This window comes from Cariama cristata, unplaced genomic scaffold, assembly GCF_000690535.1.
Source record: "Cariama cristata isolate BGI_N322 unplaced genomic scaffold, ASM69053v1 scaffold28377, whole genome shotgun sequence".
NCBI classification, from domain to species: Eukaryota; Metazoa; Chordata; class Aves; order Cariamiformes; family Cariamidae; genus Cariama; species Cariama cristata.
In genome coordinates, this window is record NW_009625364.1 from 1 (window position 1) to 52,936 (window position 52,936).

At 36.3% G+C, this 52,936-nt stretch overlaps 1 protein-coding gene across 1 annotated transcript; it reads left to right on the forward strand.

Annotated features, from left to right (window-relative positions):
• Positions 1–2,327: 2,327 nt before the first annotated feature.
• SLC38A11 (solute carrier family 38, member 11) lies at positions 2,328–25,543 on the forward strand. The gene is made up of 11 exons (XM_009703597.1): positions 2,328–2,439; positions 2,860–2,934; positions 5,796–5,930; positions 7,772–7,837; positions 9,517–9,623; positions 10,163–10,242; positions 18,384–18,454; positions 19,377–19,538; positions 21,269–21,381; positions 22,047–22,178; positions 25,298–25,543. The coding sequence occupies exons 2-11, from the start codon at positions 2,874–2,876 to the stop codon at positions 25,541–25,543; spliced, it is 1,173 nt and encodes a 390-aa protein (XP_009701899.1). The 5' UTR covers positions 2,328–2,439; positions 2,860–2,873.
• The last annotated feature ends 27,393 nt before the right edge of the window (positions 25,544–52,936 follow it).

Below are 52,936 nucleotides of genomic sequence, written 5' to 3' on the forward strand. Positions count from 1 at the left end.
TGGTATGGGCGTTTGAGGGGCACCGTGGCCGGTTTTGGTGGGCTTTATAGTGACCAGCTGCATGAAGCGTCCCGGGTGGGTCGGTGCTTCAGCCGAGCTCCCCAGCTGTGCTGATGAGCTGGCAGCAGCTATGGCTTTTTCATCTCTGTTCAGTTTATGAGGAAGAAAGACTCATAGGTACTATGCATGGAGAAAAACCACAATCTGAGGGGCCTTATTCTTGTGAGGCAGGGAAACCGTGGCTGCTGGGGGTCACTTGAGGACCAGAACTTGAGCACCCTGTCTCTTGGTGGGCCCACCTCTATCAATACGATGGTGGGTGGCCCTGGCTCTCTCATGGCCTGCAGCTGGTCCCTGGGAGAGGACCCTGCAAGAGGCAAACGTGTCCCATTCACCTCTTCCACAGCCTTCCATGTTGCATAGCTCACTAGCATGCCTCCCAACAGGCATTCCCTCCCGCATCTGCAGTCCAAGTGCACCTTGAAGAGGGCTAGCCTTCACACAGTAGCCATTTCACCTGTGTCACAATTTCTGTTTCCCTTTCTTGTTCTTTTTGCCAATTCAAATCTATGTCTTCCAAGTGGGGAAGGGTTCATGACAGAGTCTTTGAGCTGTACGATGCACATTGTGTTCATTTTCTTGTAACAACTGAGAAGAGGGAACTGACCTGTTCTAGTTCGGTGCAATTTCACATGTACTGTGCTCTAAGTAGCAGAAAACGTTAACATTTTGGGAGAGAATGATAATGATGCTTCTGCTGCTCAAATTAGTAGTGAAATAAAATGTAGCACTTGTAAGTCTAGGTGAGAAACAGCCGAGGGAGAATGTTACCTATAAAACTGCATGTGACATGAAGAAGCTAAGTAGGAAATAGTGGTTGGCTTGTCTGTGATGGTACAAAAATTTTTGAGACACCAAGTGGGAATATTTAGTGGTAGATTCAGAACAAAGAAGAGAAACTGTGTCTTCATATGATGCATAATTAAGATGTGGCATTCATTGCCACATGAAATTGCGGATGCTAAAAACCAAACATGGCTTCAAAAAAGGTCAAATTCAAGGAAAAATCCATTAAGGGTTGTGATGCACCAAGAACGTATCCGCTTTGGGAAGTCCAGGGTATGCATACTGATGAAAGCTGGGACAGGAAGGTTATTTGCTAACTATCTATTTTTCGTGCTCTTACACTCTTCCCTAGATGCATTCCATGGCCACTCTCAGAAATGGGATATCAGGCTATACTGGCCTTTGATCTGAGCCAGTATTACTCTTCTCATGTTAGTAGTGCTTAAGGATTAAAAGTTCCACTTAAGTATGTAGCCATCCTTGAGGCACTCTTACGCTTGTCAGCTTATACCACCATCTACAGATGACTTAGATTTATCAGTCATTTAATTTTTTTTCCCAGGAGTATTAGTGACAAGCATCTGAGTTTGTACTACCTGCTATATATGTTAAATAGGCTCCTGCATCCATGAAATAGTAGTTTTATTTTCATGGTAAGTACACAATGTTTTGCTTTTGTAGAACACAAGTGGGCAATTTCTTCATTAAGTGCATGTTCCTCTTTTGAATTACACAACTTCATTTAAAATACTGGCCTTCTAATGAATGATTCTGAAATCTTCTCTGAGAGCAGAGTGGTGATCTGAGAGGACCACTGCATCCTTATGAAGAAATGCTTTTTAAAGATAAGAACTTTAGGTTTTGAAGCTACTGGCTACAAATTGTGCTTTGAACTTTGGTTTGTACCAGACCTTCCCACAGAAACTCTCTGGGACTAGCCAATTTTATAATGTCATTAACTATTCATAATGAACTAAACCATTGGATGACACAGAAATGTTTAAAATTCTGGATAAAACCTTGAATTAGAGCATCTTCAGATGTTGGCATACTTTACTAGTAACTCTTGAAATTGATTTTGTTCCCCTGATTCAGGGGCCTATTTTAACTGTCCCATTGTATTAGCCAAAATATTTTCAAAAATACTTGATTTGCATTTCTGGCTTTGGAACATGACTAAAAAACTTTTTGTTTAACAGCCTGCCTCTGAGTTTATATACATTTCTGTCCTTCCACTTACTTTTTTTTTTTCAGAGAAGAATTAATTAGAGAAGATTATGGGTCAGACTTATACAGGAATTAGAAGCCTAACACCCCTTTGATTTCTCACTGAAAAAAATGGGATTTAGTTATCAAAATACTTCTACAAATCTGAGTCCGTGACAATTTTTTTGATCTTGAATAGACTATGTGTAAAATCCTTGTTCTCACCTATTTTTCTTATGTATAATGTTGTCTTTGTCTTCCTGAAATAGGTAGAAACAGATGACCAGACAGCCCTCGTTAGTAAACCCAGGAATAAAGGAGGAAACAGTAATCTGGCATCAGCTGGATTTAACATTATCAACTCTATCATAGGATCAGGCATTATAGGCAAGTATACTTTTTGTACTATCCTGTGTTCAGCCTTGTTTATACATGCATGGCTATCGAGTTTGGGGAATAATACTGTCGTCTTACTTTCTGCTGCTGTTCCTAAAGACTTTTCTCTATTTTTATTTGCTTACTATGCAAAAATGCAGAGGTGTCAGCTGGGATCACGTCTTACAGTGATAAATACCCTACAACCTCTTGCCATAATGATCAGAGGACTGGTTGGGCAGGCACTGACTGAACTTCACAACTCGGCAACATTTTGTCCACTGAAAATAATCTTTCTGAGGTTATTAAGCGTGCTGGTCCAATTTGGGAGATTGATAGCATTCTTTAAAATCTGAGTATTTCTTTCTTTTGGTCATCACAAATAAGTATTTGGAAAGATTCTTCTATAATCTCTCCTTTTCTTATTTACAGGATTGCCATATTCAATGAAGGAAGCTGGTTTTCCACTAGGAGTACTACTTTTATTTGTGGTTGCCTATATCACAGGTACTCTAAACGCAGTTTCTGTCGTAAAGTGAAAATTAGTCTTGCAACATTTATCTGATCTTGAGCTTAATGATACCTTAAACAAGTGTATCTATGACAATAAAAATGATTGATTTTTTCCTTACCTCTCTAATCCCTTGAGCAGATTAGTAAAAGTAGAGAACTGTACTGCACAACATATAAAGCTGCTTTTTGTGTGCATATTATTTTTATAAAGCCTAGTTTCTTAGACTAGGTCAAGGTGACATTTGGAAGAATAGCTTTTATTTCTGCCTCATAATCACCTAATTTAGGTGATTAGTCCACTGTTTTTACCCTAATTAAGAGACTGATCCTTGAGTGTGTTGTCTATCAGGTTTTTTTTGAATATAGCACAGAATGAAAACCTTTGGTTGTACTATGATTTTGAATATTTTATTTAATTATCATTCATCAAAAAAATAACAGATTTTGCTTCAGAAATGGACGAGTTTTGAAATCATATGGTAAAAAAAAATAATTCATTGGCATCAAAGGAGAATTTTTATAAAGCCTCTGTGGATTCAAGTCTTAAAATGACAAACCAAGTCAATGTGAATGGCACAAATTCTTCTACCTGTATGCTGAGCATCAGTTGATGCTTTTCGTTGCTTGAAATATCATTTAAGGGTCTGCATAAATGATCGAGATTTGACTGGAGAGCAATATAGCATAACGAATATGTTCCTTCTGAATGGAAAATTTTCACTATGGCTTCACCCTCAGTAAAAATTTTCTCTGTGGCTTCACCCTCAGTAAGTTTGCAGATGACACCAAGTTGGGTGGGAGTGTTGATCTGCTTGAGGGTAGGAGGGCTCTACAGAGAGATCTGGACAGGCTGGATTCATGGGCAGAGGCCAACTGTATGAAGTTCAGCAGGCCAAGTGCTGGGTCCTGCACTTCAGTCACAACAACCCCATGCAACGCTACAGGCTTGGGGAAGAGTGGCTGGAAAGCTGCCCGGCAGAAAAGGACCTTGGGGTGTTGGTCAACAGCCGGCTGAACATGAGGGGAGACCTGATCACTGTCTGCAACTACCTGAAAGGAGGTTGTACCAAGGTGGGGATCAGTCTCTTCTCCCAAGTAACCAGTGATAGGACAAGAGGAAATGGCCTCAAGTTGCACCAAGGGAGGTTTAGATTGGATATTAGGAAAAATTTCTTCACTGGAAGGGTTGTTGGGCACTGGAACAGGCCACCCAGGGAAATGATTGAGTCACCATCCCTGGAGATATTTAAGGCCTGTAGACGTGGTGCTTAGGGACATGGTTTAGTAGTAGACATGGCAGTGCTAGGTTAACAGTTGGACTCAATAATCTTAAAGGTCTTTTCCAGCCTAAACGATTCTATGGTTCTATAGCAAAATACATTAATGAAATCATATCATAAACAGAGCTCAGAAATTTCAGTTACTTTTCTGTATGAAATCTGATTTGTCCTTTGCATTTCTAAGTATTTTGAAAACTTTATAGCCATAGGCCCAGAACCTGTGAATTAAACTCAGGATTTTATTATGTTAAAGATGTGGCTCAATGTATCTTGCACAAGCAAATTATGACTATAGTTATAACTTTTTGACTTGTAGCATTTAAAGTACAGGCTAAGTGTGTCTGTTAGCATTTATTTTCCATAGTTTTTAATGAATAATTGGTGAATAACTGTTATTTAGCAATTCTAACTGTATTTCATTTTGGGGGATGTTTTTTAATTACACTGGGTATAGTCCTAGATTAACAGACAAATACAATTTTAGGTTCTTTAACAATAAATCTTTTTCAAGTTTTGTGGGTCTAAGATCCCTTGCTACAAAGACTTAATATTTCTTGTACAAGATCAGCTCAGTATGCAGCATAACTGATAATGAACAATTCTGTATTTCTGTTTTTGACTGCTCACAATTATAGTATAAGTGAGCATATATTGTCTAAGAATTGCGTATGATCATGGAAATCTCTGGGTTGCTTTCACATTAACAAACTGTAGAAATCTCCTTTGTAAAGACTGAAAATTTCATAATTTTAGTCATTCCCAGAAGATAATAAACATTGACACTATTCACGGATAGGAACTGTTCCTATCGCAGCATAGATTACAAGCTAAGTGAAAGCCAGATGAGGAATAGATGAGGTCTAGCTACTATCTGTCAAGACATCTGCACTATGGTAATAAATTCTGTGCTGTAACTAATCTGGACTGAAAATTTCCATGGTGCTCAAATGAATACTAAAGCATAGCTTGACATAACATCAGTATTTAGAACTTTTCTTCATAAATCTGGGAGTAATTCTGCCTGTGACATCAGCCCTGTCTCAAGGCACATTGCTTCATGGTTTTCCAGATAAATCGCTTTGTAAAAGTGTTCATAATATTTTTATCGTAAACAATGGAGAAGACACAAAATACTAACCAGGCTTTGTCTTGCAGAAACTTAGATAAACAGCTGAGTAAAGCGATTGAGAGTTCTAGCACCGTGACACAGTCAGTCCTTGTACTTCATGATATAATCAAGCGCTCCATCCATTCAGAAGCCCTCTGCATTATTAATCGAATTTTTCTTTTTTGCTGCTTGTGACAATTCTTGTTCCCTTTAACCATACTGGAAACCAATGAAAATGAGTCTGTTTCTGCTGTTCCTAATTGGGAAAGTGGGAATTTCCTTCCAATATGGGCCTGTAACTCCTGGGTTTGGTGGACTGAGGTCCTTTGTGAGATTTCTCATCCCTGCTATTCCCAGTGCCACTGTTTTCCTTTTTGCAGACTTTTTTTAAGGAGCGAAAAAGATGAGCAGTAACCAACCACAAGTTGGTTCATACTGTCTTTAACAATAATTCTATATTTTAACAGATTATTCCATTATATTACTGATCAAAGGAGGAAACCTCTCCAGTACCAACACCTATCAAGAGCTGGTCAGAAAAACATATGGTTTTGTAGGTTATCTAATTCTTTCAACTCTTCAATTTTTATATCCATTTATTGGTAAGATCACATAAAATATAAGTGTTTACTTTTTATAAATAACAAGCTTTTTCACATTATCTCATTCTTTCACTGGTTAAATACTAAGAACTCTGTAAAGAATATACTGTATATGCCTCTTTCCTATAAAAAAAAAATAAAATTGCTTGGAGTGTTCTGAACAATGACTGAGGAAGAATTCAATGAATTGGAGGACCAGAATAATAGAAATGAACAGAAATGTAACAGCAGAGAAATTCATGATCACACACTTAAAAATTAATGACAAAAGAAGTTATGAGAAATCGAAAAGAAGAGATTCTGTTCTGGAATGAGTAACAGAGCACAAAGTAGATGTGCCTGAAACAAAAGGAAAATATGACTTTAGGAGTATGTTGAAGTAGTATTTTTCCAAAGATGTAGTATTATTTATTGGGGAAGCCACTGATCGGATCTTGCTTTGAGTATTATGTGCTGTCATTGCTCTTCAAAATTGTTAGTTCAGCCTCATGCCCAATGAGCTACTGGGAAATTGGGCAGTCAAGACCCCTTTGAAGAAATAGTGAAAGAACAGCATTCTGAGCAGGAATTAATTAGACTGGAAATTTAAAATAAAGTGTTAATCTGACTCTGCCCCCTACCTTAGTAACATAATCAAATCTTAAATAAGCTTGGTATTTTCACACATAGGGCTGCAAGGGGTGGTGACTTGAGATACCAAGAGTCTGGACTCAGTGCCTGGAGAGTCCCAGATCAAAATTCCTACTTTGGGAATAATCAATCTGAATTTATTACAGGTAGCTGAGATTTTTAAGGGAGTCAAGTTACTGTTACTGCAGGCAGGCAACAATATTACACATGTTGATTTGAAAAAGGATATAATTGCTACTTCATAGAGAATATGGAAAAGAGTTGTAAAAATCTTGGTCCTTACCATGGAACCAGTTACGGATATGCATGTGCTTGAACTTATTTCTATAAGTAGTGTTAATGACTTACAATTTCACAACAGTGAATATTTATACATTAGTTAAGGTCAATACCTATATTTATGCTGTCTAAATGGTGAAGCCCACATGAGTATATAAATATATTTTGTGTGTATGTATACACACACACGCACATATACACACTTCTAGTGTAGAGTAAGATAAGAATGAAACATGAATGTTAACGCCACAGTTACTATTAATGAGAGGAAGGAATGGAAGTCCATATCTAATATCTTTATCTATTTTCTCCTCCTTTCTTCTGGTTTAAAGATTTTGCAAACATTTTACATGAGTTAGGAAATCCTGTGCATTTGATTGCAGGACTGATTATTAGACTAACAAGGGAACTTTACTAAATAGAAACAAGAATTTGAAAAGAAATTTATGGCAAGTCAGAATATGGCAAGTCATTTATATGGCAAGTCAGCATAACAGCCTTGCTTATCCGACTGGATTCTTGCTTCGGTTGGGGGGAGGGGGGAGGGGAGCATTAAAGAATTTTTTTAAATTTTGCTTTAAACCTGAAACTTAGAAGTTTTAGGTGCTAACCAGAATTCATACAAGAGGGATAGTGACATATAATCCAGAAGTGTACAAAATATGTGTATTAAATGCTTATCAAATAGTTCATATTTGACTTGTACTAACAAAAAAATTTATTTTCTTTAAGCTATGATCAGCTACAATATAATAAAGAATTTTTTTAAATTTTGCTTTAAACCTGAAACTTAGAAGTTTTAGGTGCTAACCAGAATTCATACAAGAGGGATAGTGACATATAATCCAGAAGTGTACAAAATATGTGTATTAAATGCTTATCAAATAGTTCATATTTGACTTGTACTAACAAAAAAATTTATTTTCTTTAAGCTATGATCAGCTACAATATAATAACAGGAGACACTTTAACTAAAGTTTTTCAGAGAATTCCTGGAGGTAAGATGCATTTAAAAAATTCAGAATGGAGAAAATGTATTGGATAAGAGTATAACGTAAATATTTAGGGATTACTTGTTACTTTGTTTCTAAATGACTCTCATATATATTTAAAGTTGAAGCATATTTATATGAAATTTTTTTGTGTTTTTTTTTTATAGTAAATCTTTCTTAAATAAAAACTATGAATCCTAGTCCTTAGTTATCATGGAATCGGTGTCATTGTGACCACATGCTTCAGTGAAATACTAAGCAAATAGAAGGAGTCTTCCACAGTGGTATATTTACAAGGTCATCATATTTTGTCATCTTTTTTAGATATTTTCTGTAATAATAATTTGAATACTGAAACTGCACTTTATCTAGTGAACAATCCTGGATGACTTGCAAATATTATAATGGATTTAATGCTTACTTAAGCATGTCTGTAATAGTTGGTCATGAAGTACATATGTAACTTTCTATTCTTTTAGATATTCATTGCAAAACCAGATGTGACATTTTGAGCTTTTTAACTCATGCATTTGTTAACCTTCCTTTGCTGTGAGTTTTTGCAGCAGAATCAGTGAAGCAATTTGTGTGCATGTTTACCGTCTACTTTAGCACAAAGCCAGCTAAGCGAAAACATTCTTCACTGGGAAATTAAACTAAAAAGAACATGTCTGCAATGAAGTGGAAATTAGTATTTGTATGAATTGTTTGATTTTTCACAGGAGGACTGTAGTTTTCAGCAGGTGAAGCCTGCAAGGTGTGGATGCAATTTTAATTGTCACACTCTGTTGTTATGTGAATACTTGATCAGGTTGATAGTGACAGTGAATATCTAATAATTTATATACAATATGACTTCTGTAATAGGAGGAAGCCCCAGCATGGCATATCCTTTCACCTGGTAGAATGCCTGCCTGGAAAGAGGTGTGAAAGCATTATAATCTCCCAAAGAATAGAGGGAACTGAACATACTTTTCATGTCAATTGCTAGTCGTTTTCCAGCACTAATTATTCAGCAAACTTTCATTCAAGTCCATGATTCATGGCAGCCTGACTGAGATATGTTTTATTTTAAGTTGTGGTTGGCTTAAAAAAAACACCAATTGTACAAATAAATCCCACTGGTTGCAGGGAGCGTTAAAACATTATTGTTGCCTTCACATGGTAATCTGTATTTTACAAGTGGAAGCCAACTGGCAGCAAGAAAGGAGGTGCTCAAAAGAAACCTCGAAATTTACTTATTATAGGATCATTCTTTAAGAATTTGCTTATCTTCAACAGCACACTAATTGATGTCAACACACAGTGTCAAAAAATCCTCAAGAGTAAATGGCAGAAAGGAGCGGTAGAATGTTTTACTTGCAGTCTGCCAAGATTGACCCAGGCATGATGAAAGAAATGAATACTAATCTATGTGTAGAAATGACAGACTTCCAAAGTTTGGTATAATATATGCCATATGTTACACATTTGGTTTGAATTTGCAAAATTCTTGTGATTATGCACATGCTGTGTATGGCTTCCTGAAGGTTGGTTAATGCCTAGTCTTTATTTCAGTGTTACTTGGCTTGAGTAAAGGGGATAAAAGCCTGGTCAACATCAGTTTGTTACTCTTGGCCTTTCAGAGGTAACTAACTAATCTGTTTCTCATGTCAGTCTCTTAAAGAATATTTTCTTTTTTGCTTTAGTTGGACCAGATAATGTGCTTGCTGACCGTCACTTCATAATTCTTCTTACCACCATCATCTTTACCTTGCCTATATCTTTATATCGAGACATAGCAAAACTGGGAAAGGTAAATCATAAAAGCAGTTGATTTTTGGTTTACTTTTCTGTATGCCATTAGAAAATAACTGCCAGTCGTAACTTACTGTATTTGAACTCAATTATGTCTGGCTAGAACATGTTAAATATTTTGGAAGTTCAGACTGTCTTCTGTCCCAAGAAATATCGGAAAACTTGGAATAGTTTAAGCGAAACTTTGGTCTCCATATGAATTGCTAGAATTTTTCCATGTACTGTTAGCAGAACTCAAATCTTGTAAAGCACTGGGTGTTATAGACCTGATCTTGAAATGCTGAGTGCTGTTGATTAGAAATGTTTAAATGGGACTATCACTTAAAATTAGACAAATAGTTGCAATTGGGTAGTTAATTAAAAAGAATAACAAATGAAAAGATGATGATATAGGACAAGCTATCTAATTATAAATATTTGATGTGATATTTAGAACTTTACTTGGTTGTTAATTATTCTTTTAAAAAGTACATTATGCTGCTAAGAGGTCAACCTTTCAGCAGCTTACTGATTGAAGTTGTGTTTTTACTTTTACAGGTATCTCTTATTTCTCTGATTTTAACCATTGTCATCCTGATTATTGTGATGGTGAGGACAGTAACATTCAGTCCACAAGTGTGAGTATTCTTACACTTGCCACAAAGTGAATTTTTGATCATACGTAATCTGTTATTTCCCTATTGCATATATCTGCATGGCTGTGGAATGTGGCTGTTTTGGGAGAGACAGAGAAAAAATAAATCTGTATTAACAGTAATACCAAATGAACTGCTAAAACATGCTTTATCCTTTTTTTTCCCCACTTCTATTGCACATAAGCAAATTTAGAAAAAGTCTCAGAAAACTACAGATTAATTGGAAGTTGTGGGTGATATGGCTAATAGCAGGTGGCTCCTGAATAGGCATGTGAGGTTGTCTGTCATTTGAGAAAGCTTTAATTTTGTCTATTATTGTCAGATGACCTATATTTACAATCTTAAAATAGATGGTATCTTAGGAATATTTCTGTTAATATAATGATTTCATAATAAAAATTGAATACAAATAATGAAAAGAAAAAAGAGAACACAATAATAACTTTATACTGTCATTTGTGAAAACAACAATATAAACACGCAAAACTATTTTCTAGCACTCATACTCTGAAAGTAGTATTTAACATTGGATATTGGAGTGTTCTAGACAATTTAGTACATATAGATATGTCCTGAGGCAGTATTTTTATAATTATATTGCAAGAAAGTGTTATGAATCTATTATCTTTCATTTATGGCCTAGAAAGTCTGCCTTTTTCCTTATCCTTTGAATCTGAAGATATAGTAATAAAGACAACAAACTATTTCTGAATGTGCTTTTTTATTTATTGGAACTGTTTTATATAGTATTTCTAATGTTTCTGTAAGAAGGGGTTTCTTCCACCGTGATTGTTTCAGCAGTGTTATGCATAATTGTTCATTTGTCTTACTGCTGTGATACGTAGGTTAATTGCAGGGTATTAATGTTTAATGCTAGGAAGATGGCTAGAATAGCAGTTTCTAAAGTTGTACCAGGTGATGTTGTCTATCGTCCATAAAACGATGCACTCAGAACAATGTGGGACTTCCCCCCCCTCCCCCGCCCCTGCATCTTTCTGAAACAGTATGTTTTTCATACTGTGTGTTAAAGGGGTGTTTGAAAGGGTGATCTCAAAATGCCCTGTCAAAAAAGGAAGAAGCTGTACATAATGGTTACTGATGAGCTTGTTACTGTGGTAACATTTCTTCTCAACAGTTGCGATGCACTGAAAAATATGGAATGCCTGGTTTTATTTTTTTCTTACAGTAAGTAATGTTAGGTTTTGAGTCATTCTTAAAGTTTTACTTTTTAATTCTGTAAAGATTTCCATTTTTGTCTTTACACGTTTTGTTTTCAAAAATGCATCTAATACGTTGTTAAACTGTTAACGAGAATTTTTTGCCTCACAAACATTCTATCAATGTCTATTTTTACTACTTCTGTTTTACAGTTAGAAATAGACGTATACTTTAGTTATTAAAACCCTCTTCTAATATTTTGTTAATGGTATAATGGTATGCCATTTTTTATTTTCCAATGAGAATAAAGAACACTAATATGTTTTAATACGGGTCACATCATAGTATTGTAACATGTGAAACAAGTAAATAATGCATTTAGTGTGAATCCTTATTAAAATGCAATAGAAGTTGCAGTTTTCAAAGAGATTTAAAAAAATCATGATTATAAAACATAGTCCTCACATCCGTCATATAGGAAAAGAATTTGTACGATCCTAGATAAAGGTTTGATGGGGCCAAGAGAGAATATTTAATCCCTACCATTGTTACATGGCAGAACTTAGTGTATGCCTGTCATTGATGACAGGTGATTGTCTAGTTTGTTCTTAGCAATTCCATGATTTCCCATTCTACTTCTTAACTAGACTTTTCTTAAGAATTCTCCCTAAATGTATATCATATGTCTCTCTTACTGCATTTCATGTTAGTTGCTTCCTGCCTAACCATGGTAGGTATGGACAGCAAACTGTTCATCATTCTTCAGATGCTTAAAAAACACCTGTAAAGAGCTGTAACTTGTCCGCCTTTGGTGATCCTTTCTATAGGCTAAACAAACATAGTTCCTTTAGTTTCTCTTCTTCTCATTTCTTCTTCTACTGATCATTCTCAATGGCTGCATTAAGTTCTCTGCAAATTAAAAGTGAGATTGTGGTGCCCCAACTGCCTGTGGTATTCCCATTGAATAGCAGAGAAGAAAGATTGATGTATCTTACATGCAAAGTGTCTTGAGATCCCTTTCAACTGTATCTTTTTGGGGATTGCCATGCTTCTGTTTATGTAACCTAGTTTGATGTTTGCCTCTTTGGAAGGTGGCATGACATTGTGGACATACCTTGAGTTTGCAGTCTAATAGAGGCACCAAGCCCTGCTCTGCAGAATTGTGAGCCAGCAATTTTTTTCCTTTACTCTGTTTCCATGAAGTTTGGGGTTTTTTGCTTGTTCCCCCTGCCCTGTTCTCATGAAGCCTTTTTTTCCCTGCATAACTGTAGAAATTGTCATTACAGAATTGAATACTGCTTTATCAGATGATTTATTCATTTACCAACTTATTTATGATTTTTCTTTTTTCACCCTGTTCTTTAGCATCCTTGTGTTAACTGCACATTTCATGCTTTCTGTTAAGAATGCTTCTTACTTTTTGTTCCATCATTCAAGTTACTGCTGAAGCACTTATTCAGAAGTGCTGGACTCGGGACAGGTTCCACTGGAATCCTGTTCGGCTCTCTTCCCACTTTGGTAATTACTCTCTGAGTAGTAATCAGTTTTCACTTACCTTTAGATTTTTGAAAGTGAAGATTGCTTCCCTTTGAGGGATACAAGAAGATTATTTGGGTGTGATAAAACTGTCTTTTTGCTTAAATGCAATCCATGTTCTGTTTGAAAATTATATCTGTTATTTGGACAACAGAGAATATTGTCTTTCCTAGAAACCTGCAATGTCTTAGACCATCAGTGAAACAATGATGTTATTAGTATTTTTAATGATTTGATGTGCTTGGAGCTGTAGGCTGAAAAAGAGCAATTATAAGTCTTTGGAGTGTTGCATTTTTATGTATTTTTTTTAGTTGCTTTGGGAGTAGAGTGGGTTGTCCAGAGACATTATAGGAATGTTATTTTCTTGTTAGTTCTCAGGAAAATAAATAATGTATTTATAATGAGGGATTGCTTGGTTTAATTTATTTCCTCTTATGACAAACATGAAACTGAGGTACTTTTCCTCCTGCCCCCCCCCCCAGTTTTGCTTTTGTTTAATGTCATCCATATGATTGTTTCCTGAGGGACATAATGAATCTGCAGCTAAAATCCAGTGTTCTGGACTCAGAGTTTACTCTCAATAGTTTAAGATGTTGGATAAAAATATATTTTGATGATCCGTTCTTTACTTTATTTCCACCTGCTTATAGCTGGGTTGTGATCAAAAACAATGGGTTAGAATTATCTCAAACTGTAAATGTGCAGTACGTTAATACTGCATAAAATAACTTCATGCTTCAAAGCTGAAATTAACATTCATTGCTGTAACAAGCAATATTTTATGTAGCTTATAAAGATGGATCATTTTAATTTGGTGTTCTTTTGGAAAGAATGTCATGATATCAGTGTCTGCATAATACATAAATCTCTAGGAAAAACTTCAAGAGCATCTGCTACACATAAATAGGATGTGAGAATTACTCAACTGGCAGCTGATCACAGGGATGAACCACCAAGTGTTCAGGAAAATAACTTGAAAGTAGAAAGTTGATTCTTTCCTTCATATAAATAATCCAGTAGTAAGCAAAGATAAACTTTAATGTGTGATGAAATTAAAAAATAAAACTAAGCTACTGTATATTTACAGAATTGCTAAGTAGTTCATTATGGAAGAAATAGAAGTTAAAGCAACTGTAACTAAGTGAGGCTGACATATAGCTTTGCCTCGTCTGTGTTCTTTAACAGCCGAGATGACTTTGATTAATGTAAAATTCAAGGCTGATATGAGCATTACTCATTTTCTTTCCATTATGTTGATTGAAGTTTATTAATCTATCAACTTTTTCAGTATCTTTAAACTCTTAAAATTTAAACAAAAGCTAAAGAGATATTTTACCTTAGAATAGAATTGAATTGGAATTTTACAATTAATTTCCTAAATGTCTAAATCATTGAATTAAACCTGAATGAATCTGCCATGTGTTCCTGGATTATTTGGATAACTGACGGTTTACATGTAAACTTGGTGTTTTGTCACTGATCTTCAATCTAAAACAAGTCTTTTGCTCCTTCCAACAGGTAGCTCCCTTGTCAAACATATGACATTGCTTCCTCTCTAGAAATTAACTTTTTTTTTTTTCAGTCAGTGTTTCACACCTGCAAGCTGGGTTGAGATCAGGGACTTATGTTTCTCTTGCCCTTCTTAAAGATATTTTGCTTCTGATGCACTCTGCTGCTGTATTATATTTAGCAGCATTTCTACATGAATGACAGATAAGATTTCTGCATAGCATGGATCTTAAAGATGGGGAATTATTATACTGTAAATGTTTTACAAGAAGTAGAATGTATGCTGGTTTAGACTGCCAGACATATCAGCCCAACTCGTACTCATGATCTGGATGTGAAATGCCATTTACCCTGTTAGGAAGTCTTAACCTTTGCCTGGTTCATTTGTTCTTTTCATTTTCCCCTCTTCTTATGTAGATAAACACGTGTATTTTCAAAACTTTTTAAAACTCATTAGCGTGTTTATTATGCTATACTTTCCCTTAAATATACTGAAGACTGAGTAGAGTCTTATTTTCTTAACTTCTAGGCTTTCTTCATTGCCAGGCTTCATTACCGTCCTACAGACAGTTTTTATTGTCAGTCTGTCTTGCTGTTGTCTTACTTTCAGCTGAGACTTTTCCTGTCTGGGGTCTCCCTTGGAACATATTTGTGTTCAATATTCTATTATTTTTGTTCCAAGAATCATAGTTATGTTACCTCTCAGATTTATTTTGTGTTACAGCTTCTACTATATATGATACAGACAGCTCCCAACAAGTGCATTTAGTATCACAAATGTACTTCTGTTAACTTTCATTATGTTTCATCGGCTACTTCTCCAGCATGAAAAAAAACTTTGTGTTCATGCAGGCATAGCCTGTGTTTTTATACACTGAGTGAGCAGCAGTAAGCTAGCTGTTCTTGTCATTCATGGATATTCACAGCTACTGCTATTCTTGTATCAGCAGCAGTTAAAATCTTCCCCTAACAATTCCTAACAAGAATGTAGGTCAAACTGGTCAGAACAAAGGTCCTTCAAAAAAAAAATAAAATCCATCTTGAACAGTAGCAGCAGGATTGAAAAAGCAGAACAGGTATAGTGTTACTTGCTATTCTTCTGATAGACTGCTTCAGCCTGTGTATGCATCTGCCTACACAGACGTATATATGTATATGAATGTATGTATATTTACCTTGACATTTGATACTAGCTATTTACATGAGGTGCCCTTTGTTTTGTGAGTCATTTTAAGTGATTATTCACTGTATGGCTCTTCCATAACAGCTACTGTTTCCTGACCCAATTTTCTCTCTTCCTGTCTGAAGTCTTATTTTATATAGACACTTTCATGTCACCTTCATCCTTTTTGAGGAGCTTTGCATAAGTCTCTGTCCTGCACACTGGACTTGGGGGTGGTTTGTTGTTGATATGATCAGAAGTCTAGAGCTCTTGACTCTTAGTTCTAAACACTCAGAAATGAAATTTCTTACTGTGTTTCTTTCACTTAGTTTATGTATCACATCTGTGTAAGATCCCTCTGTTCCCAAGGTATGAAAAATGTTTTTCAAAACACATGCAGCAGTATGTGACTTACTGTAAGAAAAATTCATATACTGTTGCAAATGTTGTCTGTACCAATGTGCATTGTATGACATTGCAATCTGCTAGTAGTGTTCAAATCATGGATCTGAAATTCTTTTTCAATTCTGCAACTAGAATGGAAGGAATTTATCTTCTTAGGCCTGCTAAATAAGCAGGATTTTGTTCTTTTGGATTTTTTTCCCTCAAATAATACTCCTAATCTGATTTGTCAGTCATCCATAAAGCAAAGCTATATTTTGGTCTGTTGCATATTCCTAGTGCATAAGCTAACACTGTGCAGGGGGAAAACTAACTCTTGTGATTTTTTTTTTGTAATTGATTATTTGTCCACTTTATTCAAATATTTCAACTGAAGTTCACATGCTTTCTAAATTCCATTTTTTAAATCCCTGTTTGTAGAGTTTATGATATAGCTATACTGTCGCACAGGATGTACCATTTTCACAGAAATTAAATGTGTTTCAGACAAAAGCATTCTTTATCTCTGTGCATTTTAATTTGGTTTATAGGGTATTAGATTATCTAAGTGTTAATTATTTATAGAAAATGGGGTAAAGAGACTTTCACAAATTCTGTTGTCAAAGGATAATACAAAACAATTTTTCATTCTGTATGTTTGATATCAAAGCTGACCTCTAGTGGTTACAGAATGGAACAGCTGTAATGTTAGCTTTCTGTAGGCTATTTTTATTTTGAAATATTGATTTATTTTTTTTCCCCGATGTGAAGTTTTCCTGAAAAATAATACATTCAAAATTATGAATATGAATTGTCCACAGACATCTCTACTGGTTTGAAATCAGTGGCATCAAGTTAAGGAAGGCTACTCTATATAAGGAACTACAGCAGCTGTAGTGGATCGGAACTCCTATTTCACAAGACAAATACGAGATATCTCTATTTCATCTATAGTATTTATTACGTCTACATGATGAGAATGTTTTAGGAGGGCCATATTCAGCTGCTTAAGCCTGGAAACAGTATGTTACAGCAATCAAGACAATATACTGCATCTGAGGACAAAAAACTGAACTTGATTTTGATGCTCAGGTTCTATTCACTTCAAAGTTAAGCTTAGCAACCACAGCTTAAGAGCCAAAAAGGTGCTCTAAGTCTGAACTGAATGTGCATTAGAGACTGTAAATCTGGTTTTGATATGGAAAAGGAAGGATTGACTATTTGAGCTCTCAAGAAATAGTAAGGTGTGAGCTCTGAAAGGGGAAATAGCAATTTTTTTTGTCTTTTTTTTTTTCTTTTTAGAGGGGGAGAGGGAGTTTAAACATTTGTAAGCGATGAAACCTAGCATAACATATTGTACTACAGCTGTCAAAACCAGCTAGTTATCACCAGATAGAGGGAGAGACAAAGCTGCCATTGCTACCTTCACAGAACTGGCACGAGTGCCATACTGCTTCCTAGGGCAGTAGGGAAATGGCAGCTAAGGTCTCAAGTGACAGTAGCTTTCCTCTAAATAAAAACAGAGCAATCAAAGTTAGCAGCAGCCAGCTTTTTAAGAGCGATCTTCTCTGTACTGTTCCTCTGTGTTTTAATATTACAAAGATAATATTCAACTGGCTTGTGAATTTCATTTTGTATTTTTAGCAAATTGTAGTTCTGGAAGAGGATATTTCATGTCCTTCATTTTGGCTTTTTATTCAGAGAGGAAGTTCATCCATCAAATGGATTTTAACAGAGTTTGCTGATGATTTTCTGTGGTCCTCTAAGAATTACAGTTACCACAGGTCCAAAACTGTGGGTATATCTTAGAGGAGCAGATGTGGGGGATATTACATTCTTGCCTGATTATAAAATTCTCCATAAACTCTCTTACACTTTATTTTATTCTAGTCCTTTGGGAACTAGCAGAATCTTTACTATGAGGAATAGTTGGAACAGGTGTAAACAAGGCAAACTGCCTCACTTGATTTGTAGCCTAGGAAAAAAGTATCTCTGGGCTGCATGGATTACATGTGCAAATTCAAAGGAAGAAATTGCCTCTGAACAGTCAGAAGAGATTTTGGGTTGAGATAACCTTAGTCAGAATCAATTAACAGCTTTTACCTTCCCTGTTGCTGTTTCTTGGTATATGATGACTTGAAGAGTTTATTTACAAAACTGAAACAGGCTGACATTTTTGGCTGTAAGAACTGGTTACCGAAATACTTGAGTCAAAACAAGGGAGGTTTCAATTTACTGCTGATGAACACTATGGCCTACTTCAGAGAGTTCTGGAGATCTGACTAGCAGTTCTGTATTACAGCATAGTATTTTAAGTTATTTTTAATAACTGATAGTTGAAAAGAGGATAATCTATTTAAACAAATGTCTGTTTTAGACCCAAATCAGAAAATGCATGGATATTTGCAAAATCAAATGCAGTACAAGCCGTTGGGGTGATGTCATTTGGTAAGTAATTTTTTTTAATATTTTCAATATTCAGATCAACTGTAACAAATTATTTAATATTTTGGACCTAGAAATCGCATTTTTTTGATTGTAATTTTTTTATATTGATGTTAAGCTGGTTTAGAAAAAAAAAATTTACTTTGAGTCATCCATATGAATCTAATTGTTATGGTTTAAGACATTATCCCTTTCCATTGCCCATCTAGCCCTAGAGGCTACTGCCACTGCAGCAGAGACAGCAGTGTGGCTCGTGAATCCAGCTCAGCTGTGCAGGTCATCTTAAAACATCTGCAGCAATAGGAGTAGTCTGATAGATAAACTGAGGCGGCTGTGGTCGTTCTGTGTTCTCTTGGATAACATCTAACAGAAAAATCTTAGACTGCAATGCATACATTTGCTAGAGAGTGCCTGTTGCTTCCCGCTTCTTACAGCGAATCATTCAGGTGAGTCTCAACTTACCTCCATTATCCTCATTCTAAAATCTGTTCCTGCCTGCAGGATCTGATATATTACTTCTTGTTAATGTTGTGATAATCTGAGGCCTCCCCATGCTTGCTGCTGGCTAAAATGGATGTCATAGGAAGTCTGAAAGTAGCAAATGGCTCTGTGGATTTAAAAAAATAAATCTCAAAACTCCTGTTGGGTTCTTAAGCAAAAAAAGAGCAGGAAGAGGCAACAGGTGGAATGGAGGTGTGGAGGGTGGGAAATGGCATGGCATTTTAGGGTAATGTAATCAGAATCATCTCAGGATGAATATAAACCTTCATTGAATTAAATAAGTAACAGTTCAAGCCATTTATCTTCACCACCCATTGCAGGATTAATGTTTGTATTTAATAATGAGTGGATTCAAACATACTCCGTAAATTTATTTTATATGCATAAATTCATGCATTTGCTTTAACTGTCATGTGTGTTTCAGCATTCATCTGCAACCATAACAGCTTTTTAATATATGGGTCTCTGGAAGAACCCACATTAAAGAACTGGTCTCGAGTCACACATGTGTCTGTCTCACTCGCTGTTGTTATCAGTGTAGTGTTCGCTGCATGTGGATATATGACTTTTACAGAATACACAGAAGGTAAACTGTTCAATCCCTCAGTTCTGGTGCTCGCTGTAATCCTTACATTTCCACCCTTCTGTCTGACTTTTGCTGTCAATATCTTGGTGACTGTAAAAATGCCAAAGTCATGCTATGTTTGGACAGAAATAGTTAGGACTATTCCTTGTAGTTAGCCAACAACTAAAACAATATGGAAAGATGTCAGCTAAATGCTAATAGGTATCAGATTCCCAAGTGTAAGCCTCACCAGTGGAAGACCCCTTTGAATACTTCCATAATCAAAATACTTCTGAGGACTAAACATCTATAATATAGCCACATGGTCCACTAGCAGAGAGCAGTAAGAACAAAAATTGCCTTGATTTTTCTACAGGGTACCTAACATATATTTCTGTGCATTCTCCCGTATCTTTTCCTGTCTGTGCTAATAAGGCATCCTAGCTCTGACTTAGAGATATTTCCAATCTTTACAACAGCTGTTCTGCTGTAACTAATCCTTCTGTCACCTCTGTACATATATGAATATACATATCTGTATAAATAGATATAATCAATGTTACATCATACTATTTAACATGATTTTGTTGAAGTAGAAAAGGTGCTTTCAGAAGAACAAGGCATAAATTTGTTCAGTGCATTAGCTTCTTCAGGAAAAATACATACTTCATAAGCAAGCAGGTTTTCTGTTATTTAATAGTGCTGTTCCAAATTGTAGGAGAAGGCTTCCATCTTTTTCCTTTCCTGATAAGCAGCAGCACATAGTTGAGAACAGAGGAACTGTAGGATGCGGGTTACTCATTTATCCATCCTTTTTTTCCTGCCTCCAGTGCTGTTTATGCAGAATAATTTACTGTTCTAGATGCAACTGTAGCTAGACGAAGTGCAAATGGGCTGAGATATTTCAAGTATAGAAACTTCTGACTGCCATTATCCTTCAGCGTATCACTCTGCTGTAAGCAGGTTCCACCTTATCTTCTGCCTCCCCTGTCAAAATCTTTTGGCTGTTTTCTCTAAATTACACCTTATTGCTTCTTCAGTGCCATTGTGATCCTAAAAGTAGTAAGTCATAAGACAGTATAGTAATCGGGTAGAAAAGACCTGATAGATCACCTGATCGCTGTCCTGCAGTGTCTCTTGTGCTTGAGAGATCATCGTTCGAGATTCTTTGTGCTAAGTGCTAAGCAAGATGATGATTTGAATTCTCTAGCAATGCTTTTGTTGTTAGATGTAAGAAGATTTGCTAGGTAAATGAATGGGGTCAGAATATTTGAAATTCTTCACTGCAGCTTATGAGCTATGATTAGATACTTCTCAGGGAAATGTAGTTCTCTAGAGGTAACTCCCTGGGCTTCCTTGTGTAATTGTTGCTGTTCTAGGAATTATATTTTTAAAGGAAATGTATCTTTTTACATACAAGCTTTCTTTCTGAATCTGTCACGTTTATTTAAACAAACACCATCATCTCATACAAAATCTGCGCTAAGGGGAAGATAACAGATGACAAACTCTAATGTGTATATGTTAAAATATTTTTGAAAGATAAATGCTACTTCAAATAAAAACACTGCTACTAGCAGGATAGGGTGAAAGTTCCTCCTGGGTGTAATTTGTGACTGTAACTACAATTTCTTGATATGTGTCAGGAGAGGGGATCAGGAAGTCTCAATTACTCCAGTAACTTACACTTCAATTTGCAAATAGGTAAATGACATGAAGTTCAAACTAATTGATGTTTTTCTGTGCCTCAGGAGATATATTTGAAAACTACTGTAGAGATGACAACCTTGCTACATTTGGAAGGTTTTGTTATGGAGTTACTGTAATTCTGACCTTCCCCCTTGAATGTTTTGTGACCAGAGAGGTAAGAATTTATTACATTCTCCCTTTAACAATGTTGATACATATTAATAGTATTCTCATGTTATTAATGCATATTGTAGCTGAAGCCAATGGTTGATCTGTAATAAATATCAGCATAACCTATCCTGCTACATGCAATGATTTTGAAGTACTAGTTGTACTGTTTCGATTCTGGCAGTACTCTGTTGTTTAACATTTATTATAATATTATCCAATATTATATTAGTAATTACTTAATAATATCAGGACTGCTTAAAATTCCAAGTTTGGCATAAATGTCACTGTTGTTATTATGTTGAGAATAGCCAAAAATAGCATATTTATCATGCTTACTAGTTTTGCTTTGTGAAAGTATCTCCATCTAGGAAATCCACCTATTCAATAAATAATTTTAAGTGGTTTTTAGTCTGTAGTGGGCAAATGAGAAGAAAGTAAGTATACCCTAAATCCTGCAGGTATAACTAAGTCAGTCTTGCAAGTGTTCTGCAATTTGTTATGAGTTAATTTTGGAAGTGAATGAAGATGTTTTCTTCAACTAAGATAGGTAAAGTTCAGTCAGTGTGTTCTCACCCATTCTTTTAGTTTCCAAAGGTTAGAAGATTTGGAATAAGCTGTTTGTTAACATAAAGAGCAAAATTAAGGTTTACAATTGTGGTTCTGTTTCAGGTGATTGCCAATGTGTTTTTCCATGGGAACCTCTCAACAATTTTCCATATTGTTGTGACAGTAGTTATCATCGCTGTGGCGACTGGTGTATCATTGGTGTATGATTGCCTTGGAATAGTTTTAGAGCTGAATGTAAGTGAACCTGTGTACTCTTATTTAATAAATCGCTTTTTAATGAAACAGAACTCCAGAGCTCTTCTGAAAATTTCACGTAATTTGACATAGTAGTCAGTAGAAATGTTAGTAGGAAGAAAGGAATTATTCACTGCTTCAAAATTGGGTAATTAAAGCAGAAAGGAAGTTCAGGAAGTAAAGTTCACATGGTTGGGAGGGGTTTTAGAACAGTTCTGGAGATAGGGCAAGTGCCTATGACTTATCAAATATATTTAAACTACAGTGGAAATCACTAAAATACTCATCCTAACTGTATTACAGGACTGGCTTTAGCATGCCTTTCTCTAATCCCTGCTTCTGATGAAGTTGGCAAATTACTAAACACTGGGGCAGATCCTAGTGATTGCCTTGTGCCAAAGGGGCAAAAAACAAAGCGGGGTGAAGAAAGAACCAGTAATAGTGAAAGCACAGAGATAGTAACTGTAATTTTTCCCTGCTTTGGACTTAACAGGGAGCAAAACTGAGTAATTTCATAACCTGAGTGTGAGATTTTTAGGAGGAAACTGCTTTGTTTGCCAGTAAACATTCCTGTGTCTGGTATCGCCTCATAGCGGAGATGGAGCTTACCAGGCAGGCCACACATGGCACTTACTGCCTTGAACCAGTTTTAACACATTTATGTAACTTTTTTGTTTGGCTGGAGCTGCTATGTAGTCTACTTGAGTGCTAGACTACTAGTTAGCAAAGTAGACTTACCAGATGAAGTCAGTCTGTTTTGGCACGGAACGTACATTTAATCAAAGGAAATGTTTTAAAAAAAAATAATCTGATCTACATTTATGATAAACATTGTTTGTCTTAACAGTTTACCTTCAATTTCAGGTCAGTTATTTTTAATAATTAAAGAAGATGTGGAAATGTCATACTCCAGGATATAAAATTTAGAAGGGGGAGAAAACTTTTTAAGGGCAGCCTTTACTTCTCTATAGAAATATTTTAGAATTGCCTCTTTAACGTCCCTGTCCATTGACAATTTCAAGCCATATATTGCATGCTTACTGATGGAACAAAATGGAGGGATTTGTTCCTTATGCTATGTGATGCATGTACTTGTATGTACATTATGATAAATGTACACTGTTCTGATCCACAGTGCAGTTTGTCTGCTAACTGAGCAGTAATGAGTGATTTTGTAGCAGGTCATGCTTGCAGTAGTATTATAGAACAGGTCTTGAATATTCAGATAAGCTATCCAATTACCCTCTTAGTAATAATTGCCTACATAGTTTCTTCTCAGTTAATCCCTTCCAAATTATAACGAGCTCAAAATAAAACAATATTCCTATTGGTTTGGTCAGGAGGTCTGTTTCCATTAACATTTCTCATTTGTGGCATCTATTGGTAATTTCTTTTCCATCTTTTTTCCCCTCTGTTTTGACGTTACAAGTGCAGAAAATTCACATATGTATGTATATACACACCAATAAAAGTATTTAAATGTGTGTATACATACATACATGCCTATTCTGGCCAAATACCGGAATACTGATATAATGAATCTAATTAACTATGTGTGCCTATATATGTCTATGTTTTTTACATTTACTATATGGTATAATATGTTAAGAATAAATTTACACCAGAGGACTGCCAGTGAGCCTTTCTAGCATGAATAAATATGTGTGATTCCTATTTGGAATTAAATTGTTTTAAAATAATCACTCAAAAGCAAACATTCCATCAATGCAATATTTTTACCCAGAGATGCCTAAGCAATTACTGATAGCTTGATTCAGTTACAAATAGAAGTTGGTAGCCAGGCATTTGAGTGGGTAGCTCATATCTTGTGGGTTTTTTTTTTTTATCTTTTTAAGAGAGAATTTGACAATACAGTGGTACGTATTTATTGGATGTGATCGTTGTGCTTAGAAAGATTGTTCAGTCTTGATGTCCACCAGTAGAGAAAAATGAATAGGCAGAGTCTACATGTGAAAGAAAGATGATCTGTCTTCTCAGCAGCCTTTCTGTCCAGCAGAAGACCTGTCTTTTGGCTCTTCACCACAGATGGCATTTGCTGCTGTTTCTCTGACTGTTTACTTTTTACCTGCTCTGGTTTTAAAACAACACAAGCTGTTGTGTTTGCCCTGTGGTAATTCCCTAGGGAAGCCGTTCAGTCATACGGGAGTCAAGGGTCCATGGATTTTGCTGTGCTGTTTTACTGGGATGCTGATTTGTGTTGCTTCACATACTTAAGAGTCTCGGTTTTTATGAAGAAGATACTTTGTGCATGTACATATTTTTGATGTCTGTACTGATCACTGTTAACAAGTTCATCCATAAAAATATACAAAAGTTTGTACAAACAATAATTCAAAGATATTCAGTAGACTGGATATAATTAAGTTGAAACATAGTGTTTGTTAAGTATGTGACAAGTAAACACTCAAAATTTCTGCATAAAATGCTCTCTTTTGGCATGTAATTCATATGTTAATCTGTGGTGGCTTAACTGTAAAAAATATTTAAACAGGTGCTTTTTATCTGTCCCTATCTAAGACAGCATTTAAAGAGGAGCTGAATTTTTAATAAGAGGGGAGGTTCTACTCTCTCAAAGGGCACTTTGCTTTCATAGGGAAGTCATCCTAAATCAGGTCATAGATTTAGAAACTGATCAGAATTCTTTGAAGTGTTATGTGATGTTTCCACTTTTTTTTTGAAGGCATTTTTGAAGACATATTATATGTAGACTCCTGCATGGAATGATGTTAAATATTCTAAGTCAGTTACAGTATTGCAGAACTGTCATGTTTGGACTTTTACTGTACTTATGAAGCTGAGAAACTTCTGGTAATCAGATTTAATAGTACTTGCAACATAAAATATTATTTGATATCAGCAAAGCAAAAGCATTTAAATAAATCTGAATTATTTCAAATAATTTTACAGATACTTTTACAAATTAGTTGTGACTTTGAAAAGAAAGTTTCCCATAAAGCAACACTGGAAAAGGCCTTTATTTCTGGCTTTACTGTTGCATCAATCTAATCACAACCATTTAAAAATTTAGGTTTTTGTTCTTCATATCTAAATATACATGCTTATGAGGGTTTTTTCTATTGTTGTTTCCCCATACACAGGGAGTTCTGAGTGCTACCCCACTTGTTTTTATCATCCCAACAGCGTGTTATCTAAGGCTGTCCAAAGAGCGATGGAACCATTCAGATAACCTCATATCCTGCCTGATTCTTGCTGTCGGTGTGCTAGTGATGACAGTTGGGTTTGTTTTGACTATCTTGCATCCCCAGGAATGTAGCCATGGGAAAGAAATGTTCTACTGCTTCCCTAGTAATGTTTCTTTTCACAACAGTACTCTTCCACCATAGGTAGCACACCAATCTCCAGACTAGATCAGATACATCTCGCAGCAAGCCATACGTGCCAGCTTAAAGGAGAGTGGAACAAAGAACTTTTATGTTTTGATATGCACTAAGAATTTTAAACTGTAACTGTATTTATATACTTGGTTTTATCCTGTCATCCTTTTCCAGATAAGACTTAAGTTTTAGCTGTTGAAACAGAAATTCTCAAAGGTGCCTTTCAGTAGATATTACTTGAATAACTCGCAAACCTATCAAAAAAGGCTGTTGTTTTTTTTTAACTTAGTCTGCAATGCTGTTTAAAAGCTATCAATTAAATGTTTAGGAATGTAAACATCTCCCATGTTTCATTGCTGTCATTTAGTTTTTATTAATATTATAATTTTTAATGTGTATTTATTAGCACACTATAGTATGGGGTTTTTTTTGAAGGCCTGAAGAAAGAGTATGTCTAGGTCTCTCTTTGTGTTAAACTTCTGCTGTTAAATGAAAGATCCCTATTTATTCTGTCTTTGGTTTTGCAGCAATTGTCCTTTAGTGCTGAAAGCATCCCTCATACTGGCTCTTGAGTCAAGGGCAAATTGGTATTCTGACTGAACTGTAACTGATATTAATTCAACTGTAACTGTTACAATTTGTGATCTTCTAATTAAAAGATATTTTGTGAATAAATCCACACAGATGAATTTAAAAAGAATCAAGTAAACAACCTTTTAAAAATTTGAAGATTGACAGAGAAGAAGATGATATGTGTAACAAACACAGCTTGATTCTTACATTTATAACTCTATTATTTCTGAAACTGGATTGAAACAGTGCTATATACCAGGCATGTGCAGCTTGAGCAAATTCTGTAGGAGAACATTCTAAACTTGGTTATCGCCATAGTCCTCTGATTCTTTTCAATATATGGCTATTGATTTCATCATGGTTTGTTAAATTTTGGTGATTTATGTTCTCCAAAATTCATTTAACATTAAGGATTCATGTATATATATGTATGTATATATAAGTACATAGATACATAGGTATATAAAAAAATACACACACACATATGCCTATAGAATATGAGTAAATTGAAGTCGAGAATGAGTAACATGAGTATCCACTATATCAGTGCTGGGATTTTGAAAATGTTTTGTTATGAAATCAAACTGTGTACTTTGAGTTAGTTTTTGCATTATTGTGATAATTGTGGTTCCTTTTGCCAGTCATTCCTTGACAACTAGATGTGTAATCCTACTTCATTTTTATGCTGCTAAATGAGGTGGTGATGGTTTTTATCTTCAGTTCATCCTGCATGACAAAGCTATTTCATTCAAGACTTCTAGCTAAATAGATCTTCAAGCAAGGGTCACTAGATGGCGATAATCCGTGTAAGAATACCACAGTTTTTAAAAGCAGTGCTTTCATAATAAATGTTTTAAGTATTTTGGGGGTGATAGGCGTGTTTTGTTTTGTTTGTTTCTTTTTAAGTTGTAAAGCCATTAGGGAGAACTGGGAGTGTTATTCTGCTTTAATTTCCCTACGCAGAGTCAACTTTGAGGCTGATAATTTATCTCTTGTCCGGGTACCTACCTGTTACTGTTGACAGAGAATATTTTTCACCAGTTTAGATCCAGCAATAGCTGATTTTGTCGTAGCTGTGGATGAGTAGTCACTGGATAGATTCACTGCCTTCTATGCTAAATGGAGTTAAACTTAAATAATATTTTCTTGTGACAGCTCGTGAGATCTTTCTGATGAATCAGAAATCTCTTATGAGCTTTTCTGTTCCTTTTTCCTGATTTTTTAAAAATTTATTTTGTTGAAGTATGTTACCTTGTTTCAAAAATTAATTATAAGCTATCCTTCCTTTAGAGGAACAATTTATAGGATTGCCTGTTCAACTTAAAGATTCTACTGAGACTGTGTCAATATTAAATCATGTTTACATGTCCTTTATGAAGGATAAGTCTTTCTACGCCTTTCTACTTTATAAATGCTGATTAAAGAAAATCTGTTTGATGATGCTTTGTAATTTGAAAAGTGTAAAGTCTGAGGTAGCAATGATCAGTTAAATGTTTTCATTGCTGTTAAAAGTTTCTTTTGCCAAAGCTAATTGTATTCATGTAATCATATGTTTAGTGGTTTTCGTTCATGAATTTGCCAGGTGACGATGAGGCTCTCCCAACCATACATATACTGAAAAAGGAAAGTCAGACTGTATGCCAGAATTTAAAGTTAACTGCTATTTGGCTAATGGCTTTATAGAAGCTATCGTTCTTTCCTTTCCAGTATTATATAGTGTAACTTACCTTTATTGAAATGGCAAATAACAATAACCTGCTATATGCTTTCTTAGGACCTAGGAGGTCTGAATACAGAAAGAAGCACCTTTTTATTTCATAATAAAAATTGTGATAGTCAATGCTTTTTGGAAACAGTTAAGACTCCCCAAAATAGAGTTGCAGCTGTCACCAAAGCAATATAGAAAGCATTTAAGGATATAAAAATAAAGCTGTTGTAGATATGACAGTAGGTAGGTCTTGATGCAATAGAATAAAAAGATAGGTAAACTTAAAAGGAAACGTTACCGCAAAGAAAGTACAACCACGCTAAAGAATTACTAGTGAATATACTTAATTTAAGCTTCAAACAGGAGTGTCTTTCTTGACTAAAAAAATAAGGCAAAAGCAGCAATTTACAATCTGGTAGTTTTAATACAGCTCACTGAGAATGAATGAAAACTAGTTACTACCTGTGTTTATACCATTGGACAGACTTTTGTACTGAAGAGTATACTTTAGATTTGTAGTTTTAAAGCAGGTTTGGTTGGTAAGATAGAGGTAATTAGCATTGCCTAACTACTGAACAAATCACAACCTCTGAGCCTTTATATTTCAGTATGATAAAGTTTTCGTTTTCATCTCAGTATCTTCTCAGATTTTTGTCTTGTTTTGGCTCCTTAACAGTGCAGACTGGGGTTTCTTCTAGCTTTGTAAAATCCATTGGGATGCTCTCGCTGGCCTCAGCATGTGCAGGACCTCACCACTACCATAGTACTTCAAGCAGAGGTGTGCTGTGCATGAAAGTGGCAGGAGTGCTGGTAGCAGCAATATCCGCAACTCCAAATGCTCTGTGGTGACAAGACTTCATGGAGTCCAGGCAGAGGGAGAACAGCTATGTTAGACAAGCACTTGCTGGCAGGGTTTTCACATCAAAAGCTAGTAGCGTGACTCACTCTTTCTTCCAAGTTCCTCTCTCCAGCTGAGAAGGCATTTCAGGACACCAGATGTACAATTACCATTCTTACTGGAGCTAAGCAGACAGTTTCTGACTTTCTAGAGCAGTGTGCTTCTTATCAATCACAGACTTCTGCACATTCACAAAATACTTTCTCCTAAAAGTTTGTCAGATGAGCAACCCTGTGTACTACTGTGAACTCCCTAGAGAATTTTCCTTCCTCAAATTTTGTGGGGCGGGGTGGTGGTGGTGCAGAATGGCTTGGGTTTGCTAAATTAATATAATTCTGGACATTTTTCACACACAAAATCTTTATATCTCATATCACACACATCATCTGGATCTGATATGGGAAGGACACTTGTGTATTTAGTAGATAAACTATTTAGTATTTATGACTCAGTAGCAAACAAAACGTAAATGCAGTGTGAGAATTTATTTGGACTATGGTGTGAACACTGAATAGAAGTTAGGGAGAAAGACAAAAAAGTGGCAGACTAAACAAATGTATTGTGAATGCAAAACATGAGATTGAACAGGGTCCCGTAGCAGGAAGGAGACATCAAAAACCAAACAATGCACAGAAGGCTTATGTTGTTATAGTAGTTCTGGTACATGGAGATCTAATTTTAAATAGCAATTCTTGAGTTTCAGCCTAGAAACTGTGTTGCAACACTTGTTGCTTGGATTTTTATTTTTTTTTTAGAATTGGCATAAATTCTACAAAGTAAAGGATTTGAATTCAGGCCAGTGAAGGAAATAAGTAGAAGCTTTGCAGTTTCTGTCATTCAATGCTATTGGAGAAGATAAGATTCAGGTAAATACTTAGTACAAATTCAACATACAACTCAAAACTCTTCATGGAAAGAAATTAGATTATTTGATTATTCCTCTTTCTGCATATTTTTCTGTTCCCTCCTTAGCTAAATGTTGATTCTAGGTGCTTCATAAGACAATACCATATGAAAAAGCTATAGCTACTGTATAGAATTCCAAGATCGCATGCAGCAGACATTCAAGAAAACTTCAGGAAGGTCTGAATTTTCACATGTGGTTTCCTAAAGAAAACAATGGCCACTAAACAGTGGAAATTCCCCATAAAATTCATGGATGTACTGCATTCACACAAATACTGAAGTAATGAGCTGAAGACAAAAAAAAAAGTTAGAAACTAAGTGAAAATTACTGTTAGACACTGTAGGAATAAGTTATAGATGTCATTCTGTAAAACCTGCATTAGGTGGGACCATGCAAATTAGGTTTCAGTGGGAAGCTTATGTCTGCCACAAGCAGTACACTTGGCAGACTCAGCTGTAGCAAGTAGAAAGCTCTGTACTGAAATAATTCTGCACATCCTGCTCCAGTTACCTCTTGTTTTCATTTGACTCTTCAGCGGTGTCCTTTGTCGTAACAGCTGTGGAAAAACTGGCTGGTGATATCGCTGTCTTGCCAAGACTGACTGACTTGAGATTTCGTGGTGGTATGTTGTACACATCTCTCATGACTTTTGTTTCTAGAGGGCAGGAGCTATCTTTTTTTTTTTTTTTTTCTTCTGTGTTCATATACTGCTTGGTACAGTGGCTTCTGATTGATGACAGGGCCTCCTAGGTGCTGTAGTAATGTAAGCAGTAATAATTATACTTTGGTCATATTGTGCTCTATCTCTGTTGTTATATTTTGTCCCTGTCATGAATGAGTAACATAAGTATGTCACTGGGTGACAGAGGGTTCCTTTGCTTTTATTTTTGGTTCAAATATTTTTTGGGAAAAAAGACTTAGAGGTATCCATACTTGGTTCACTGCATTTTGTGGCTCTTCTGAAAAGTACACAGGTGTCAAATACCTTATTTACGTAGCCAGAGTGGTTAGTACTTATTCTAGTTTTTGTAGTGCTGCATGAGAATGCTTGTGACAAAGCAGTACCTTGCCTGTTATACAGAGTATGTTCAAAACCAGGGCAGTCCTGGCCCTCTTGGAACGCTAATGAGCTCATCAAAGAAGGCATGGCTGGGGTCATGTGACATTTGATGAAGTGACAGCTGTCTAATTTTGGCCTTCTTTCATATCAACTCATTTGGAAAAATAATTTAGAGGGCAAAAGACAAGTATTTTCTTATAAAGCCGAAACTGACTGACTGGATAAAATGTAAATGATTAAGATAGACCTTACAGGGCAGAAAAGTTACATGATCACAGGGACTTATATTTAAAACTCTTTCCTTGTACTGAGCACTAGCTTTTTCCATTCATCCTACATTTATATATCATAGAAAAGGAATGTTTCTAATGAACTTCAGCAAGTAAGTTGTTGGCTCTTTTCTATCATATTGCAAGAGATATGTTGAGGCTGAGAAGAGGCAAATACAAGTATCTTCCTATGCTATTTGATTGAAGAAGTCACTTGACAACAAAACAAAACAAAACAAAACCCAAACCAAAAAAAACACAAAAAACCAAACCAAAAAAACAAACAAGCCCCCACTAACCTGGAAAAGAGATGATAAAATGTGAGCATATTTAAACAATGTTCAGGTCACATAAATTCACTTCTGCTCATTTGGTCCTTCTCTTTCCTTCTTTTTCTCTGTTTTGTTTTTTCACAGAAAGAATTGTGTGTCTTTTGAATCAGGTCCTTTTATATCGCAGCTCAGTGCTCTGATGTGAGAAGTACAAAGTCTTTTCCATCTGTTTTTCTTTACATAAAAATTCTTGGCATTGGCCTACTACAAAATAATAGATGTCTTAAAATAACATGAATTTTCACAGAAGGATTATTACCTTCCCAGGACTATGTAGCTAGCTGTCTTCCAGAGAAGTGATAAATCCCTAAAATTAAATTTTGAAGGAGGTAAGATATAAGACAATACCATAACAGTGTTTTACAGCATTTTAAATTAGTGGCATGCTGTATGCTGACACCAAATATTTGTAAGAGTGCTAGTCTGCCTGCAGTGCGAGACAAATGATGCTCTTAGACTCCATTCATATGTTTAACAGTACATATTAAATCTGTTCCCATCCAATGACTGGGCAATGGGATGAAAAAAAAACCCCATTGTTTCTTCTAATAAGACAACGATTTTTAAACTGTACAAAAAGATGATGGCATAGCCTATTTTGTGCAGAAATCTGATTGTCAAAGAACAATTTACAGCATGCTGGCCCTTCCAGAGATTTCATAAAACATCATGAAGCCTGCCTGGAGAGGTGGGATGAGTTGAAGTTGCCCAGTTATCATAGGATAATTGACATTTTCAGTCTTTCATAAATCATATGTAATTTAATCCAGATTTTATAAAAGGAGGGTAGGGCCTCAATGGTGAAACGCAAAGATATGATTGGCAGCATATCAAATCATCGCTGGTAGGCTCTGTTGTACTTGTCCCAACTGTGGGAAGAGTGTGTGGATGCAGCAGTCTTAAACCAGCACATTGGAGAGAGGAAGGGGAGCTATACCCTAGAGGTATGAAGTACTACTGATTTTTCTTAATGTAGGTTCAGCAACAAAAGCATAATACACATTTCTTCCTCATAATTTCTCCCTTCAGCCCTGTGTTCCAAGTCTATTGCATTAAGTAGTTTACAGGGCACTGTAATAGGAAAATACCATAAGAGTGAGTGAGCTGGGTTAGTATTCTAACTTTGGTTGAGAGACGAGAGTGTCAGAAACTTGAACAGAGGGAATGGCATGGCTGTCAATCCTGTGGATCTGCAGGTGCACTGAAGACCCATGCCATTATACTCCAAGGAGAAGTTACTCATTGTGAGAGTGGACAAGAGACCCTATTTCATTCCTTGCACATGCAAAATACAGATAACATGGCACAGGAAGCTTGTTATTTTAAATTAAGAACTGATACTTTTATCTGCTCTCTGCACATAGCCAATCTTGTATTGCCTAGGAATACCAACAGTAAAGATACTAACAATTCTGCTTGCTCTAAATAAATCCAAGCTTTTGGAAATGATTTCATTACCTCTGTCTACTCTGAAGTCCACCACAGCTATTGACTAAAAAGTCAGGGAAATGCAGAAAGATGGAAGGAAACTTGAAACTAGTCATTCACTTTGGCAGCTTCTGCTGTTATTAAACATCAGCTGAACTAGGAAATCAATATACACATTTAAAATGCAAGTCTTCTTTAATAGATAGGCATACTATTTCCTCTGATACACACATAACTCAATCTGTAACAATAAAGAACTGAGGACTTCTTAGAGCAGAATTAGCTCTAAAAGATTCTCCTAGTTCTGTTGCATGCTACTTCATGTTATTAATTGCTGGTAGTCTGTTCCCACCTGCTTTTATTAGGATGCAGGTCTTCCTTAGATGGATGTTCTATTGTAATTTTTTTCCTTGGAAGACTGTGAAACTTCTAGGGGGCTTCCAAGAGGGCTTATATCTTGGAACTAAAGCAGGATGCAATAAGAAAAACATCCTGCAACTTTAGTAGGGCATCAAAAGAGGAGCCTCTTGGAACTGAGGAAGGAACTTTGTTGAAAATTTGCAAATACTCCCAACTGATGGTTAATGCTTCCAAAACTAGAGCTGAAAAAACCACAACATTGTGCTTGTTGTGCTATAGTTAGATATAAGCTGGGAACTCACTTCGAACTCATTTGTAACATCAGTATTTTAACAATGTAAACTGCATGTCATTGGACTGTATTTTTAAATTGTTGAGATAAGAATATTTTACAAGTAATTATTGCTTATGATGAGATTTAGTAACTTGTACAACAGCTTCTAGCCATTTCATATAATAAGTGCAATGATGCCAGTGTAGAAGTGTAAAATAACAGATCCCATCCATCAGGATGCCACTAGGTGCTAGACAGAGTATCATGGGACTGGTGCAAGTTTAAGAATATCACAGTGACTCAAGAGAAGGTTGTTAGAGAGAAAACATGAAGCGAACTAGACACAGCCAGGCAACGAGATAAACTGTTGTGTTAAAATTTGTAGTTAACTTTCCTTCTCTATAGAACAATGATAAATAAAAAGTTGTTTATATATTTTCATTGTAGTATACCTACCTCTTTTAGAAGAAAGAAAAGAGCACAAACCAAACCTTTAAACTGCTGTTTTGCAAATGCAAAAATAATGTCTTAATTAGAATAAAGGAATTGCAGAAACATTTCTATTTACATTATTCTAGGATCTTCACTTTTGGACTAACTCTGCTATCAGTATTCTTGTAAATGAAACTCTGTATCAATGCCCTTGGGCTTCCTGCAAATTACTAACAGGTATTAAGAATTCATTGCACCTTCTCTCTTTAGAACCGTCTTGATCCAGGCTAACAACTTGGATTTTTTTTTCTTCTGTATGAAGTATTAGTGTTCCTTGAAGTATTAAGCATATTCCAATTCTGGAAAAATTCCATTCATGAACAGTAGCCTTCTGCATGCTCTTTTACTTGGATTTAAATTTTTGTGAGCCTCCACAGGGCTCCAAAGTCTCAATCCTGAACATACATGGTTAACTAAAAATGCAGGAGCAGTCCTATTTACTTCCACATGAATAAGAAAAAAGGTTTAAGTGTTTGTTGGGATATTGGAAGAATCAAGATTTTACTCTGACAACAGACTACTGTGAAATATTGACCATTACACAAATGGTACACAGATTGACTACAATATTCTGGGCAGTAGAGAAAGCAATTATGGAATATGAATAAATCAATAATTCAATTGATAATTGTCAGTGACTATTCAGTAATTCAAGTGCTCTAATTAATTAACTAACTGTTCAGCATATCAATGGACCAGCATTTTATATATAGGCCTTGCAGGTTGTACCTTCAGTTTGATACTGAAACTAATTTTTATTTAAATTATTTGATTCAAAAAAATACTTTAGTTCATTATACGTGTTTGTGGTATTTAAGTATATTTGTCAAGTGTGGGAAGAAAGTGGCAAGATTCAAATGCTCTCTCTAAACGGGACATTGCAAGGCAATTCAAACTGGAAATAAATTATCTTTAACAGAAAGTAAGTACAGATTTCTTATATTACAAAATATTTTGGTAAGGGGAAAATAAGCAAATATTTATTTAGTGTTCTAGGGAGAAGGAGGAAAGAATAAAGCTCCAGATTTCCTAATAGTTAACCCCATCAGAATCTGGGCTCCTAACATGGGACCTTGTCATCTTGTCCTAGAGGAAATATTAGATCTTTCTCTTTCTGCAGTGGAGTAAGAAGAAAGACAAGAAAAACAGATGGCACTGTATTGCTAGGAGCAAGAGGCAAGCAAGAAGTAATCATGATGATATATTTGAGGGTGAGGTTCTGTCTTTGTAGATTTCTCTACAGCTCTTTCCAGTAGTACCTGAAACTCTGCAAGAAATAAAAGATGGCAGGGATACCTCTTCTTTCCTTGTTGACAAGAGTTGTGGTAAGGCTGACATATGGTACATTAAGATGAAAACAGTGGCCAAGTTGCTTTCATTTTCAGTGTACTTTAGCTGAAGTACAGCTTCAGCTTTTCAGCTTAAAAACATCACTGTGACAGGCTTATCTCAAGCTACGTTTACCACAGAGCAGCTATTTTACCCTTTCCAGCACATCTCCTCTATAGCTGTCCATGATTACATGAATTCTGTTATTTCCTCTAGTATAGTGATAACGCATGACTCGTGGGAACCTCTAATAAATACGTAACAAAATAAGTGATCAGTCAATACAGACCTGATGCGCACCTAGATGTTACCAGCAGAGATGCGGTGGTTCTTTCAGAAGCAGAGCAGCAGATGGCGCTCAAAAATGAATCGCAGCATTACTGGGTGGTGATGGTGCATTTTCAATTAATTTATTTTTGGTTTTTGTTCTTTATAGAATGGTTATTACACACATTTCTTAATTAAATGGAATTGTGAATAAGGATGGAAGAACAGAATACCCAACACTTCTTGGAAATCCATCTCTGAATCCTTACTAGTTTTCTTCTATCAGTAATTGTTGATTTTAATTTCATCATTTATCTTGTTGTATTACTTAATTTCAGTTTAAATGTTAACAGTTTTAGCTTCAAACTCTAGCTTTCCTCCTAAGCAGACTGAGGTGGTTTGCCTTGTAGATTTAAGAATAATTGTAATGATATTTGGAGGGGTGATGGAAGATGCAGATTATAGTTATTAAAAAATATATATATATATAAAAAGTCCCTGCTTGAACTGAAGTTAAGCTGCAAAGATACACCAGTAATCTTAAGAGCCTTGGGAATTTTATATACAACATATTAACCATAAAACCTTCTGCAAATCAGAAAATTCAGTGTTAATTTCATGTTCACAAAGTAAACATTGGCCTCTGTTAAAATGCAGTAAACTTAATATGCTCTGCCATCCTGTTAAGTCTCAGTCTACGGCTGTGACAACCTGTTGACATGCTACATTCTAGGTGCTGCAAATGATATGACCAGGTACTTTGAAACCTGGCAGCTTTACAGTCCCTGCTTTCTTGGATATTTCACTTGCAGACACCTTGATAAATGCCCGCTTCAGTTTATGCAACAGAATGTGAAAAGGAACCCAGCTTGGGAGCTTTGGTAAACCCCACTCAATGTGTATAGTCTGTTTTTAATTAAATGTATTGGCAAGTTAACGAAGCTGTTTTGTTTGAATAGTAAAAGCTTAACGTTGGCAGTAACTGCAATGAAGTAGCTATACTGGAAAGAAGAGATTTGACAAAGAATCAAAAAATGTGACAAATGATATAGTGGTGGTGGCATTTGGTGAAGGAAGGATGACTTAGACTGGTCTTTGACAGGATAGGGATGTATACAGTGCTAGCTTGCATATCAGTGGAGACAGCTACAGAACTCACAATTGGTGTAAGAAGTCTATGGCAAGTAACAAATTTTGGGTTACGCAAATTCTGGGAAAATGCAAGTAGAGCATGCGCTACCACGGAGTTTAGCAAGTAGAAATTATATGTATGTATGTGTATATATGCATGTGTATATATTTATATATATGTATGTATGTGTGCATACACATACATACACAAAAAACAACAAAACAGAACCAAAACCATCCATGCATTCTTTGGAAAGGAGAAATTGCAATTTAGAAACAGGAAAAACTTGCAAAATAGGTAATTTACACAGCATGCAAATAAAAAAAAGGTACCTGTCTCGTGCTGCTAAGCCCATTGTTATAGGCTTACTCTTAAACTTTCCATTAGAGTTTCAGCAGATGCATCAGGGGAAAAAAGTAAACATTTATCTGCTGTCTGTTAGGTTGCACATAAAAGGAGGGGCATTAATATAGGACCTTCCAAAAAGCATTTTCAAATAATCAAAGCTCTTATAGTTGCTCTATGTACTCCTCAGTTCTTGGCATGCCTGCAGCATCCATGAGAAGCATGTTTGTGTAAGGTTTTCTGCTGTAAGCTACTGAGATTGGTGCATTTCCAGCAGAAAAAAAAAAAAAAACAAACAAACGAAAATGTAAATTAGATTTCAATTCAAAACTCTGTTATCATACATACAATGTAATTTTCATGGACCTTAAATATGACTTTAGATCTTAGATAGGCTGAGAATCAATCAGACTACCCAGCAAGTCCAATGCCATATGTATGGAGACTGACTGACTTTCAAGTATTCTGTAGACACAAACAGAAAAAAGAAAGGTATTTTTGTAACTGCCAGTGTCACAATAATCCAGTTTGAAAGTTACGTATGCTGTGACATGTCTTTGAACTCAAAGCTGATCAAACACTTTTCTGCTCCTCAGTTCTTATTCCACTGGCAGTTTAGGCTCCTGTATGTAGAACACCTCTCTTTGCTTTTTCAAATACAGGAATGGAGTAATTTGTTCGTGTTTTTAGTGAACAGACAAGGACTGTAATGGTGGATATTGATTTTGTGGACTGTATGCATTACCTGAACTTCCATGGCAGAGTTAGGGACAAATAGAAAGCAAGTCAGTCATCTATACAGCTAGAGTCTTTGAATGCAGCTCTTACTCTGTACTGCATATGAAGTTAGAACTGCAGCTCATGTGCAGCCTCAAATCAAGGCCATTCATCAGAGTAAATCTACTCTCAAGCAAGATTTTTTGGGCGTGTTCTCATAGAAGTGGTCAGGAGCTCCTTTGGAAATAACAAGGATGATGGTGACTATTAAAATTAAGCATGGCCATAGATTTTTCTTTGTCACACCACCATCCTTTCTCGGTTTTGATTTTTAGTACTTTTGTTTCTTTGTTACTCTTGTTGCATATGACATTTACTGCATTCCACATGGTGTCCATCCGTCCTCTTGTTCCAGTAAAGACTGTCTTTAAAAGCCTTGTTTCCTACTCTGAATTCATAATAGCCTTCAAACAGTTTTATTCACATTCATCTTTGGCTAGGGGATGAGATCATTATTCTCTTAAACTGAGTGCATATATTTATATTTTTGTTGATCTCATCCACAGTAGACTCAGCCAATTGGAAAACCAGCATGGATATGCTGAGATAGAGGTCATGGGGCTGAAAGTCACAGAGTTCAGGCATGCAATAGTTGCTGACTGCTGCTTTTCTGTGGAGAATAGGCGATTGCTGTGACAGAGGCTCTGAAACCTCTGGCAACATATAGTGGACAGAGACAGCAGTAAGCTCAGAGCAGGCATCTGCTTTGATAATGGCTTCAACGGGAAGCTCTTTTCACCTGATGCTGGTGGACTACCTAACATATGGTGTCCCTCACACTAAATTGGCCCCTCAGGAAAATGCAGTATTGATGAACTCAAAACCTGGCTCTTGTAGCAGGTTATTGAGGCTTTAGAGAGAAGGGACTGGTCTGTAGATCAGAGGCCAAAGGGCAAATGATGGTTATATCCACAACACATATCAGTTAGCCCTTGAGGTCCCCTGGACAAAATAGGGTATTGCTCTGGCTCTAGGAATAATTTATGTGTGCATGCACATGTGTGTGTGAGAGAGAGAGTGGGGTTTTTCGGCTCAAAATATTTAGAAGGGTGTGCAGCAGCTCATGGGACTGGTAAAACACTCATAGACAGTGTTATACAGAGGGTACGGGAAAGAATACCAGCTGGTACAGTCAAACCACGCCAGGAGTGTTGTAACAATTAAGCAGGATTGACGAACAAGGGTGCAGGGTTCAATCTTCCTCCATGTTCCTATATAATTCAGCAGTATAGACACAGCCTGCCTTTATGACTGATGGAAAGTCTGTGATAGATTATCAACTGTCTGTCAACGATATCAGGAGATACCACTGTACCGTTTACACTTTTCAGACAATGTCAGAACCTGCTAATAAGGACTAATATAGACTTGTTTATTTAGTACCTACTTAATAAATAGACAAACTGAAATCAATCCCAGAATTACAGTGGTTTCTTGTTCTGCCTGCAGAGGGCATTCATACTGTTCAGTACATCATTCCTCTCCAGCTGACAGTGAATTCAAGGGATTACTTGTGGTTATCTCAGTTAAGGGTGCAGGAATCAGGAGCTTTGGGATACTTGGTTTACTGAGCATACCTGCCTTCTGTAAATACTCTGAGAACCTATATCTGAGTAGATATGAAACAGCTGAAAAATGTGGTTGTGAGAAGAGTTGTAAGATATGGTCAGATATTTTCCTAAGCAAAAATACCATTTTGCTTGCTGAACTACTTTTTCATTTTAGTTATAAAGTTTTTTAAGTTACTGTTATTACTGATTTCTAACCCTTTGCATTTTAGTAAATTTTTACACTTAGTTTGTGCAGAGTGCTAAACTCTTAAACTCCTTTGCAATAAAGCTACTCCACAGAGCTTGCACTGAACTTGCAGAGAGCAGCAAAAGTTGTAAACATGAAAATTTTGGAAAAGACATAATGAAATCAAGCTGGAGTGTAGAAAGATGGTATTTTATTTTCTTGGAACAAAGAAGCATAAGAGGAAAAAGGTCATTCTATCAGAGCTATTAATCAAAATATTTTTCAAAGCATTTGTTTCAGTTTTAGATTTAGTATGAAAGTGATTATTGTTGTTTTCTTGAAGAGGGAGCATGCCCCTTTGGGAGGCTCAGGAAGTATCTTCATAAAGGATCTCCGCATCCTGGAAGTGGCAGGGCAAGGAATGTAGACTAGCTGGAAGAACAGGTCTGATAAATGGTAGTGCAGGCCCATTGTATCAGACAATGGCAACTGCTGAACAAACACTGGCAGGGCAGTATTAGTCTGCACAAGAGACAAGCTGAAGCACAGAACACTTGAGGTCCTATTCATGAGATAGTTGTTGATCCTTAGATGCCTCTGGAAGAGAAGATGACTGGTAGAAAGTTAGTCTATAGCAGTTGAGAATAGAGCCTTGAGAAACAGAGAAAGAAAGGATCAAGAGGAGTTTCTGCCTCTTTTTGAGACTAGTCATTCTGCTTTTGGGCATTCATTCTTGTCACAAGCTATAAGACAATATTCTGAGGAAGTCTGTATTCATTATGTCAAAATGACTGCGAAGTATATGACTGAGAATCCAGGGCATTGAGATGAGGATAAGGTGCTTGTCAGGAGGTCATTCTTGGCAGCAGACGCACCTGTATTGCAGAACACAGTATGGCTAGAACGGCAGTTTCCTTTCATGTAATAATCCAGCGAGTATTCATGAAACTGAGAGTGACTGAATGCTGTATTCCGACTTCTAAGTGCCTGACAGCTCTCCCCTTGGAAGCATGTATTTCTGTAGTCTCTTTATACTGTCAGAAGCTGCTTGACACACAGCTTTCTCCTCTGAACTCTCATCAGCTCTCTGACAAAGCTTATTGACTATTCCTTAGAGGAACTTACATAATAAATATTTGAGTGCAATCACTGCAGATGGTGTGCTAAGGCTTGCTGCTCTCAATCATATTTTTAATACAGAGGCCTTTCTGCTTATTCACACTTCCAGGAAAATAGTTTATGAGCCTTAACAATTTGAGAAGTGACTAGAGTTGCAGTGATTGCCAGGTGGAAGAAACTCAGAAAGCTTTTCTTGCTGGGTGACACAGAGCCCTCTTTCTGTAGAATCCCCCCATCCTTACAATGGCCTCTATAATATTCTAGTAAATTAGGCTTTATGATGCCTAGTGAATGTATTTAGGTATGGAAATACAAAAAATACTCTTAAGGTCTGCCGGGTCAGATGTTGCTAAAGAGATTAAATTGCAACAGTTACCTGACTTTTATATGCCTCTGGGTAGTGAAAGCGAGGACGGGAGGAGTTGTTGGAACTTGCTGTTTGTTGTAAATTTGGCAGGGGAGTCTGCCCATTTTATTATTCCTCTTTTCTGTTTCATGAACTGCAGATTAAACATGAGTACTATTCAAGCAGGATCTGCTGGTGAAGTAGATCCTGAAGCAGATAAGGAGTGAGATTTCTAGCAGAAGTGGGAAAAGGCATTACCACCTCGGTCCTTTACCACCAGTTCCATGGTGGCAATCCATAATCTAATCTTAGTAGATTAGATTATAATGTCACTATTCCCAATAGGTCCTGTTTTTTGTCATGCCTGCCATGTCAATTTGAGGCCTTACTTCAGAGGTGTTGAGCTGACTTTTGCAATTCTGTAAAACTGCTGTATTTTTTCATTGGACAAAATGAAACCATTAATCTCTGGAAAGTATATTTGGTCTTGATGAGACGTCTCACATAAAAACGATAAACTGTATGTAAAAGCTAAAACGTATACTACAATCAGGTTCTAAGGTTTTCCTGTAATTTCCAGCATGCTTTTTTTCATACCTTGCTTTTACCAGCTACTGATTTTCTCCTTCAATAAATTAAATCCCTTCTGTTAATCTGTAACTGAAGTAGACTGTTTGCAAATGAAATGCTACAGTTCTAATCAGATTGCTGTCTACTATGGCATTTTGCAATGTGTGAGACTTGCTGGTATCTGGTGCAACCTGGAGAGATCTCTGGAAAGGCAGGTTTGCTGGATAAACACAAGGAGTAAGCTGTGTTGCATGGAAGGATTTAAGAAATACTATTTCACTTTCTTCTGCTCAGCATCAGGTTAAAGTTGTTATGATTTAAGCACATTACGGATTCCTGGTGTTCTCTGTCGTATCATACTGAACTTGGGTACATTTTCTGTGCTGTACTCTTGGTTTTTACCTGGATGATGTTTGACTTGCGTAGTCATCCGAGAAAGCTTCCAAATTTTTGTCTTTTTTTTTAAAGAACTGTATACAATTTGGGTTCCTGTTTGTAACAGTTAGCTACACATAATTGCTACAGCTCTTAAGAGAAGATTCTTTTCACAGTGGCTGTGATATTGAATTCTGAATGCTGCCCACACTATCTCCTCCATGTTCTATTTTGCTGAAGATTGCAAAGTACTTCTTTTCTTACCATAGGCCCGAGATGTCTCGGATTCTTTCACAGAAGTAAGTTTCAGAATATATCTCGTGATTTAATTTGGAGTTGAGAGAGAGATCCAGTTAAAACTAGAAAAATGGACATGTGTAAGGATAGAACTTCAATATATTACAAAATTGTTGCTCTGAAATCTGCCTCCTGGCTTTTTTTCTCCTTCAGCACTGTGGTTCAAATCTTTCTCTGAACTTAGAGAGAACTGTGGAATATGTTCAAAAATAACACTGAAAGAGCCATCAGTTAGAGATGACTTTGCCATGATCAGTAATTGTTATTGGTACCCTTCCAGGCATGTATCTAGCACAGATGGGAATCCCAGTACAAATTCATTCAGAAGATAGGACAGCAGTTTCCAGCTGTCTGCCTCGTGCAGGTGAACAGGCTTCTGATTAAAGTCTCAGTCATAAAACATGCATGAAAAAACTGCAGTAAGTTTTTTCAGGACTAGTAGTCTTTAAAAAAAGAAGTAGTACATAAGATGGTACTACATCATGTATAAAGCAAAGTACATGTTGTCCACAATAATAAAATATATTAGGAAAAAGAAAGAAGAAAATGAAAAAGCTTCCACATACATTTAAAATAGTTTAAGATAATTCCCCTTTCCTTATTATTCCCCTTCTAAGTGATCCCTATCTAAGTCCTGTCTTTTACCAGCTTTTGTGAACTAAAGAGAAATGGGGACTTAAATATCTCTGACCTTTGAAAAATTAGACTTCTTAGCCTGAATGGCAGGAAGAAGGAAAACCTTGAAAACACCTATGCTTAAACCTTGAAACGTCAGGTAAATCTGCATTTTGAAGAATCACAAAGGATCTTGCCCTTGAAGCCAGTAGGTTGGAGCTCATCCATGGTGTCTGTGTGTTCTGCAGTAGAATAGGTTCTCTTCTTTGTAGAAAGTAATTTCTGTTATGTTTTACTGGAGAAGCAATACATGTTTCTGTGACTCCTTGACTCTTCAAATGCAACAGATTCACTTTTATTGTTTGCTTTGCTTTCAACAGAACATGTATTTAGTCTGATTTGCAATTCATAAGCATCATATTAACTTTAAATCTTTATGAACTAGAGTTTACTTTTTGTCAGCTACAAATTTATTCTGCAACAGATATAATTTTTATTGTAAGAAGGATTAAAAATCTGTTATTTTATTGAAAAACATGGGCAAAAATAATTTAATGTTCAGCATTTCCAACGAAAAATTGCAGTAGTCTAGATAATTAGGAATTTGGTTGTCTCTGCCGTTTCAGTTTGAAAGACCTAAATTCAGATTCACATTCACTACCTTTCAGGTTTGCATAGGAATGATAGCTACTTGATGAAGCTGAATCGTTTTGCTTCTGTTCTTTTCATACATTAAGACAGTGATGAATCTGATTTCCTGACTCAGTCTTAGTTGATCAAAGTCATCAGAGCGCAAACCCTGAAGAATACCAGCATTAAACTCTGTCACTCTTGACTAAGGATGAAATCATGGCAAAATTCATATAGCACTTTTCTTTATGCACTCTGCATTTTATTCATCAGTGGCATGTGCAGTGCAAAAAAGGTGGCTTGAAGAAGTAAACAAAAAAAGAGGAATAATTTATTTGCTAGAAATTATGACAAGTACTTATACAGTCTAGCCTAATAGTCACTCTGATCTAGAGAGGACAGAGTGACTTGGGGATTAAAGCCTCAGTGTGCAAGGTTAACCATCTGTCCAGCCTAAGAACATTATTTTTCCTTGTGCTGTGAATCTGTTCTTGTACCTTCATGTTCCTTAACCATGTAGTCTGGCCTTGCCGGACATTTTTACCTCTTGGTTCTCTTTGCCTCAGTCTTCATATTTTATGCTGGAAAATGTCATGTTTCCTTTTAATGTTGATAATCACAGTCTATGTTTTAAAAAAATTTCCTTCTTCCCTCACAGGAATCTATCTCCTGAGCCACTGTGCAGCTTTATCTCCCTATTCTTTTTCATTCACTTTAAACGTTTCAAAAATTTTCTGCCCTTGGGCCAAGGATTTTCTAAGGTGCATCCTGAAATACTTAAAACGGGTTGTGCAGCAGGGTTCTGTCTGTAAAATCAAGAGACAAGAGTTACTTCACTTGAAAAATGTTTGTATGACTCAACCCAAATTGATATCATGTTGACCAGAGTCAACAGCTGCTTATTTCTCACATGCAGTTTCATAAGTAGTAAAATAAAAAAGAGTACAAACCATTTAGGGTGACCTTTTATTTCCCTTTATTTTCTCCTGGTTCTGCATTTGGGCAGCTCAACCCTGTTTCAATCTTTTCTCTTTAACTGCTTGACCTAAATAGACTCCGATGCATTTAATTAGCATATACATGTTTATCTTTGTGAATCTTAGCCTGGATTGAAGCCCAAGAACTTGTATTGGACTATAATGGGCTGACTTTTAAGGTTCAACCAGGTCAATAAGCATTTCATACACTGCTAGGGAGAGATAAAACATGTCCTTGTCCCAGTGCTGTCACTTTCACACACACACTGGCCTCAGAGTTGTTAATAAGGCCATTCAGCCTCACCACTTTACATGGAGCTTCTAAAGTCGATACCCAAGCAAGCTATTCAGCGGAGCTGTAATTTACCTTCTAACACCACCAAACTGCCTTTACCAGCTCTCTGAATGCCTAATGCTTGAAAGGTGTGGTGCATTAAAATGTAAAAAATAAGACTGAAGGCAAAATCTTGAAATAATAATTACAGTAGGTTCAAAGAAACCACAGACATCTGTAGCACTCCTTTACCTTTATTAAAAAATGAGGCCTTTCTATTTTAAAATCAGACCTCCAAATATATCTAAAGAACCTCAGAACACAAGAATGGCTTCGCTATGTCAGAGTGAATGTCTTATCTAGCCTGGTATCCTGTCTCAGACAACATCCAAAAATGCATGTTGAGGGAACACTATAAATGAAGGGAAAGCATATATAGTTCCTCAAATACTCCTATCATCAAACAATCTGTGGTTCAGGAACTTCCTGAGCCAGAGATCGTGCTTCGTATTTAATAACTCATGATGGATTTCTTTCCCATTAACTTGTTCAGTCTTCTCCAGGAAGAGATAGGGGAGATAAAACTGGTGCTCCTTGCATTTTCTAACTTTTATTTATGGGAAAAACATGGGCCCCATTCCACAAAGTCAGAAATAGCTGTAGTGCTGTTACAGCAGTTGAGTGGTCTATGGCTCCAGTATAGAATGACAATGGCAATTTCACATCTCCTGGCATAATCGTGTCACACTGGAGCTACACCTTGGTCATGGAGTGGGACTGACTGACACATTCAAAATCTTTTTGCTGTATTTAGTTGGGTTTTTCTTTTCCAATGAAAAGGTTAAAAATACCTTTAACGACCTACTTTGAATTTGAATCTTCAGATATTTTAATTGTGCTGTTATCCATAGAACATTGCAGTCTTCTAAATTTCGTCTAATGCCCAAGTCAAATTGGTTGATCCAAAGGCATTTCTGTATGCTGGTTCCATATGGAGCATTTAAAACTCTAGCCCAGCTGGTTTATTTTTTTACTTTATTTTTAATGAAAATATCTGGACATTTCAACCTTTGTCTCTGATTAGTACACAGTACTTAACCAGAGTGAATAATGTACCATAAAAAGCAATGTAAACTGCTGCATGTATACATAGTAATTAGCATGTAAGAATTCTAAGCATAATTCTATTTATTTTTATGCCATAGTAAACAGAACAAACCCACACTAGATTGTTAAGCCTTTCTTTCCCTCCTGACTGTTTCAAGATATAAATGAAACTTTCCAAGCTGTGCCATACTCAGCGGATAATAAGCAGTGACTTTAGCATAGCAGTTCAGAGGGAAGGAAGAATGAAATAACAGCAGCTCATGAGTGTTTCTCATGGTGTATAGACACAATCCCTCAATTAAAAAAAGGGAAAACTAGTGCTAGAAAATGCTCCATATGTTTCTTAAACAAAATTAAACTTACCTAACACTTAACTGCTTAAATTAGAAACATTTCAAGATGCTGAATATATACATCGCAGTTTTCTAAATCAATAGCAAATAGATATGCATACAAGTTATGTTTTTATACAACACACACAAAGGCTAGACAGCTTTCTCGGTCTGTATTGCTATGGGCTTACTGTTACGTTTGAGACTACTTTGGTGCTTATTACCATTGTTTGTTTGCAGGGCAGATAGAGTGAGATATATACTGGTGCATACCAGAGAATACACTTGTGTTACCCTTGAGCTATCCTGTCCTGTGTACTGCTGCTAAGCATAGCCAAAGAGAGAAAGCATTTTGCTTCTACATTCTCCAGGAAACCTGGCTCTGAAAATGAATTGTTAGTCCATGCTGAGCTTCATGCAGCCGCTAGTTTCAAACTGTCTTTGACGTGTCTGCACAAGCTGTGTTGACTACACATAGGTGCTCACCAACAAGGTAATTCTGTAATGACACACGGGCAAACTGTAGAAAAGAAACAGAGTCAAAGGTGGGCTTTGAAATTACTCAAAATTGCTTATGCAAACTCTCAAACTCAGGTCAGTAATAATTTTCAGCTGAAGACCTCAAAGAATTTCTGTAATTGATGTTTCTTCTCCCCTTCATGAGGCAAATACTAGACAGAAAGCCACATTCGGCTGTAATACACAGCCTTCAGCTCCCGTCCGTGTTCATTCTTGCTTCTTAGAATCATAGCGATAAGTGATATGCTTGGAAAATTTGTTTGAAAAGGTTGTGGGAATTACCACAGTTTAGAGTAAACTCTGCCAGGTACTCTGGCTGAAACCTTTATGTAAGTATCTGTTCATGACTTTTATTCAAAAGTTTACTGAAACAAAATTCCAGCTTTCTAAAAGCTTAGGGCACTAATAATTTCTGGATGTATGAAGTGGCATATGTGCCTACAGTGTAACTTAAATAGAACTTGGTGCTGTGTTGTGTTCTTGAAACTGCCACCATTTGAAGGTGGGATGAGCCTTTTTTTTGACAAACAGATTTCTCCAGGCCCCTAGAATTCACTGTATGCACATATGTGACCAGAATTATCTTGGATTTGTCTGTGCTGAACATCTCAGTACTATCTTGTGTTTAAAATAGTCATGATAAATACTTCTCTTCGGAGCTCTGCTGTAGGGTCCATTGCAGCAGTATGTCCCTAAAGCATACCTGAATAAGCGTGCTGCACACAGAGCAGCGACTCTTGTTGTTAGCATTCCAGAGGAGGAGCACCTCTTCCCTTTCTCCTCCGCATTTATTCAGTTGTCTAATCAGAGCATGCAGTTCATAACATGAGTTAAATATTTAACTCTCTCTCCATGCTTCAAAAGCATCTTAACATATGGCAGTAGATTCCACCTAAATGTATGTGGTGCCTCAGAGGACATCCAGAAAGGGTGAGCCCTGTAAAGCTACCCAGGCTAGTTCTGAGCAAGCTAGCTGAAGTACCACGAGATACCAATTTGTACAGCATAAAGCTTCTCCTGGGCTAATGTATCTTGCTTTCATGATACAGTACAACCATAGTAATATAGCTTTCAGGACCTAAGATAACTCCCCTACTGATAGCTTAGCTATTGCTACATTTTCTGTATCTCTGTTGAAGAAATTCCCAAATCTCTTTTGGATCTAAGGGTATTTTTCTAATAGAAAAAGATTATGTTTCTTGTAGTGTTATTATGTGATGCAGTAAGACATGAGCTAATGCATTACTAATCACTTGAACAAATATTATGAATGTGTTTTTTTCCAAAGGTGTTTTTCTTCATAAATGTTTTTTAGTGTTTAGACTTGAGGATTTTTGCACAGCATACTGTTATATATGAACATTCATAATTTGTAAATTTAGTGCATGATAGCAATTTAGTGAACTTGTTTCTTCTAAACCCTAGGTAAGATTAACATTTAAATTCATTCTTATCTATCCTTCATTGCAACTACTACGGTTAACGTGATTTGAAAGCATTAGAGAAAGCTGTTTTAAAAAATAATTAACATTGCAACAGGATACTTCAGGGCATATGTGATTCTATATCTTAAATCACTCACTACATCTGAAGCTGTCTAATATTACTCAAGTGCAATGTTATTCCACATGAATACCTCACTAATTGTTATGTAATGCATTCCCAAAAATACTGTTCAACAAACAAAATAACTTACAAATCATGACATGTAATGTGGTAAAACATTCACCTTGATGATCCAAAGGCAAAAGTGAAACACTAGCAGAGTAAAAACATAATGATAGCAATGGGAATGCACCATAGTATCATGCTAATTTTAAATATGACCCCAAAGGACAATGTATCTCTAAGAAAGCAAATGCCTGTAATATACACATTAGGAGCAAGATATATTTGGCACAGTATTAATGAAAAAAGAAAATATTTTGGGATCTGACCCTGCATTTACTATTATATGTAGTAGCAACTATTGGGAAAACCTTCTATAAAAGGCAAAAATTACTTAGTCCTATCTCTGAGAGTATATCGGGTACCTTTTTGTAGTTTTATTTGTAGTTCATTTATCAGGCCAAACCATTAAACAGACAACTTCATTGCTTACAATTCAGAATAACATGATCCGTCCTCTTCTCAGGGTGAAACCTGTCTTTGTGTAGATGGCCAGCATAGATATGACCTACATATAAATTATTAAAACATAACATTAAACACAAAGACTAAATGGTACTATCTGTGTAATCCTGTTTAGGTTAGCGGAGTCTGTGACGCTTTAGTTACTGTAATTGGACTCCATTGCAAAGATGATATTTATCACCAGTACAAACCCAGCTGTAGGGTAATTTTAATATTACTTTGGGCCACATAGATAGGAGAGTCCTAACTTGAATTATTTTCTACTTTTTCCTTGTGTAAGAGGAGATAAATAATTCTTTTATATATTGCACTTAAACTACTCCAAGTGATCAGGCAGTTGGACTAGATGATCATTGTAGGTCCCTCCCAACTGTTCTGTTCTGTTCCAATCTATTGTATGCTCTACTAATTTAAAAAAATCAGTAGCCCTACCATAAACTGAATATAAATCCACCAACATATTGCATAGGATGTCTTTATGCTCAGATGTTTATCAAATCCATGTATCAGTGCCCTACTTGGTAAATCTCTGATGCAAATTTTGAGCCTACTCATTTTAAAACCAGTTTTATAATTTTCCAAGTACTTAAAAATATAGCACCCACCCAGGCAGATGCCTTTTATTATTGCCATCCAGTTTTCTTTAAGATCATCTGCTGATGCGAGTAGAGAATACAACTAGTTGTGATAGAAAGAAGTGCTATCTCAATTGTGCAGTTAACTAGCTGTGATTTTAGCAAATTGCATAATCTCCAGGCACCGAGGTTATTTAACATGAGAAATACGAACAATAATTTTAACTTCTTTATGGTGGTAACATTTTACTGTTTAGAAGAGCTCCCCAAGCTCCTCAGAAAAAAGGCGTTAACAGAACGCTTACTACTCCTCTTATGTATTCATAGATGAGATATATGTGTATAGTGTTCTTCAATTACGCGCGCTGTTTAGATGGGCACAAAAACCTGTCCCTGTGCCTACAGCAATACTTTGAGTGGCTATATGCGTGTGCGTGCATGCTTCCCAAAACCTCACCCACGTGCTGGAATGCAAACACTGAAAAGGCAACTGTTCAACAGGATGCGATATAAGCTGATTGCCTGCTCTGTAGAAAAAAATTACATATAGATTTAGTTTTCATTTAAACAAAAGCAAGAGTCATATAATAATTCCTTGTTTTGTCTTTGTACTGTAAGGGTAAAAAACTGATTTTTATCACGTCTGCTACACTGGCAGAATAAACCAGCTCAGCTTTCTAATATGTTTTAATTATTCATCATAAAATTAATTTAACAAGGAAAACACCCTTCAATTCCATATTCTATTTCACACTTACTTTGCACAATATTATTCTAAACAACTACTGTGTGATACAGTATGATTTTCTGTGTACAAAACTACATTAAGAGAGCATTCAGGTTACATCCTTAAATCACAAAATTCCACTAATACGCTGTTATATATGAATAAATTTAAAAAGAAAGACCTTGTAAGCAGACCTTTACAACAGTGAAAAATATCGTAAGACTCTGGTGGTCTGTTTAACACTTCTAATAGCTTTAACCACAGGCAATAATGGGCATACCTGTTTGAGTATCATATGGTCTATTACATTTCTACAGCATCTTTCATCCCAAAATATTTGTATTCCATATTTCTGGCAACCTCATGAATACAGGAAAACAACCACCAGCACTATCCTACCGTGTGAGTGGAGGCATGGAGATTTTCCCAAAGCCATGTAGGACAACTCCTGACTGTTACGAAAAATGCCATGGGATATTACTGCTTTTTCAGAACAGGCAGGACTTTGTTTTTAGTACTTTAACTTGCATGAAAAACCCATAGTTAATAACCTGCCTGGAACTCCACATCTCTACCCAAAATAGAGGTTCTCCTTCAAATAGCAATTGGAATTAGCAGTTCTCACTACTAGCGTAACTTGAAGGTTATGCTAACAGTAGTCAGAACTGGGTATTAATCTGCAAACATTTATACTGAGTATACAATGGCACCGAGTACATTCACTAAATGCAGCTTGTCACACGGATTAATGCCTCCAGATAAATGATTGTTTTACCTCAAACCATCGACAAAGGATGACATTATTGCAAGTGTGCAATTAATAACCTGCCACTTCGTTAACTGCTGTCTTCACAGATCAGCTTGAAAAAGCTGGGGATCTTTTCTTTAAATTTTTTTTCTTTCCACTATTCAGTAGGAGAGACATGAATACTGTGTTAATAGCCCACTTACTTGGTATTCTCTGTTGCAGCCCTCTGTTTATTGTGTATGATAGTTACATTCGCTTTATATGAGCAAAGTTTTGAGTTCCGGACAAAGTTGGGAACTTCATAAAAATAGAAAAATAAAAAAAGAGCATTTGACTGTCAACATCTTTTGAAACTCGAAGACAGAACTGATTTTCTATTGTTAAAAAACCCAAAGTGCCATAGGGGTCCAGAATTTGTTTTTAAAAACTGAGAACCCTAGGACAAATGATATCTCCAGTATCTCATAAAACCCAACTATCTTAAGTCTAGTCATCATAAAACTGTCACTGCAGAACATGGCCTGCAGGCACTCAAGTTTAGAGCCTACAGTGTTTCTAGTGATCAGCATTTCAAACGCGCTTAGTAAACAACTGACATTTGAATAAGAAAAGTGATAGTGTAAGAACGTAAGTATAACCTCTCCCCTCTTAAGTGAGACTGGCATTATTCAGTGAGCTGCTTTTTTAGACAATTCCCCAGTCTCTATTGGAAATTGCCACCACTAACAAATTTTTTTTAGGTTATTTCCCTGATGTCACTTTTCTCCCTGGCATTGCTGAGTTTCTACTATTAGCCCATGTCAGCTATTCAATAGATTGCAATCTTCATGGCATTAGTACTTGCCAAAAGAATTAGACTATAGCATGTACTGGTTTTCAAATGAGATTTTAAAGAGAATGTTACAACAGTTCCTTAACTGTTGGTGGTCCAGCAAAGTTTATTAGAAGGGATGACAACATCACACCAACTTCTGTAATTATTCTAACTAATATACCGTCAGATACAGTAGTTTTCAGTTCAGTTGAAACAGTACTATAGTGTTGAATCATCTCACAGCTTTTCAACATGGGAGTTCCATTACCATTTAGAAGATGCAGTCACTTAATGGTTTTGCCCAAGAAGTAGCTGGTTTTTAAAAACATGAAGTTCTTTTGCACTTAAACTGAGGGTACACACTAAATGCAGAAAGTTACTCTGCCCTGACAGCAGGAACAGTCAACATACAGAGGAATTAGTCAACTTTCCTCCTTACCTAGGAAGTGGCCAAACAATCTGAGGAGCGTGAGAAAAGAAAGTGGAGTGCCAAAAGAGAAAACGGGTCAGAGACTTACATAAGGTGGGATTGTTCTTGAGATTCTTCTTACTGATCAATTCATTGAACACCATCTCTTTGAAAACTGGACCATGGAAAATCCAGTTTTTTGATTTCAGAAACATACACAGATGAATGGGGTGTGCCTGATAATGGCATGTGGTTATTCAGGGTGTGAACAACCTCTAGGGTCTGTCAAAACAGGCAGCTTCAGAGTTATTTAATGTCTATTGAAGCAGCAGAAAACAAAAGCAGAAGAAAATCTTTATTAAAGAACCAGAGCACTAATGAGAAGGGCATACAGGGAGAAGAAAAATACTATTGAAGTGCAGTATCTGTATTATAATATATACAGTATTATACTAGCCAATGTCCGTATTATGAATAATATTAACATAGAATGGTCAAATATAATATTTTTTCAAGATTTGTAATCTTAGAACTAGTCAGAAAAAGAACATTTATACTAAAATCCAATGTTCTACTTTTCCCCTATGAAAACAAAAAGGTGTAAGTGCTTTGTCGTTGGCTATTTTTCAACTTTTGTTAAGCACTGGACAAAATATTAGCTGCAGAACGAGTTGTATTTTGCTGTGCAATGTCATCTCCTCATCGCACGGCACAGCTGGAAAGGTGCTCTGTGCTGACACGGGTTAAGTAGCACGTACTGCCAGGTCTGTTCTCTGCATACCGCAAAGGAGCAGCTTGTCACCGAGCAAAGACTGAAGTGCCGTCATGCTCGGAGAGCGAACCGAAGATCTAGCTGAAGCCGGAGCGGTAACGCCGGTAGTTACCCGTGACACGGGTACGTCACGCTCGGCAGTGCCGGGCACCCGCGGGGCGCGCCGCTCCCCACC

Excerpts from the sequence above, each read along its gene's own strand:
- SLC38A11 (XM_009703597.1), top strand. The coding sequence starts at position 2,874 with ATGAAGGAAGCTGGTTTTCCACTAGGAGTACTACTTTTATTTGTGGTT. Across the intron at positions 7,838-9,516 it reads TTTTCAGAGAATTCCTGGAG|TTGGACCAGATAATGTGCTT; the intron begins GTAAGATGCATT and ends TTTTTGCTTTAG. Across the intron at positions 19,539-21,268 it reads TTTTACAGAATACACAGAAG|GAGATATATTTGAAAACTAC; the intron begins GTAAACTGTTCA and ends TCTGTGCCTCAG.